Source organism: Saccopteryx leptura, chromosome 1 (assembly GCF_036850995.1).
Source record: "Saccopteryx leptura isolate mSacLep1 chromosome 1, mSacLep1_pri_phased_curated, whole genome shotgun sequence".
In the NCBI taxonomy this organism is placed as follows: domain Eukaryota; kingdom Metazoa; phylum Chordata; class Mammalia; order Chiroptera; family Emballonuridae; genus Saccopteryx; species Saccopteryx leptura.
Window position 1 is genome coordinate 149,540,803 of NC_089503.1, and position 71,684 is coordinate 149,612,486.

Consider the following 71,684-nt stretch of genomic DNA (forward strand, 5'->3'; position numbering starts at 1 on the left):
TACAGGTGATGGGAGGAGCCGGGGACTGAGAGCCCTCGACTCCTGATTCCAGACTAGCTTGGTCCCAAACCGCCCCCTGGAGGGGCTCATCCTCCCCTGTGCCCTCCTGCAACATCGCAGCTCTTCCCGGTCTCCGCTCATTTGGTTTTGCTCTGGCCAGTCCATCAGTCTCAGACCACGTCACACGCGCACACAGCTCCCCTGAGCCCTGACAGCATCTGACAGGGTCCACCCTCAGGTGGCCTTGGCATCTCCCTTGCTGGAACGTCAGAGACCTTAAGATTGTTCACGGCTCTGAGTTGTTGATCTTTGTGGCCCAGCGATGCGTGGCGTGGAACCTGCTCACGTGTCCTGTGCGAGAAACGGTGGTGGGACGTGGGCGTTTCCAGAGCAGGGATCGGTCTGTTCGGTTGCTGGAGCAGAGTGAGTCTTGCAGGGGTACACAGTTGTCACTCAATGCCCCCCCCACAGTTCCAACCCCTCCCTGGGGTCTGCTGCCCCCCCCACACAGTTCCAGCCCCTCTGTGGGGAAGCAGAACCAGTCAATGAACAGTTGTAGGTAGGAACAACGCCCTTGAAGTTCTTCTACTAGCAGATGTTCAGCATGAAGGATGATTTTCTATTCGGAAGTGATTTGAAATATTGGTATTTATTCAATAGGATACACTGTAGGCAATGCTCGTGGTTCAGAAACCGAAAAGGGGTCTTTAGACCTAAAACCAGTTCTCAATAGCATCCATTCTCATCACAGGAAGGCACAGGTGATGTTGACCAGCTGTTTCCCAATGCTCTTGGTATGGTGGCTTGGTCCAGGCAGCCAGAGTCCTGAGTTACCACCATCTGCTCTAGCAGGTCAGACACAACACCCAGAGGAACCACATTTTGCCCTGAGGTGCATTGCCTGGTGGTTCCCTTAGCCTGTGGACACTTTCTCCTGCCCCTACAAGATTTCTTGCTTTTTTGCCTATGCAACCCCCCCACCCCAGCTCCCTTCACAGACCTAAAGAGCAGTGACTTTAAATATCAACTGAATTGGGGGAAGGGAAGTATTTCCCTTAATGAGAAAAAAAAAAAAAAAAAAGAACTAACCCCGCACAGGTACAATGACCTGCCTCAACAGAGACAGGCTACCTGGACGCCCACAACAGAACCCAGTTTTGCACAAAGCCAGGGCTGCAACGTGAGGCCGCGGGGGACGCGATCTGTTTCCACCAGCCCCGGCGCTGGGATGCTCTGCCGCTCCACGGCGAAGCCACTATCTCTCTTTTATTGTGCTCACAAAGGCGAACTGCAAACCGAAACCTCGCTGGGAGATTGCCCACCTACACAATGGACACAGGGATCGGTCCTGTCAGAGCTCAGTGCTTCCCCGGCGTCTTCATAAAGGAGGTTTTGTCTGCCTCCGCAAGGCTCTGAGCGGGAGGAACTGCAAATCCAGGTTAGCTGGTGGTGCAGAGAGTTTCAGTGGAGCGGGGCAGGGGTGGAGGGTGGGCAGGGGGAGCTCTTGATGGATGATGTTGTCTAGGTGCTTTATGACAAGGGAGCTCACCCCAGGTGAAGAAAGTGACAGTTCCAAAGCATCTTAGCAGGAAGGGGCAGGGAGAGAAACAGAGACAGAGAGAGAAGGAAGAGAAGGAGAGACAGACAGACAGGTAGACAGACAGAGGAGAGCAGGGATAGAGGTTCCTACTCTATGATGTGTCAGACCTCATCCGTTTTCCTTGGAGGAGGTGTAACCATGTATGCTTCTCTCCTGTTCTCGGCTCTCGCCACCCTGGGCTCACGGTGAGAATGGTATAGTCACACAGAGAGGGTGTTGGGAGAACCTGCCTTTTATCCCACGGCCAGCACCCCCTCAGTGTGTGACCCACATTTACACCCCGGACGCGGGCAGCTCGTGCCCTGCTGCTGGGCTAGCTGCTTTGCCCCCGCCCCTCGTTGGAAACATGTGAGCGAAACTGACACTCACAGCCACTACTTAACAGATATTGCAACGTGTTCCAAATGTGTGATTTGTTGTTCAAGGGGAGCCAGGAATGAGAGAGAGAGAGAGATGGAGAGAGAGACAGAGAGACAGAGAGAATGAAAGAGAGAGAGAGAGAGAGACAGACAGAGAGAGAGAGAGAGAGAGAGAGCGAGTTGCTACAGATGCCGCTCATCCTCCTGACCAGCACGGGCTCGTTGTTCTTACTGAGAAGCTTGCTTTCCTTGCTCTGAAATGTGCTCCACCCGAAGATGGCGTCTCCCTCGAGACAGGTGTGGCTGTGGCCGGGCCTCGTCTCCCTGAAGGTGGGCAGAGTGTTGGGTGGTCCTCCGGGAAGGCTTCTTCAAAGGGAGAGAGGACACTTCTGTCCTTTGCCCCTTCAGCCCCCCTGCCGCTGGGAAGTCGGCTTGGGGCTCGTGCCCCACTTAGCCGTCCCAGACTGGGAGGCAACCGGGAGGCAGAGGCCTGTGCTGAGAGGTGAACCAGGCAGGCGGGAGGCACCTTGGTCCCTGGACACTGTGCTGAGTTGTCATGCCAGCCCTGACCTGCTGCATCCTCCAGAATTCCTCTTTCTTTTTTTTTTTTTAATGAGAAAAAATACTTTTGTGTGTTTGGGTCATTATTTGGAAGGGGTGGGGTTCTCTGTCACAAGTACACAGATGTAATTTCTGGTATCGCACCCTGAGGTTGGACATCATCTTAGGCCTGTTCAGTGGATTAACATCCTAGAGGACAGAGGATAGAGAACAGAGAACAGGGCCCGGCCCTGAGGCTGGAAGTATGTACAGAGATAGAGGTCCATGCCCCTTATGGGGAATCATTCAATTTACCGATCATTTCAGGGTCCACACTTTGATGTAGAAATTCCCATTTAACTTTGTCGTGTGTTGTCATTATAAGGTCTCCATAAAAGTGTTGACTGAGCCTGGTTGTCACCGCACGGTGCAGGGCCCTACTTGACATGCTTGACCCATCAACGTTAAATGTGTATCAGTTTGTGTCTTTATTTCTTCATTTGGGAAATACATATTCAGTCGGTGTTGTGTGTGAGGCACCGCTTTAGCCGCTGGTGAGGGACCTGGGGGTGGGGGTGGAGTTACAAACAGCAAAATGAGAGGGAGACTCTAGCTTCAAATTTACTGACCAGGAGAAGAGAGAATTAATAAACAGGAACAACAGCGTGACTTACTGAGCCCTGACCATCAGAGGCAGCATTTTACGTGTATGCTCTTTTTTCCTATGCATTCCAGCCCTTGGAAGCACACAGGTTCTATTATTTTTCCTCCTTATACAAGCAAGGGCATTGAAGTTCGAGGAGATTAAGTACTAACTTGCGGGTGAACTTGAACTTGGCAAGAGGCATTTGCGTGCTTCGAGGCTCTGCGCTAGCTTTAAAAATTCAACACCTTACTGAGCACATTTTAAGTGCAAGGCCCTGCACCTTGCGGCAGGATGGAGGTTCTCCAAGTGACTTCCTGGGGAATGACTGCGGCCGCATCCGCTGGGAAGTCCTAGACAAGCAAGCCATTGGCTGCGCCTGCCTGCTGCGTAGGAGACTCTGAGGTGGGGCCCAGCGACCCGGGTTTCAGAAGCCTCCTGGGTGACTCTTGGGCAGCCGAGGTGTGAGAACCACTGAGTCGAGTGATGCCTAGATGACTGAGACTCAGGCTTGTAAGGAGGACGAGCAGGTGCACAGTGAATGTAGTTCAAGGCAGGTGAGACACTCTGCAGACAGAAGGATGGGGTCCTGCTGAGTGTGAGTTTGCGGCTAGATATATGTATGTGTGTATACATATATACATTTATTTCATTTATTTATTTATTTTTCAAGAGAAGCTGGGAATCCAAAGTGTTGTGGGAGAATCTCCCCACTCTACATACACATGGAGCCCAAAATAAATTTTTCTGTAAATATGTTTATTTTATTGATTTTAGAGAGAAGAAAGGGAGAGAATGAGAGACAGGGACATCTGTTCCTATATATTCCCTGACTGAGGATTGAACCGGTAATCTCTGCTTCAGAGTGATGCTGCAATTAACTGAGATATCTGGCAAGGGCCCCCTTTCCCCTATTTTTTTTTTAAACCAACAGGCAATGTGAAACTTGTCTGCAGGGCAGGTGCCAGCCTGTGTGCCCTGCTGAGGACGACAGAGAGGTTTCTAGCAGTTGGCCCAGGATGCTCGGAGCTGATGTCCCTAGTGGCACCGGGCACTGGACTAGCGCAGTAAGAGACTGGCTCACTGTGCTAGTCTACTGGGGCCGCATCCCCCTCAGGGGACGTGTTCCAAGCCACCCACTGGGTGCCTGACACCGCAAATCGTTCTGAACCCTATATGTACTGTTTCTTCCTGTGCATATATATCTAGGATAAAGGTTGGTTTTTTTTTGTTTTGTTTTTTGATTTTTCATTTTTTTTAACAAAGTAAGGCACACTAAGAAAAGAACAACAAACACTAATACTAAAACAGAGCAATTATGATAATATCCTGCAATCATAGCTCTGTGACTGTGCTCTCTCTCAGCCAACTTGCACACAATTTCTCTTGCCTTCGCAATTTCAGATAGAATTGTTTCTACAGTCGACCTGAGGAGGCTTGGTCTGTGATTCCTTTTCCTTTCCTTATTCCATTGAGATTGGCCTTTGCACTTAAAGAAGGCACTTCATAGCTTCTCTTTGGCGTTAAGTGACTATTCAGCATCACTACTCATGCACTTTGGGAACGTGATTCAGGAAAATGACAGCCACCAGCACACAAGCACTCAGACAGCTCAGCAGCTGCCTACTAAGTGACTAACGGGCGGGGAGCGTGAGCAGTGTGAAGATGTTGATTCCTGTCCCCAGGGAAGGACAGATCAGGACTCCGGAGATTTCACCACACTGCTCAGAATGACATGCCATTTAAAACCTAGGAACTGTTCTGTTTCTGGAATTTTTCAATTTGTATTTCTAGGCCATGGGTAACTGAGGCCAGATCCCCGATAAGTGGGAGCTGCTACACCACAAGGTGAGTGTGGTCCCAGCCATGGAGGTGAATCGTCTCGCCGTCCTGGAAGTCAGAAGCTCCACGTCTCAGTGCCGGCAGGGCTGATTGGATCCGAGGGCTCTAGGGGAGAGAGAGAGAGTCTGCTCCTTGCTCTGGCTGCGGTTCTCGGAGCCCCGGGCAGTCCTCGACTTGTAGGCGCAGCACTCCAAGCCTGTCTTCGCGTGGCTCTCTTCCAACGAGGACACCAGTCTTATCGGATTAGGGGCCCACCCTACTCCACTATGACCTCATCTTAGCTAACTACACTTCAACAACCCAATTCCCAAATAAGGTCACAGGCTGAGGTTCTGGGGCTTAGGATCTTTCTTTTCTTTGTGTGTGTGTGTGTGTGAGAACACAATTTAACCCATAACATTCGTTGTTAGGTAGTATAATTCAATAAAATCTTTGTTTTCATTATAAGTAGAGGCTAATTCATTATTGTGTTTATTGTTTGTTTGTTTTCCTATTGGAATAGTAAGACAATGTGATTCACCTACTCAAATGTATAGACAATGTGTAGATATTCAGGGTCTTTAAAGTCAATTGAAATGTCAACAAACAGAGACATGGAGCCAGTTGGGAAATGTATGGCCCTTCCCTCTAAGTAGAACATAGAAAAAACAGCTTATTTAGAGGACACTCGAGACCCTTGTGATTTGGGAGAACTTGGGTGAAGAAAGGCCACTTTTGGTAGGAATTCAAATGCTCTGCTTGGCTTAAGGTGAGGCGAACACCCCAATGACTTTTAAGCACCCCCCCCCCCAATGCCTTTCCCTTTTTGCCCAGAGTCTGGCTAGCCCCTGAGATGTGGTGAATTTTATGTATGGGACGATAAATTTAGGCGCATACAGGCCGAGACAATATTTTACATCTTTATGTAATTTGAATCTAAAAACTCATAGGAAAGTCCGACACAGACATCAGAAGACAGATAGATGTACACGCCCTCAAGGATTAGAAAAAAAATAGTGAATTTCTAGTTTTACCGTACTTGTAAGATACAACCTTGAACTGCATCTTTCTAGGTTTTTACATATTTTTTTTTGTCACGTGTGATGGTGCGTGCAGGCATGTGTGCATTTTGTACAATTGAACCCATAGTCACGCAGCTTGAACTTAATGTCTGAATTGACAGGAAGGGTGTAACTGCTTTTGACTTCCCCAGGACTTCTATTTCCTTTTTTAAAAAATAATGTATTATTATTATTATTTTAAAGATAGAGGGATGGGAGAGAAAGAGCGAGCGAGAGAGAGAAATGTTGATTCATTGTTCCACTTATCTATGCATTCTTTGGCCGACTCTTGTATGTGCCCTGGCTGGGGATCAAACCCACAACCTTGGCGTATCAGGACATCTGTTTCTCTTTTAATTATACTAAGTCTAGAGATCAATGCTTCTTGGCACTATCCGCACTTTTGTTTTCCCATTTTTGTATAAAATAACACAGGCATAATGAAATAAGGAAGAGTAAGTTTCAAACCTTTATTTTTTAGCAAAATGATTGTTCTTCAAAGGAAGCCCAACATGTAAAAATAGGTGTCAGGGAAGTTGCCCTGGTTGAACCAAGAAGGGTGGAGGAGGTTCCTTCTCGGGGGCTCTAACCCGAGACCCCTTGGATCATCGTTTGAAAATCCATCCAATAAAACATTCAATTAATTTCAGAAATACGTGCTAAAATCCTAATAAAATGCTGCCAATTGTTGGCTGGAAGTAAGCAACTCCCCTCACTCATTCAATAAAGATTTATTGAGTGTCCCAGCTACTGTGGCGGTGTGAAATCTCAATAATGGTGTGTCAAATGTAAATTAAAGGGTCTATGTCGGGCAGGGGTTGCCAGCTGCCTTTTGGGGTATCCAGTCTCCAAGGTGGCCCCCAGCAGTCCATCTCCTGGTGTTCATCCCTTCATGTATGATGTATGTATGGCAGCAAGGTACAGCCCAAGGCATAGACTCTCACTGTCAAGATGAGGTTGTAAAAGACTCCTCTCTCTCTCTCTGTCTCTCTCAAGCAAGCCATGTTGTGAGCAGTCTTAGAGAGAGGCCCACACAGTAAAGAAATGAACTTTCTAGCCAACAGCCAGTGGTCACTGGGCCTATCAACAGCCTTGTGGGTAGTGCTTGCAGAGGATCCTTTACCTTCCGGGGAACGCAGCCTTGGCCGGCACCATGACTGTGTCCTCAGGAGATAACCCTGAGCCCCAGGACCCCCAAGTAAGCAGGACCCCCAGAGCAGCTGCTCCTAGATTCCTGTCCCTCAGAAACTGTGAGAAAATACACACCTATGACTTGACACTGGAAGTTTTGCGGGGGCAATTTGTTGCATAGCAGTAAGTAATACACCTTCTCAGAACCTCCTCTTCCTTGTATATTCTTGCTAAATTTCTTTCAAAGCAGCCATGGAGTCAGAACATAAAAGGTGAAAGATTTTGTGATCTGAAGAGAAACCAAAGTATAATGGAGTCAGAATAAAAATGAAACCAACCTACCAAGCAAACAGAAGTTATCCAATAAGTTGGACTCAAACTATAGAATCAGAGCACCTTGGACCTTGGCTGCCAAAACAGAACAAAGAAAATGAAAATAACTTTCTAGTTGTATTTTTAGAACCATACTTTAAAAAAAAAAATTTTTTTTTTTTTTAAAACCTTCCTTCTCTGGTGAGCTTAAGTGATGGGGAAATCCTCTGACAGTATTTCAACAGGGTGAAATACTCCCCATCCTGGGAACCAGACTGCTGGGCTTGGCCAAGAATAAATAGAGCTTGAGTTTCAAAACCTTGCACCCCATAATGTTTCAAATTTGTAGCCTTGAAGATAGGCAATGTAGCAAACTGGACTGAACATTGACCAACAGTTGTTTGAGAATTCTCTTCTTGCCTTTCTGGGCAAGAGACACTGTGTACAGCCATGACTGTAAGATCCCTGCTTCTCTCTTTAGAAAGTGGGACTGCCCGTGTCTGAGCACTCACCTCTGCCCGGACAGGCCTTGAAGCACTCACGTTTGACAGAACAGAAACAAGGTTTTGTTTGGTTTTCTGTTTAAGCATTGTCACACCCTGAATGGAATTTTTATTTTTTAGGTTTTGTATTAGGCTGGACAAATGAAAAACCTCTAAACATCACACCTCAAATGATCTTTTTATAACAGAGTGTCTGCAGCAGTGAGGGGAGCATTCAAAGCCCCAGGGTGCTGGTCTGATCTGTGGTGTATGTGTGTGTGTGTGTGTGTGTGGGGGGGGTATTGGCACAGGGAGGAGGAAGAGGAAAGGTCAGAGGCTAACATGTTTAGAAAAACGTCCCCATTACCCATTTCCTGATTGGATCTGTTTTCAGAGTAGGGACCAGAGCTTCCCTTCCCCCAATGACCGTGAGCTGAAAGCCCCAGCAGGACAGAGGTCTCTGTGTTGGGATGGTCATGTAAGGTCTTACTGTATGTTGATTGCTAAGGACAAGCTAGCAGGGACCTTCCAGGGAAGATGGTGGGTGTTATTAACATGGAAATATGTATGAGAATTCCTCAATGATGGCTTTATAGGATGGAGTGGGGGCTAATGAGGCCCCGGCTGGTTGGGGGTGGGCAGTGTGTGGGTACAGTGAGGGTGGGAAGAAAGGCTAAGAAAGAAAGCCTTCTTCTGGACTCTGGGGACTCCGTGGGCCCAGTCAACAGGCCAGAATAAAAGCTAGTGGGGGAGGGGGACGGAGCCACATGGGGAAATGCTAGAGAACCTAAAGTGACCAGAGCTGGAAGACCGCAGGGGCCACTCCCTAGGGCAGGGACAGGGACTAGGCCCTGAAGGGAGAAAACACTAGGATTTATTTTAGGACAAGAACAGAGAAAAAGTAATTCCTGAGGTCCTGGACCACACTGGGTTGGGGGGGACGGGAAGGACCTTGGATTGAAAGAACGCTGGCCTCTAGGAGTCCGTGGAGCGATCTTAGCTTTGAACCTGGGTCACTCCCATCAGTCCGGCTCCTGTGCCCTCCGGGCCTCTGACCTTAGCAGCGAAGGCCCCTGCAGACTCTCTCTCCTCCAGAGCCCTCGGAGCGAACCAGCCCTGCGGACACTGAGACGGGGAGCTTCTGGCCTCCAGGAGGTTGAGATGATTCACTTCCGTGGCTGGGACCACACTCAGCTTGTGGTGCAGCAGCTCCCACTTATCCAGGCATCCGGCTTCAGTTACCCGTGGCCCATAGATACGAAACGAAAAATTCCTGAGACAGAACAACAGTTCCTAGGTTTTAAATGGCGTGCCTTTCTGAGCAGCGTGGTGAAATCTCGGGAGCCCTGATCTGCCCTGCCCGAGGTGACAGGAACCAACATCTTCACACTGAGCTGTCTGAGTGCTTGTCTGCCTGTAGCTGTCATTTTATTGAATAATGGCCCCAAAGTGCATGAGTAGTGATGCTAAACATTCACTTAATGCCAAAGGGAAGTCACAGAGTGCCTTCTTTAAGTGCAAAGGCGAAAGTTCTCGATGGAATAAGGAAAGGAAAAGGAATGGCAGGCTGAGCCTGCTCAGATCGACAGTAGAAACAATTCTATCTGAAATTGCGAAGGCAAGAGAAATTGTATGCAAGTTGTTTGAGAGGGATCACAGTCACAAAGCAATTTCTTAGCCTCTAGCTAGGCTAATAAAAAAAAAAAAAAAAAAAAAAAAGAGCCTTATCAGGCAGTGGCACAGTGGATAGAGCATCAGCCTGGGATGTTGAGGACCCAGGTTTGAAATCCTGAGGTCGCCGGCTTCAGTACGGGCTCACCAGCTTGAGCGTAGGGTCACAGGCTTGAGCGTGAGATCATAGACATGATCCCATAGTCACTGGCTTGAGCAAGGGGTCACTCGCTCTGCTGTAGCCTCCTGGTCAAGGCACATATGAGAAAGCAATCAATGAACAACCAAGGTGCTGCAACGAAGAATTGATGCTTCTCATCTCTCTCCTTTCCTGTCTGTCTGTCTGTCTGTCCCTCTCTCTCTCTCTCTGTCTAAAAAAGAGAGAGAGAGAGAGGCCACAAATTGCCAATATCAAGCACGAAGGCAGGAATATCACTGAAGTATGGTGAGTGCAAGCAGCAGAGTGTGGTCTTCCTTATGTAGATCTTATGTATGTTTTGTTTTATTTTTACCTAAGTATTTAATTTTGGGGAATGCTAATGCACATAGTATTTGTTTTAAATTTCACTTGTTTATTGCTGGTATATAGAAAAAGGGATTGATTTTTTTTTTTTTTTACTCTTGTATCTTGCAAACTTGCTATCATCACTTAGTAGTTGCAGGAGTTTTCTTTGTTGATTGTTTTTTCAATGTGAATGTCCAGTTGTTCCAGCACCATTTGTTGAGTAACCTATCTTTGCTTCCTTGTCTTGCCTTTGTTCCGATCTCAAAGATCAGTTACTATATTTATGGAGCTTTGTGATGGGTTCTCTAGTCTGTTCTATTGATCTCTGTTCTTTCCCCAACCCCACACGGTTCTGATTCCTGTCCCTTTATAGTAAGTCTTGGAGTTGGGGAGCATCCTTCTTGGACATTGTTTTTCTTCAGTTTCGTTCTCATCTGGATGTTTTGCCTCTCTGTTTGAACTTTAGATTTGGCTTGTCCACATCCACAAGACAATCTGCTGAGATTGTGATTAGGATCATAGTCAATCTATGGAGCAGATTGAGGAGGTGTTGACACCTTGACAACCTTGTCTCTCTATTCCATGAACATGGATTTAATATTTATAATAAATTGATGAACTTTCTTTTGTGTTTAAACATCGGTAAAATGTGGGGGGGGAGGGCAGAGGGGGTTGGTGGAAGGGTGTCAAGAGGGACAAATATAAGGTGACAGAAAACGATTTGACTTGAAGTGATGAGTGCACAACATTATCGACTGTTCAAATGCGGTGGAGATGTTTACCTGAAATCTGTGTACTCTTGTTGATTAATGTCACCCTGTTAAATTTAATTTTCTAAACAGAAAAACAAACAAACCTGTAAAATGTGGAATAGTTTTGAAGTGTAGATTAAATATAGGACATTGTTTACGTAGGTTTCACAGGCCAGGCCGACATGTCATCATGAGGAGACACCACGGGCAGGTGCGTCCGTCCGCGGAGGCACAGACATGGACTATACATGCATCTCTGTCCAGTAGACCTCAGAGGAGGATGTGTCAGGGTGAGAAGGGTGAGGAGTGGCTCAGGTCGTAAGTTGGGATGAAGAGGGGATGGTGACAGGTCCTCTGAGACCCCAAAACTTAGACTATCCCTCCCCCCAAAGCCCTGGAGTCCTAGTCCCAGGAGCTGCACATTATGGTGACCAGAGAAATGGGCAGTTGACTTAATCTCCTTGGCCTCCACTTCGTTAGTTTTATTATGCAAGAGTTGGATTGAAGTGGTCTTTACATTTCTCTTTCTTCGGGGTGGTGCTTTTTGTTTTTTGCAGTTTCGAAATAAAAGATGAAATAGTCATACAGAAACTTTTTAAAGGATGAGAAACAAAACATCACATCGCAGACAAAAGTTTCCCCTGGTTCCCACATGAGCCCTGATTACAGCCGAAATACCCTTTGGACCTTTGTGATAAGTAAGCATCTGTTTGTTTTTACTTCTAGACTTATTGCCTATAGGCACATCTCTAAACCACACAGATTGTGATGGCCTGTTTTTAATTTTTACATAAATGGAGTAATTCTTTGTTTTCTTTTGTGTCTTGCCTTTGTACGGTAACATTGTGTTGGCAAGGTTTGCCCAGGGTGGCACAAACCCCTGGTGTGTTCATTTCTGCGGCTGTATACTTTTCTATCCTATGCATTCTCCATGATTTTTCGTCTGTTGTACGTGGGGCAGGTGTTTGGGTTGCTTCTGTTGCAGCAATTATGGACTAGTGATGCTCTGAACATTCATGCATGCACGACCCAGGACACTTGTGTACAAATGACTCCAGGATACTGACCTAGGGGCAGAATTGCACACCTCAAATCGTTTTCCAAAGTGGTTACAGTAGCTCTTTCCTCTCTGACTGGAACTGAATGTATAAGGCCAGGAAGTGACGTAGATGATGGCCAAGCTCTGGTGGGAGCAGGAGTGGCTGTCCCGGGGGCTCGACTCTCTCTGCAAGGTGCTCTGTGTGGGGGAGCCTCCCTCACACACCCTGTTCTCCAGCATTCTGTCCGCCTCTGTAGTCTCTAGGTTGTTTTGAAAGACAGTGAATTCCAGGGATTTCCCATTCCAAGGCCAAGAAGAGAACTGGACCTTCTGACCTGCCACCTCCCCTCCCCAAAACAGCATCTCTACTTAGGGTTATTTTAATTTGGAAACACAAGATTCTACTTTATTTAAAAATTTTTTTTATTAATTTTAATTTATTGTGTTAACATGAATTCAAGTGTCCCACTCAATATAATGCCCTCACCCACTTCCAAGATTCTACTTTTAACGTAGGTATTTTCCGAGACCCTCCTGAAGGAGATCCCCACTCCCCAAAGAACTAGAGGATAAAACAGACGCACAAGATCCTCCCTCTCGGGCCCACCTGCCTGTACTATGATCCTGAATTAGCAAGATGGGAGCTTTGAGAAGACGTGTGTGTGTGTGTGTGTGTGTGTGTGTGTGTGTGTGTGTGTATGTGTGTGTGGAAACGCTTTCTCTGCATGATGCTGTGATGATGGATATTTGGAAGAGAAACAAATACCATCCAATAGCTGCAGAGGAGAAGAGGTGTGAAAGCAATTGGGTTAAAACCACCAAGCAGTTTAAGCCCAGGGAGGATGAATCAAAATACCGAGTAAGAAGAACTCATGCCCAGCGCCGGATATGGCCAGATGGATGCTGACTCTCTTGTCATGAAACCATAGTGGCGGTTTAAGGTTCACGGTGGAAGTCGTGCTGTTAGGAGTGGACTGTTCTCCTCTAAAACAGCCAGACATCGAAATGGAGACTTTCCCCGATGATGTGCTTGGTCGGAAGCCGAAACCTGGGCAGGACTGGCGCTGGAACGGCCTGCTGTGGACAGGCCAGTGCACGTCCTGCGTGGCATTAAACATGGTTGGTACAAAGATGGGTTTGTTATTGTGCTGCCATTCGAGCTGGACGTATAGCTAATTAACTGTGAGCTGCTTTTCTTTTTCTCCCATGGCCATATGCAGTTTTTGAATTCTTGCAACACAAACCGCTTTTAAAGAAGACGTTAAATACAGAAGGCATTGAGCTGGGTGGAGGGAGAGTCTAAAGGTCTGCCTTTTCCCACCACAGCTATTCCGTATCAGCTGCGGAGTGGGCGTGTGTGTGTGTGTGGAAGGGTTGTGACCTCCCTTATTTTTACAACCATTGCTATGATTTCATAATACTGGCGAGCGAAGCAGCAGACTTTCTTACAGTCATTCTTGTGCCAGAGTGTGGGCATTCAAACAGAAAAACTCTTCTGCTGATAATAAAGGTCAAGGGAAAAATGACTTTTACCCAACAAATAGCCCTTCTTCAGGGTTTTAAAAAAGATATTAGCAGCCTCAGTGAGGACTAGGATGTGTCCCGTGGGGTAGGAGTTCATATGGCTTTTTTTTTTTTTCCCCTGTGTGAAGAAGGATCTGTTTCAGGCCACGGAAGGGTAGAGAGGCATGCCTTAGCAAGTTGGGTTTGTTTTTCTCTGTGGCATCAAGTCAGTTTCTACTTGCACTTGAGAAGATATAGCTATTGTTTCTTTTTTTAAAGAGATGGATTAATTATGACCATAACTAAATTAGTCTATTGTTTCTGGATCGCTTCATTGTTTAGCTCGGACGTGTTTTAGTGGTTTTCTGAGAGCTGACATGAGAATTTTATTGTGAAATGTGGTCTTTTTTTTTTTTTTGACTATTAAAAAGAAAAGGATAAGAAGGGGCCAGAAGGTATGACTTTCTGAATAGGCTTTTGGCTGCTATATTATACACATCAGGCATTGCTTGGGGGTTTATTGAGACATCTGTGAAAGAATAAATATAATCTAAATATAGAAAGCCTTGTCCTGGGTTTGATTCCTGGTCAGAGTACACAGGAGAGGTGACCATCTGTTTCTCCACACCTTCCCCTTCTTTCTCTCTCTCTCTCTCTCTCTCTCTCTTTCTCTCCTGCAGCCATGGAGCAAGTTGGCCCTGGGCACTGAGGATAGCTCCATGGCCTCCACCTCAGATGCTAAGAAGAGCTTGGTTGCTGAGCAAGAGAGCAATGCCCCAGATGGGCAAGGCATCACCCCCTAGTGGACTTGCTGTGTGAATCCCAGTAGGACTCATGTGAGAGTTTGTCTCTGTCTCCCCTCCTCTCACAAAAATGAAAATAAAAAAAAAATAAATGTAGAAAGCCTGTCAGGAAAACATTGAATTTAGTGAAAGATTAATTTCACTAAAGATTAATCCCAAGAAATGCTGAAATGGTAGTCCTTTTTGTCTTTGATTTCAATGGACTGAAAAGTGGGCAGTTTGACCTTTCTCTGGACGGAGTGCCCTGGTTGCTGGGGTAGACACAACAGACCACGTGCGAAAGGTGAGTCGCGGAAATCAGATGAAGTGCCTCCAGCCACCATCACGCAGGAGTCCAGAGACCTCACGCTGCTTGGCCCTCCGGCCAGGTGCTAAACCATACATGCCATTTTGGAGGTCACCTCGGACTTTTCTCTGAAATCCAGGGTTCACTCCTGCGTACAGTTGGTGCTTAACAGATGCTTGGGAGGAGGAAGAGGCTTCTCAGTTTGGGGCGTGCTCTTGCCTCTGCTTGGCCCCGGGGGAGGACTTGGCTCAGAGTGAGCCGACTGCCGATAGTGCTCTGGGCAGCGTCTCAGAGGGCCCTGCGCCTGGAGGCGTCCACCCCTGACTCACCACAGCCCTGGGTGCTGCCGCTCACCCTCATTGCTCAGAACGCAGAGCAGTCCTCAGGACCCAACACGCACCCTCCTCCTCTGTGACTCCTCCGAGCTGTGCGGCGGGTCTTTGCGTCACAAGGAGCCATTCATGGGCACCCAGGACCGGGGAGGCGGCTGCAGCCCTGCAGGCAGCTGGCCGTGCTCCAGCCCAGATAGTCTTGGGAATGTGGAATCATTTGAATCAAAGGGAAATAAATCTTTTGCAAATGTTCATACAAATGACTGTGGGAAGAAGGACTTGGTGCTACAAGAGAGACCGAGAATTCTTGGTGCCTGCTGAGTTATTTTATGTATTTATTTTTTTGGCAGGAAGAATACTAGGTTGCTATGGGAATGGCGAAGACAAAGTAAGAGTCATATTTTTCACGGTTGCTCCTACAGTGTCCTCTCCCATTGCCTTGATGACTCCTGTCTCCTGTTTTGTTTCTTCTTCTCTTATATCTGCTTGCAGATATCAAGTTCATGAGTTCAGCTGTCACGTTAGCAAAAAGGGGCCATAACTTTTGAAGTTTATATGTCCTTTAGATCATATGTTTTCAGTGTCATGGGTTTAACTCAGAAGGGGGTGCACCAGGGATCTGAATTCTGTGCAGTTTTCAGATGGGATGGAGAGAGAACTCAGCATGGGGCAGAGGCCAGCTGGACAAGGCTCCTCTCTGCCACACCACCCCGGGCCCCTCAGAGCAGCTGGGAGAAGTTCCCAAACCATGGTATCTGCATTTGTAAACTGGGGCTAATTACACCACCACAGAGGTGCTGTGAGCCCTACGGATGCTGTCCATGAAGTCCTGTCACAGGGACCATGAATGCTGGGCAAGTTGATGCCAATTCCTTATTCTACGTCCGTGGCAGAAATCACTGCCCAATCTATTTCCTGAAGCTAAGAGGCCACCTCGGATTCCTTCTCAACACAACTCCAGATGGCCACTCCCAACCCACCCAAGTTGGCATGTGAGGTTTGCCAAAGCACAATCCTTGGGAGTTGAGAGACATTCAGTAGGTAGCAGCTCCTAGTGACTCCTATTCTTGCTGCTATTATTATTATTATTATTATTATTATTATTATTATTACGATCAGGAGGCTGTAGACACTACATTGGGAGACACAGGTAGCTCTTTTTTTCTTCTTTCCTTTATAATTCAGCTTACATCCACAATCAGCTGATCTCTGTCTTGACCTGAGAACACTGGTGTCTGACCTCCATACACTTCTCCAGTCCCTTCCTCCACCTTCCTTGCTGGCTCCTCCTTGCCTCCCTGACCTTCAAACATAAAAGTGTCTCGGGGTCCTTCTTGTCTCTCTCTTCTCTCCCTTCACAAGATGATCTCATCTAGCCTCGTGGCTTTTGGTAGCATTTACGTGCTAGCAACAGCAGCATCTGTGTCTCCAGGCTGCACCTTTGCTCTGAACTGTATTGTATACTCAAGTACCTTCTTGAGATACGTCTCTAATAGGGTGTGTCTATGCATTGGCTATCTAACAGGCATCCCCAACCTGGCAAGGCCAGGGTTGGACTCCCGATTCATAACCTCTCCCCTAAGACCCAAACCTGCCGCCCCCGTGGTCTTCCTTGTTCTAGCGAGTGGCGAGTCCGCCCAAGAATTGCTCAAGCGGAGAACCTTGAAGTCATCAACTCTTCTCCTGTTCCTCACATCCCATGACCAACTCACTGAGTTCCACCTCCAAGAACCTTTGGGGCTTCTAACCACCTCTACCAGAACCCCTCATCGTGTGAGCCACCATCAGCTCCCGCCTGGATTGTTGTGACCAGCCAGGCTAGTTTTCAACACAAGGGTGATGGGATTCTTTCAGAGGGAGATCTGATCATGTTAGTTCTCTGTTCCACACCTGCCTTTCCACCTCACCTGAAGTCTAAACCGGAGCCCCTCCAACACCCCACACAGCTGGCCTCAACTGCCTTTCAGTACCCTCTCCTTCCACTGTCCCCTGGCTCACCGAGCTCTACTGCTGGCCTTCTTGCTGTTTCAAGGATGTGCCACTCCTGCTTCAGACCTGCGCACTTGGTGCCCTGCTCAGGAAGCACTTCCTCCAGAGAGACACAAACTTCCTCTCTCATGTCTTCCATCTTGTGTTAATGAGCAAGGCCATCTTAGAGTATATCGCAAGTACCCTTCCCTACCTCTCAGCTGGGCATCCCCTGTCCTACTTCCCCTGTGTTCTTTTTTCTCCATGGCACCCATCAACATTCAACATAGCCTGCACACAAGTTCTCTCTCTCTCCCTTCTCACCTCACCTCACCTCCCCCCTCCCTCCCTCCCTCCCTCCCTCCCTCCCTCCCTCCCTCCCTCCTTTCCTTCCTTCCTTCCTTCCTTCCTTCCTTCCTTCCTTCCTTCCTTCCTTCCTTCCTTCCTTCCTTCCTTCTTTCCTTCCTTCTTTCCTCTCTTCTCCTTTCTTCCCTTCCTCTCTCCCTCCCTTCCTCCCTTCCTCCCTCCCTTGCTTCCTTTATAAAATTCAGGAGGGCAGGAACTTTGTTCCCTGCTGTATCTCCAACACCTATAAAGTTCCAGGCACATACATCCTTAGCAATTTTTGTCAGGTGATTAAGTGAGTGAATCAAAATGTGCTAACACTTGAGTTGTTCTGAGTTACTAATGGACTCGTTCTCTATGGGACCACATAGAATTTATGCCACTTCCTCTTTGATGAACTTGTAGCTTGTTTAGAGCCACCATCACCATGGAGAACAACCTCTTGTCTGCTGTCATCTTTCGGCACCCTAATTTGTTCATTTTTGGGGAACACAACATGGGGAAATGCTGAAGGCTCCTAGCTGATCTCCTTGGGGCTGACCTACTTTGGAAGATTATAAAACATTGAGAGATTTTTAAAAATTGCCCAAATGCTACCTAGCCATGTTGGCACTGGGCTGGGGGCTTAACTCAAGGCTCCCGAGTTTTAACATGGGAATGCTCATCTGGTTGGAAAGATGTGGGTCTTGAAACCTTATTGCTGTGTGACAATAAGAACATGTGAAAAGCACCAACTGCCTGGCTCACAGACTGAGGCTGGTGAAGCCTGCTGGGTGGGATTTGGGCTGGGGAGGGGGTACTAAAGCTCTCTCTGACAGGCAGGCACACAGGGGACTTAGTCTTAGCCTGCACCTGGGTGGCCCCACCGTAGTCATCTAGTTTCTTTGAGCCTCAGTTTCCCCATCAGCGATAGGGGAATCTTAGAATACGTTATTTACACAGTTAATTCTAACCCAATCTTGAGGTGGTACCGTGAGAGGTCTTCGATGCAAACCCTCGGATATGACCTCCATTTAAATCAGAAGTCTCTCTGAGGTTGCTTCTTTTTTTTCTGTAAAATAAAGAGGTTTGGCTACAAGAGACTCTACGCTCATTCCCACATCGAACATTCTCTGCTTCCATTGTGCTTTGGGGTCCCCCAATTCCTCTGGAGAAATTATAACTCTTTTTTGTTGTGTTGTTGTTGCACTTCTTTTCCCTTGTTTGGTTTCTTTGGGGTTGTGGTCACACACACGCAAAATGGGAGGCTGTGCCACATACATCTGCCCACCTAGCATCTGCATTTTGTTGGTGGTGAAGGAGGACTTGCGCCTTAAGGCAGAGTGTGGAGCAGAGATGTATCCTTGTGGTTTGTTTTATGCTTTAACCTTGACAATGAGTGGCCAGGAAGTGCTCCATTGAGAAACTGATACACACACACACACACACACACACACACACACACACACAATGTTGAAATCTGTCTTTAACCTCAATGCTGGTCAGTTCACACTGGAAACTGCAGTATTTTTAAACTGTATGTTTGCACCTCTCCCTGGTCCTCTGGTGTGTTTCAGGGCATCTGGGCGAATGATTCGAGCCTGGGAGGGGCTGAGTCCTGCACAGCGCCCGTCACACCTGTGCCTGGCCTTTGTGCCTCCGATTCTGCAGGTCCCAGGACACGAGGAAACAGACACAGCTGCCTCCTTTTCGTACGATGTTGGAGATTCTCTGGGAAGAGTCTCCACGAAAGGATGAACGTTAATCTTTAACAAACGCATGTGTATTGGGGGTGGTGGTGGTAGTGGGGGCAGGCCTCTTAGAGATGTCTATCAAATCCCCAATCTTTTCTCACAAACGTGTACAGGGGGGCTTTCTTGGAGAAGAACTATTGAAATGGAAAAACCAGGGGCATAGCTGATTAATGATGGGTTTACATTTGAGTTTTGAGCAATGTAATATGATCCTCACCTCACAAAGCAGGTTTTTCTGAATTCAGTCCTGACTGAGGACGTGTACACGGAGCCTGCCGATCTCCTCCCCCACTCCCCCACACCCGCTGTTCCTTCGTTCTCACACCAGCCCTTGGCGGGGGCTGTGTATGTTTCCCACCAATGTCTGAGCAATGGGGGGCTCAGAAACGTTGTGAGGCTGGTCCAGAGTCACACAGGCAACGTGGGAGGTCCAGCCCCCATATTCTGCCTCCAGGCCCTTTGCTCGTTCCCAGTGTGGTCATTGTTTAGTAGAGTTGGTACATGGGGGAGCAGATGCGAACTTAAAAAACCAACAATCACATTTTTATCATCACCTTGTAAGTCAGTTATATCTCAATAAAGCTGGAAACAACATTTATTTGACTCCACATGTGTGGGTCCAATTTGACTTTTTTTTCTCATTGAGGTGACGGTGGGAATAACCTTACAAAGTTTATTAACATAAGTTTTAGCACAGTACTGCGATCCGATATCTGTAGACACTATGCCATGTTTGTGTAGTTTGCATCGTCCCACACATCTGACCCCTTCACCTCGTTTAACCCTCCCCTCACCCCCCCTTTCCCTTCTGTGGCCACCAATCTGTTGTCTGTGTTTATGCATTTGTTCTTGTCTTGTGTTGTTTTTTCATTTGTTTCTTTTGTGTTTTATAACCCGCAGAGGGGTGAAATAATATGATTTTCATCCTGGACCATCCAACTTAATTTGCTCACATGATACCCGCAAGATTGATCCAGGTTGTTACAAATGGCAAGGTCGCATCTTTGTGTGTGTGTGTGTGTGTGTGGCTGAAATGTCGTATTTCCTTGTATGTCTGTATCACATCTTCTCTATCCACTCAGCCCATCGATGGACACATAGGCTGCTTCCTTGTCTTGGCTATTCCTAGTGATGCGGTCGTGAACACAGGGGCGCCGGTATCTTTTTGAATTAGTGTTTTCATTTTCTCCAGGGCATGCAGAGTCTAAGTCATCTGTTGCCACAGCTAATATTGTGAGAAATCACAGTGGTGGAAACTTCCTGGTTGTTTAAGATGGGTTTGTATTTTTTCTTTCTATGGACTGGCTCGTAGAGATCTAAGTGCACAAAGCCTTCCCTCTCCCCCACCGTGACCCGGCTCATGGAGCAGGACCCCGAGGCCTGCTTTGCAATGCTAGAAGGGGCCCCTGTAGAAGAACAGATGTTCCCCAGTATGTTCCTGGGGTGATCTGGTTATTGAGCTATTTATCTTGAGCATTGAGAGCCTGCTAATGCTGTCACAGTGTCCAGTCTGATGAAGGCACTGTCCCTCATTTGCTCTGAGACGTTAGGGCAGACAGGTGGATTTTTCAAAGAATTTGATGACATGTCAGAGTATTCCCGAAAACAGTGGGTGGAGAATTTGGACACCAGTTGCTTCATGGAGCTCTGAGTCACAGAAGCCTGGTACACACGAAATGAGAGGCTCTGTTGGTTAAGTCTGATGAACGGTACCCCTTTAATCACCTGGCTTTACCTGCTCAAGGTGGGCTCTCTCTCCATCTTGCATTCCTCAGATTCTGCCTGTTCGTTCAGACGTAGCTGCACTCCCATCCCTGAGAGGCCCCTGTGCCTGACCCTGTCAGAGGCTACTACTGTTCTTTCTCAAACTCTCAGCTCCCACAATTCAGTCTGCAGGTCATTGCTGATGGAGCATGGACGCCTCTAACACTGATGGGGGGACTGATCACCTGGAAATGTTACCGTTCAAGTTTGCCTAAGCTTTATAATCTACCTCCTTTACTAGGTCAGGTTACTCACTGTATTACTGACCCCCACCCCAATATTTTCTTATGAAGATTTTCACACACGTAGAAAAGCTGAAGGAATCCCACAGGAAACATCCATGTGCCCGCTTAGACTCTCCAACGAACAGTTGCTACAATTACATCACCCGTCTCTCTATCTCTCGATCAGCCCATCGTGAGAATAGTGTTCTGTGAGCTTTGACAACAGTGTTTCCCTGTGTGGCCCACACCCCTACTCAGATAAAAAATATAACCATCCTCTCACAAAGTGCATCCGTGCCCTTCTGGGGTGACTCCTGCTCCCACCCAGCCCCAGACGCAACCACTTTCTAATAAAAAAATTTTTTTTTATTATAGATTAGTTTTGCTTATTTTAGAACTTTGTATAAGGCTTCTTTTTGAACTCACTGATGCTATTGTATGTATCCATTTACTTTTTAGACCAAAATAATCTCTCTTAGTTTTCAGAGACTCTCAGGTGAGCAGTTTCTTTAGAAGGCAGTGAAAAAATAAATAAAATGTTTTTATTTTTTTTAAAGGAAAGTAGAAAAGGGGACCCTAGTGTCAGTTATGTGGCCCTTCATTTTCCATCTGAATGACTGAGAAGCTGGGATGGCTCAGGGTCATGTAACCTCTGAGGCTGACACTGAACTCCAGGTCTACTGTCTGCTCCCACCGGTCCGGAAGGCAGCATGTAGTGGGGGGTGGGGGGTGGGGTGGCTGTTTTGAGCCGGAGCCATGTGAGACCGGAGAGTTTCGACAGAGCTTTGCTTTAGAGGATGTGAAACTGCACTAACTCATGTGACAAGAAGCCCTCGGAGGCCTTGGTGAGGAGCCAGGGGAGAAACTTCACCCGGCTTCTGGTTACCGACTCCCAGTCTGAACCCACTGGCCCGAGGTGACTCACAGTGAGGAAGGAGCCCTCTGATTTAAATGCACGGAGGAAGATGAGACACAGGACCAGGGCGGCTTCCACACCCGCGGGCCCTGGCTGGGGAATGCGAAAGGGACGAAGACCCAAGAAAGGCACCTCCAGCCTCATGCACGACCCTCCCATAGGAACAGGGACCTGGAGCTCAAAATGAAACACCCGGGGAGGGAGAGAGGCTGTGTCACAGACGCGCCTTTGTCTCCCCTGCAGCCCAGGATGACAATGACCTGGCGGTGCTCGCCTGCCAGCTGTTGGCTGGCCTTTGTGAAAGTCCCCGATCTCCGGGCCAATGCTTAGTGGGCAGGTATCCATATCATGAAGCCAACTGGCACTGTTGGCACCTTTGTTGGTGAAGCGAGCCCAGTGACAGGGAACTGGGCCACTCGTTACCAGCTGGCAGGTGCGTACCCCATGGGCAGGTGCCCTGGGGAGGGAAGGCTGGCATTACCATGGTAACACGTAAAAAAAGGGGGGGGCATTTCTTCTTCAAGGTCAGTTTGACCTCTTTTCTACCACAGTGGTGGGGTGAGGAGGGGCATCCTGTGAGGAAGGGGTGACTTTGTGTGCGGAACGCATGGCCGTGTTGGAGGTCTGACTTCTGATCAGCTCTTGTTGGTGTCGCCCCTGGGTGGATCTGGGGGTTGTGGGTCTCCCCGGGGACGTAGCTGGGGATGGAGATCAGGCCACCAGGGAAGGGCAGAGCAGACATGCAGTGTCAACCAGGCAAGATGAACAAAGAATTCCAGTCCTCTCTCTGAAAGGCAGCTGGTCAGGTTGGACGGGTTCTTTGGGCTATTCCGGGATAAGAGATTAGTGTTGAACGGTTGGAGGCCTGTCACCCTAGATGTCCTTTGGCCAAACTGTGCTGGGCGCGGGAGTGAGGGGACCCTTGTCAGCTCCCTGTGTGCCTCGGACATCTGACACAGTGAGTTCATTGTAGAGAAAGAAGCAAGCTCCCCACAATACCACTGTCCTCTTCCCTGTCTGCTTGTCACCTGTGCCTCAGCAAATATGTTTTCTGACATTAGTATTTCACTCTGATAAAAACTGTTCTGGCCCAGGTACCTGGGGTGGGGGCTCAGTTATTTTCCTATCTCACCTTTCTTGTGTTTGCTCCCATGATGGGCTCCCTTTCCCAGGCTCCGAGATTTCTGTCGGCAGAAAGCATAGCACTGTGGTCGTGCAGGGGCTTCCTGACCCCCCCCCCCATCCTGTTGCCTGAGATGCTGGCAGAATTGTTCTGATGGGATGACACCCTATCCTGGACAAAGCCTGAGCAACCTGCTTGTGAACACGACCGTGGACATGGGCTCCACTGCATCGACTAGAAAGACTGTGTGATCTCTGCAGGCCCCTGCCAGCTGGTTTGCAAAGACTTTGAAAATAAAAAGCTCTGAATTTATTTAGCAATTACAAACCTGACCTCACATACATAATTTTTTGCTCTGGGTCCTTGTATTCAGTAAATAGTTATATATAATTCACCTGCTAAGTCTGGGCACTGGAGGTAGGATAGAGAAACAGATGAAGCATCCTTTTCTATCCTGAAGGATTTCACAGTCTTGTGCAGGAGGGATGGCAAGAACAAATGATTCTCAAACTTGGCAGGATTCTGCCTGGGGAAAGAGCTTACATTTTGGTTTGGAAAAAGCCCCGGAGTGGGCATATTTAGGATGGAAGGATGAGCCGCTCACAGGGCCAGGGCCAGGATGGCAGAAAGAAGGGAGTGCCCAACCCCGTAGCGGTCGGGATAACTCCTGTTACAAACAGAATACCTAGGAACCAAAGTCAGGGCATGGTCCGTGACGCACACAGTGTGGAGGTGTTAGAGAGAGGGTCTGGTGACGAGAGGGGCTCTCCCTGCCAGGCCATGCTCTTGCCTTACCTTCCTCGCCCAAATTTCCTGGCCCTGGTTCCGAGGAAAAAAAAATTTTTTTTAATGTGCCACTGTAAGTAAACGAACCAACAAACAAATCAGAAGCAGTTTTACAGACACAGGGAATAGACAGACTGGTGGCTGCCAGAGGGGAGGGGGGCTGGGGACCGAGTAGAAAAGGTGGAGGGATTGAGAAGACAGGCTGGTAGTTACAGAACAGTCACAGGGACGTAAAGGACAGCACAGGGAACAGACTCCATAGTATTTGTAATAACTACGTGAGGGGCTAGGTGGGTGCTGGAAACATCAGGGGAGCACTTTGAAAGTATGTGGTTATCTAAACACTATGTTGTACACTAGTACAAAAATGATGATCGATTGTAAACTGTAATACAAAAATGAAAGTTTGAAAATCGAGCCCATTGGATGTTTTAAAGATGATCGCATGACAGTACCTAGAGGTCTGGGCACAGGACAGGTGCGTACGGCAGAGGGTCAGGCTTTGGAGAGTGGTCATGAGAGGAGAAGAGAGCCTCCTTCAGGAGGACGGGGTCCCCGGAAGACGGCAGGGAGCACGCCAAGGGGTCATTTTTGGTAGAAAAGGACGCTGTGCCGCAGCGACCTCCTGCGGCCCCTACCCTTTAGTGAGACATCGGAGGAGCAATGCTCTGATCCTTGAATTCCTGCTGATTTCTGGAGAAGGAAAAGGAAGGAAGCAGGGTGGTGTCCAGTGTGGGAGGAAGTGGGTCAGCGGGGGCTGATGGGGGAACTGGGCGGGGTGCAGCCAGGCCCAGGTCAGGAGCAGGAGAAGCCTCGTTTCCTGTAACCCTCAGGGAGGGGCCGGAAGGCTGGCGGGCGCTCTATGTGTCTGGCAACGATAAAGGAAAGGGGAGACCCTGGAACGCAGAAACTGGGCCTCACCCGAAATCAGCAACTGCACTCCTATGCTGGGTCTTTGGCTTTCTCCCCCAGGTCCACCCACTGTCCTTCTCCCTGCCCTTTTCCTGGGAGCCTGCCCGCCACGGGCCATGTCACAGGGCCCTTTGTCCCCCCGCATCCAGGTGGACTCGTCCAGTGAGGAGCACCGCAGACCCCTGGAAGGAGGGAGGAAAGGGAACCGCTGCTTCCCTGAGGGTGTGCTCTAGCTGGCTGCAGCCTTTGCTCACCTTTGCAGCTGGGGCAGCTCCTGTCCGGCATTCCTCTCATTCCTCTTCTGGGACCACCCCCTCTCACTGCCACCTTTGCTGGCCAAGGCTGCTAACGGAGCCCCTTTTTGGTGCTTCTCTTACACCCTGCTTCTTTGGAAAGCGTCTCTGTAGTGAACTCTTTTCATATTGTCTCTTGCCGAGACCCTGCCTGATGCCCACGTGGGAAGGACTAGTGAGGTTGTGCGGGGTGTCGCAGGTCGGAGGTAGAGAATGCGGCCAATGGAGCAGTGGGAAGGGAAGACAGGTGGGCACAGGGCTGACTTGTGGATGAGACATGGGATGAAGCATTGGGATGAATTCTGGCTCGAGCACTGTCCTGCATCTGTCAGGCAAGTGTCTGTGTGAACAAAACTCAGTGGCGTGCATGGTCATTAAGAGCCAGTGATGGCCCGGTGGGCTTCAGCAGTCACAGGGAAAATGACACAATAACACAGCAACCCCCTACGCTCTCGTGAGCCTTGCCGATCACCTCGGCTCCCTCCAGACGCAGTACAGAGTCGAGATCACCTCCTCCATGCAATGTTGAACCCTCGTTCTCCTGAACATCATGTCACAGACAATTTCCCCATGACTATGGGAGGCTGTGGTGAGCTGCTTGGGGGCTGCTCCTTCTTGGGGTAGCAGAATAACCTTAAGGAACTGAATGCTACTACATCATATAGATGGACTGGGATTTAAAAAAACAAACAAAAAGCAATGCTCCAGTAATATTATATCTACATGGCCTAAAGAAAACCCATTTTTTTTTTTTTTTTGCTAGCTAAGTCTTAAAAATCACAACTAAAGAACCCAGATACAGACACAGCTATGTTTCAGAATGGCTGAATTATCATCAGATTTTGGTTGGTGGTTTTCTTTTCCTTTTCTTCTTTTTAATGGGAAGAAAGACTGAATGCCCCTTACTGGATGGGGCCGGGAAGACGGGGTGTGGGGCTCCGTTCTGGGGGATGTCCCAGTAACCCGGCCAAGAGGGGACGGACTCTCCAGGGACAGACAGCAACAGTGGTGCCTGAGTTACATTTCACTCTGTGCTTTCTCTCCCGAATTTCCAAACCTCCTGTGTGAGTGTGATGTAATACAGCCTTGTGCCGTCAGTGACCCGTGGAAGGGCCGAGCGGGACCAGCACATGTGTGAGGGACAAAGGGCTGGGAGGAGAAGACACGAGGAGAGGGCTGACCGGAAGAGCCAGGGGGCTGCAGGAACAGGTGACCTGCAGTGTCCCAGGAGAAGCAGCCTGTGGCTGATCCTATGGAGCATTGAAATGGGCAGTAGACTTCCTGCCGTTCCAATGACGGTATTTGTGCATCAAAGGCAGCCTGACAGACTGAGGTTGGGTGTCATTCCAAGGGGAAGAGTGAATGGAGAGATGTGGTGGGGGAAGAGTTGGTGACTTGGGTGGGTGGGAAGGTCCTGGCCCCTAGACCTGAACGAAAGAAAACATATTTGATCAGAACAGTTTCCACAACATGATAGAGAAGCGTGCGTGATCATCTATCTGGACAGGATTTTTGGAAAAAGGAGAACCCCGTTCTAAAGAGGTCAAATTTTTTTTAATTTCATTTTTAAAATTTTATTGTGCCATGGTTGACATACAAGGTTCAGGTGTACAACATCAGGATTCCGGGAAGCTCCCTTTTATATGGCTGCCCGGTGGCAAGGTAAGTTATGGTCTGTCTTGTCACCTGTCGTTGGACCTCATAGGAAAGGGGTCCACATTCTGATGGTTTGAGCTCCAGAAGCAGTTGGATTCCTTGGGTTTCCCTTCTGGTTGTTCATTCCATGATTAGATGCGTTCAGACCATGCGCTGAGCTGTGGCTTTTTTTTCTTCTTCTTTTTCTCAGTAGAAACCCCTAAAATAAGTGACTTATTTATTCTCATGTTATTATCAAATCCATTTTTCAGCTCACACTCAACCTCTGTTGGCCACCGCGCTGGGGAATGGCTCGGGGGAAAACGTTGGATTGAGCTGTGCTTGCATTTTTCACACGACTTTGCCAAGACGAGTTTCTGGCTCCAAACTGGGAAACGTCCACCCTGAGAGTGGCCTTCACTTAATATTCTAATCTGCTTTGCGAGAGCTTGGTTATGGGATGCAAGCTTGTTTCTGCAAATAATCTATAGCATCCTTCTGTTTGTCTCTGGGAAATAAAAACAACAACAAAACAAAACAACAACAACAAACAACAAGCATCTCTCTGGGCAGGGTCGGAAGAACCCCAGGACAACACAGAAGGTAACGTTTCAGTGCGGCTCCTATGGTCACATTGACTGCATAGGGTTTTCATTTGGGAAGGTGTCTTAGGAAGGAGCACTGAGGGTTTTGGCAGGAAGGCTGTTTTGATAAGAAATCATCTCCTTTGTGGCTCAGATACCCATTACCTAATGCATAATCTAGATTCGAAGGTCGCTGCTTATGCGGCACCCATAGAATCTTATGTTTGCAGAGTAAAGAAAACAATAACCGGGTGTCCCGATCCAAAACCAACTTGAGAAAAGGACTTCCTTATGCCCAAGAATGCGGTATTCTTTCTGTGAGGTGTCTCTGAGTTGGCAAGCAGGGCGGGGCTGCGGTGTCTGTTTCTGTCATGCGCACAGGGCTGTGACCAAGCTTTGCAAGGTCTGTTGGCAGGGGGGGTGTTGGGAGATCTTTATCTGGGTCTCTGTCCATTTTTCCTTCACTCTTATGAATAATGTGAATGAAGGTATAGAAGTGATAGTTGGGTATTTATAGATTACATAAATTTAGGAGGTTCTACTAACTGAGTCAATATTCTTACAAGATTTCCACCTGTTGGATGGGTCGAAACTAAGCAGATCAAGATGAAGAAGAAATGAATATTAGATCTTAGGTTAAAAAACAAACAAAGAAAGAAAACACTGTATACTGGAGGTGATTGGCTTAACTAAGTTCATGCGAGAAGTCTCATGAGTGTATCACCAGGAAGTTCAGTAGATGTCCAGTGTCACATGACAGACCCCAGCTCAAAGAGCAAGCTCACGGGACTCCTGCGGCTGAGAATGGGAATGGGCCACACCTCAGGGGAGTTCCTGCCTCTAACAGGGTCCAAGACAACTCCAGGTGTGTCTGCAGAGAGTTCACCAGGGAGTAAAAGTCGGGCAACCCTATCAGACAGGAAACCGGCGCAGGGATTGCAGAAGACACCAATCAGCCCGATGAAGAGGTCAGGAGGAGACACAAGTGATTGCCGGCTGGACACATGCACCCAAAGGGTCAGGATTTCCTGCAGTTAGAGTGTCCAGCACTTGGGCAAGACCAGCAGCAATGTCTGGACATTGCAGGGCAATCTTCTGGGGGTTGACGTGAGGAGGAATTCTGCCGCAAACAGGATCTGTTCAAAGATGAAATGACTGGCGTGGGAGGCGAGGAGTCCCTGACCCTGACTGAGGCCGGATACAGCCTTCTGCTGCAGGGGGTGTAGGGGATTGATGAGAAGGCTGTACCAGACCCCCCCTCAGAGTCCATCCGTTGTCGACTCAGCTGTGTCTTCCACCCCAGCTGTTAACTCTGGGAAAGACCAGCTGACATGCATCCCAGTACAATATTAATTACTTGTAAGGTGGATGCCTGGAGTCCAGAGACATGTATACTTCAGCACATGTCCCACAAATAGGCCTGCTTCTCCAACCTACAGCCCAAGGTAGCACTGCAGGACTAAAAGCTTTTCATGTGCGATCAGGTCAGCTTGTATCTCTTGGATTAAAATGTATAAGCAGGCCCTGACAGGCTGGCTCAGTAGTAGAGCATTGGCCCAGTGTGTGGAAGTCCCAGGTTCAATTCCCGGTCAGAGCACACCAGAGATGTGACCAGTTGCTTCTCTACCCCTCCCCTTCCCACTCCTCTTCTCTCTCTCTCTCTCCCTCTTCTCATCCCGCAGCCATGGCTCAAATGGTTGGAGCAAGTTGGCCCCGGATACTGATTATGGCTCCATGGAGCCTCTGCCTCAGGCACTAAAAGTAGCTTAGCTGTGAGCATGGCCCCAGATGGACAGAGCATGGACCTCACACAAGGGTTGTTGGGTGGATCCTGGTTGAGGCGCCTGCAGATGTCTGTCTGTCTATCTCCCTTCCTCTCACTTGGAAAAGAAAAGAAAAAACAAAAAACATAGAAGCAAGCTTCTCTATCCTGTGGGAGTGGACAGTTGGGGACAATGCTTCCTCGCCTGTCTCTTCTAGACAGAACATTAGCCTATTTCACCAGGGCAACGACAATCATTATCTAATGGGCATGGGAGAACCGGAATACCACCGTCTACCTTTGGAATGGAACCATCCAGAAGAACAGCAACTGGGTGGGGGTTGCTGAGCCTTCACTCCCCTTGCAGGGCCACGGATCTCAGCAGAGGACAGAGGCAGCAGATGGACACTTTGAATACGGCAGTCATTGTCACTCTCAGCCGGAGAGGAAGATGGCTATTCCTCCTCTGCCTCCTCTCTCCAGCCAGCAAGAAAGGTGGGACAGGGAGGTTTCTATGCTGTAGGAAAGCAGAAGACCCAAGGCGATTTAGTGGTGGGCGCACCAGGCACGCCCCCTCGGCCCCAACTTCTGAAGGGCCCTACAAAACCTCAACTTTACCCTTTATTCTAATGACACCAAGTTTGATTCCATTTGTGCACTTTTAACATTAACAGTACCTAATATTTTTTATTTATTTATGTGGTAAGCATGTATTTTTATTTTCCCTGTCTCTCTCTCTTTTTTTTAAGGGGCCCAATATTTTCTTTTGTGCCCGAGGCCTCGACTGACCTTAATCCATCTTTGACAAGGACCAAGTACTTTGGGGGTAAGGAGCCACCACTCCAGGAACCAGGAGGGAGTCCTGGGAGGGAGATGAGAACTGAGGAGCCTTTTTCTCTCCCACCCCGGAGGCTCCTGGTGACCCCTTGCCGAATCCGGTTGTCCCTCCTGTTGGCCTCTGCAGAGAGACGTGCAGGGCCCGGCGGAGTTCCCCAGGAAGCCCACAGCTGCGGGGGCTCACAGGAGGTGGCCGTGGGTCCCCGGGTCCTTGTTTGTCCCACAAACAGCCCATTCAGGGGAGCAGGGGAAGGGAGAGGCACGCAGGGCCGGCCCTGGGGTCTCTCAATGGGGCACTGTTCAGGCTTGGGCGGACGCCAGCCCTGATCCCGTGCGGGCTGTTAGAGCCTCATTCTTCCCCAGTCAGCGGCTGCACAGGCCGCAGTGCAGCTGAGGGTCCAGTGAGGGGGCCTCCCTTGTTCCTCACAAGGCCTGGCTGACGAGAGAGGAGGCCACTTCCTCTTCAGTTCCCCTCTGGCTCTGCACATCTGCATTCCAAGTGTTTTCCTCTTCCTTCTCACTCTTGTGTTCCTGCTCAAGACCTGAAACGGATGGCCTGGTCCTTTCTCTGCCTGGTCTCCACTGAAGCTCGGCAGTGGGGTCTGATTTCTCTGGGTCACACCCGTCCCCATGGGCAGCCCATCAGAGAGGCACCTTGAGGATGCTGCCCCTCACAGCGGTGGCTGGAGCCCGGGGAATAATTCAAAGTGTCTTTCCAAAGGAAGAGTGGGGCTTTGGAGGCAGATAGTTGTGAGCGCCCACAGCATTCACGCCACAGTGTGATCTTTCTTGCTCAATGTCCTTCCTCCTCTTTCTGGTGATGACACCTTGGTCTTTCTTTGAGGGCCACCCCCTTCTGCGCTTGGCCTGTGGGTGCTGGTGGGATTGACCTGACCTTGGAAGCCCCTTGGTTGCATGGTAGGCACAGCTCCTGGTCAGCCCTCGAACCCCCTGATTTTCATTGGGGGAGTAGTGGGTACCCAGACTGGACCACATTAGAGTAAATCCTGAACAATTTGGGGCAAGTATTGCGAAGGAGACTGTTTTCACTGAGCTTGTGATGGTCACAGTGCCTTGGATAGGAATTCTAGTTTAGTGACTTACAGGAATTCTGAAAGAACTGGTATGAACAAGAAAGATGAGAGGCTCTGGCTGAGCATAGAGTGCAGCTATTCGAGACTGGCATGGCTGAGCATCTTTGCTACCACTGAGAAGAGTCAGAGTGAGACTGTAGGCCACGAAGGAAAACGAGCCAGTCTAACCCTTGATGGCGTAGGGTGTAGACTGGACCCAACCATGCCTGAAGCCAGCACCCCAGCCTTTCGGTTGCACTGTCCACTACACTCCCTTTGGTTTCTATGTCTCATATCGAAATTGAGTTCCTGTTAGCTCAACTCTTAGTTGCAAGTAAGAACATCTTAACGGTTCCTAAACTTGCTTATGGTTGTTACGTTCAGGCTACCCGCCCTGTTCAACCGCCTCCTACAGTCTCTTGCAATGGCCCCAAAGGGTACCAGGGCTAAGATGTAGTAACATTAACCCAGAATTTTAGCCTTGATGGAGACAGGAGGACATACCCAGTGACTCTTTGATTGGATGGGGTGACAGCATCCGATCAAATCTGGGGTTTGTGGGAAGAACCCTGAACTGGCACATTCATCCTTTGACCATTAGTTCTGTGTCCACCACGGGCCACAGCCTTGCCTGAGACAGCTCACAGGGGAGCAGAGAGACTGTTGTAACTGCGAAGCAGCATGGCAGGTGCTGTGATGAGGAGGGACTTCTTCTTCCAGGGGCCCAAGGCGGGAGTGGTCAGTTCTTAGCAGGATGAACAAAGGGCCTTGCAGGAGGGTAGGTATTTGACATGTATCTTTCAGAGACAAATGGGGCACTTTCTGCTGAAAAATGTGTGGGGAAAGCAAAGCCATCTGGGCCAGGAGAAAGATGTCAGCCGTCGACTCTTCTCTGGCTTAAAGCATCTCTCTCCCATGGGACAGAGACGGCAGTTTGGTTTTGTGTGTTTTGCACACGCCTGATGGGTGCACCGTGCTGTCTGAGGCACTGAGATCAGGGCCACACTTGTCTCCTTCTTCCTCCCCTGTCCAAAATTCAGAAACGACGCATACAGTTCCGTTGTGGGAAGCATGGCCATCCACATGTTTCAGTCAGAGGGCCAGGTAGACGGCATTCCATGTCTGTCCCAGCTATGGGGGGGGGGTGTATGCCCATTGTGGGGACCTGGCAGTGCCCCTGGCCTGGCATCCACCTTGGTTCTAGATGGACGTCAGAATCGTGTGCCCTCAGATTGTTCGGTGGCGACTCCTTGACTTCCTCCTCAGCCCTTTTGATGGTTTGGTAACTGCATTAGAAGTTATGGTGTGAGAGTGTGTGCAAATAGTGAGAACAACTCAAGAGATGCCATACGGCTGCATGTGGTCGGGAGCCACCTCCCTCAGTACCAGTGACCATCACACTGTCCTGGGCTAGCAGTTGCTGTGGGCTGGAGTGTTCGCGGAACACCTGGTAGACAAGTCTTGGTGGACAAGAATTATATTTGGCCAGATATGGAGAAACTGGATGGGGCGGGGGGAAGAACAGAGTGGGTTATTTTAGGCATCAGACCATAGCGCTAATCTCACTGCACACTGTTGACTAATGTGTACTCACTCCTAAAACGAGGACTGAGTTCCCTTTGAAACTCACATGGGCTTTTCAAAGAAAAGGGAAAAGGTCTTGGCATTGATGCTCTTGGGTTCTGCCAAACCCTAATGTTGTGTTTGGAGCCTTCCTCGGCCCCCTAGGCCACAGGAATTCCTGCGTCTCCATCCCAGACCCACATCAAGCGTCTTTCCAAATCTTCCGGGAAGCCACACACGGAGCGGTCAGATGTCTGATCCTGCTTCGGAACAAGCAAGGCAGGATCTAAGTTCAACCAGCAGAAATGTCCATGGGGAGCCTTTGCCCACGGGGTGTTGGCAGGCAGCTTCTGGTCCCCCACCCTCCCCGAGCTCTAGGAGTAGGTGAAAGGCTTGGTGGATAGAGCTCTCTCTTTGATGCTGTGATGACAAGGGGACATCTCCACCTGCCAGTCCAGCTGGTCAGATGGCCACTAGGCTGAAGGGCTCTTTCTTCTTCCTGGGGCCATCAACCCAACTCATGCTGCTTTCTCATGTCACAGTTTAGCCATAAAAATTCAGTCCTTGCTGCCTTTTAAGAATTGAATTGAAGAAACTCTTGGAATTGTGTCACATAGATTAGTGGTCCCCAACCCCCAGGCCGCGGACCGGTACCGGTCCGTGGGCCATTTGGTACCGGTCCACAGAGAAAGAATAAATAACTTACATTATTTCCGTTTTATTTATATTTAAGTCCGAATGATGTTTTATTTTTAAAAAATGACCAGATTCCCTCTGTTACATCCATCTAAGACTTACTCTTGACGCTTGTCTCGGACACCTGATACATTTATCCGTCTCACCCTAAAGGCCGGTCCGTGAAAATATTTTCTGACATTAAACTAGTCCGTGGCCCAAAAAAGGTTGGGGACCACTGACATAGATGAATAAATGCCACAATTTGCCGCCCTGATGTCAGACGGAGTGGTGATTGTCAAGTTTGTGAGCGGTAATCTTATTGTTCTACTGACGTAACAGACAGAGGAGCTCTGGGAGCCCACAGATCTGTTCTCACAGTGCATTCGGGTCAATCACCGTGGGTTGGTGGGTGCAACAAAAGCGGGACGACTCCTAGGTCTGACCTGTGGTGGCGCAGTGGGATAAAGCGTCGACCTGGAACACTGAGGTTGCCGGTTCGAAACCCTGGGCTTGCCTGGTCAAGGCACATATGGGAGTTGATGCTTCCTGCTCCTCCCCCCCCTCTAAAAATCAATAAATAAAATATTAAAAAAAAAAGAGCGGGACAACTCTTAAACATCTTGTAAGAGGTCTCTGAACACCTGAGAGGATGGACATCTGAGAGGTGAGCTGTGACTCTGGACCCTCAGCGTCAGTGGATGGACACGAGGCTGCTCTCTCCTCTCTTTATGTGAGGTCAAGTTTGGGTCCTGGGAGTTTAAACTTAGGAGACTCCTAGACAGAGGGGAGAAATATGGGCATCTCCAGCTGCCATATTTGTCACGTTCTGAGACTTTATTTCTTTGTTGTCTCACCTAACCTTCCATTCTATTGAGCTGTTGATTAAACATCCTAATCATGGTAAACGTCACTATCCTCATCTGTGTAATCCTCAGGGACTCTGTTGGGAGGGCTGAATGAAACATGCATGCATGTTCGCTTGCCCAGAGCCTGACACAGGAGACCCTCTGCATTTGGATGGGCACACTTGCTGTTGTTATCAACATGTACAGGGCTGTCACTTCCAAGAATTGTAGACAAATGAATCGCTGAGCCATGCTAGATGAGAGAGCATAAATCCCAAGACGGCTCCTTGTGTCTGACCTTGGCTTGTTGTATAGGTTTAGTCACGTGTGTGAAGTCTGGGATGGGGGAGAGATGGGATCTGGTACCATAGCAGGTCAGACAATGAGGACCTGGAGGTGATGTGGTGACCGGAAGTTCTGCAGAACCCAGGTAAGAAGCTCACCTGAGTGGAAAAAAGCCACTCAGACTGAGGCTGCACAGGTTTATAGAATGCATGATGCAGGAGGGGGCTCTTGGACCCACACTTGAGCACCAGGCTTTGAGAAGAATAGAGACAACCCGGGGGGGGGTGTTATGGGGTGACAAATGCTCTCTGAGCCACACCTCCCGGTGATGGGGCTGGAGAGAGAGATTTGAGAAGTGGGGGGACAGGGAAACTGACTCAAGTTTTTAGTAATCTGAGGGCTGTCCTAGGGTAAAAGCTAAGACCACTGGCAGAAGTTCTGGGGAGGAATTTTCAACTTGACTGACAGCTGGGCAGAGGATGGCAGAAGCTTCCAGAAGTGACCAGTGGAGTGGGCTGCTGTGTAATGTAAAGTCTCTAAACCTATGGAAGCTGTGTGGTCTGTTTCCCAGGAGAGCTGAGGAGGGTTCCTGTCCAGGAGCCGAAGGAGAGAATGTTGCAGAAATGTAAGGTTATAGTAATTAAATATATAGAAATATAGAAAAATATGGAAGATATATAGAAATAATTAGGACATAATATTAAGAGCAGTTAAGGAAATTAAAGTTATGCCGTCTGGATAGGAATTACTAATATAGTGTGTACAGATATGCTAAACAGACTCTGCCTTTTGCGCAGGGCCCAGTTAGTGTGTGTGTGAAGTTATATATAGATAAAAAGTGGTTTGATGTCATAACTCTGTAGGTTAATATAAATAAAAAGCTTCCCTAGGAACACCTTAAAAGTGGCTTGATGTGACATTTCAGTAGATTAACATAAAAAGAGCTCCCTGTGAGGAACTCCCAAAAAAGGTGATTTGAGATAATAATCTTGTATCTATAGATTGACACCTGTTAGAAGGCTTTGGCCAGAAAAGGTACTAAAACTAAGGCCCTACCCCCACCCCGCTGTGGTAGTCGCCCAGATTCCGAAGTGAACGTGGACTGTCTCCACACCTCTCTAGGCTCTGACCAAAGACAGCAGAGAGGAGCACGCCAATGGGATCCCCTTAAGCTGTACCCAGGCATGCCAGAAGGATTTGTGAGTAATAAACTGCCTGTGTGATTCTTGCAACTAACTTGTGTGTGGTCATATCTTTACTCTGGTGACAATTGGTCTCTGCACTGGTAAGTAGAACCCTCATAGCTGCCTCAAGAGTAGTCTCGAAGAGGCTGTCAGCCCTGCTGTTAAGCAGGAGTGTCCCACTGTGTGGGGAAGTCAAATCGGGGATGCCTGATTGACGTAGAGCTTGGGCTCTACTGGGACAGGGAACTTTTCAGGCTGCCTGGTGGGTGAAGATGCTGGCCAGGGAAGACGTCTCTGAATAAAAAGTCCCCGGAAGAAGTAAATATTGGGCAGACAAGGGGGAGGGTGCAGGTGGGAAGTAAGGGAAGGAGAAGGCATGAAGATCTGCCATGGTTCAGTGATGGGGAGTGAGTCATGCAGAGAACAGGGAGGCTTAAGGGCTTTTGTGTGATTGGGAGGAGACCAGGCTTTATCCTGAGGATTCTGAGGAGCCCCCAAGAGGGTGTAAGCGAGGGAGTGACCTGGGCAGATGGCGGTGTGGCAAGATGACTATCCCTGTGTGGAGATTTCTCAGTACAGGAAGAAGACTCAGCATTTTCTGGGAACCCACTGGGACGTGGGTGCTTCCCATAAGTGCTAGAACCCCACACTTACAACACCATCTGGACGGGCTGTCATCTTCATTTCACAGAGCAGGGAATTGAGGACCAGGGAGGTGAAGTGCCTTTCTCAATGTTGCCCAGTTGGTCACTAAGTGACTGAACAAAATTTCCAAAACCAAATCGGTCTGATTTCAATGTCTGAGCTGTTTCATTTCAGTGAAAACAAATAAACAACAACAAAAACCCCAAATAGTCATTTTGAAAATATACACAAATCTCAGATCCCGAGAGGAATATTACTTCTCCGTTCTGTAAGGTTGAAGGAGCACCTGAGGGCGCCCAGCCCAGAGCCACCCACCCCTGGCCTGTAGCCTCTGCTCTAGCTGGAGATAGGAAGACAAGGGCCAATCTGACACTTCTTCCAGGGATTTGGGATGCAGGTGCTGAGGCAGCCAGTTTGTCCTTCTGTCTGGCTGGACACTTGTATACTAAACGGGCAGCGCGTCCCAGTGTGGATGGAGAAGCAGAGAAGACAGACTGTGGACAGAGGAGAGTGCAGCTGGTGGGTACGCAGAGAGGCCAGATCCAGAGCCAGTCCTGTCGGGGGGGGGGGGGTCCATTTCCTACAGTGTGTCTGGTCTGAACCTCCTGAAACCCTGTGTCCTTAGAGTGGATTTCACTTTTGGTTTTAGTGAGCTAGAGGTCTTTTCTGTTCAAATGGAAAGAAATGCTGGGGTTCGGGGGGGGGGGTTGCTGAGAAAGGCCTGCTGTGGGAGAAGGGGACTCTGCTCTCAAGAGGCAGACTGTGGTGGGAGCCGGGGTTTGGAAAGGCAGCCCCTCCCTGTGAGTGCCTTCTCAGAGCTCCCAGAGCGACACTGAGCTCCCCACACGCCGGGTGAGCCTGGGTTTCCGCAGGGACAGAGGAGAGTGTGAGGTCTGGGGACAGCGCGGTGCAGGGTCCCAGGGAGGACGCGTGGGGAGGACTCAGGGAGGAGGCAGGGCAGAGCTAAGGGGAAGACAAGAACGAAAGCAGCAAGGTTGCGGGGAGTTCAGCCTCAGAAAGGGAGTTCAGGCCAAGTTTAACAAATCCGAGAGGGTCGGACCCATGAGCAGACGTCTGGTTTGTTGTTGAAACCAGAGGCTTTGCTAATACAGTGTGTCCGTAAAGTCATGGTGCACTTTTGACCCGTCACAGGAAAGCAACAAAAGACGATAGAAATGTGAAATCTGCACCAAATAAAAGAAAAACCCTCCCAGTTTCTGTAGGATGATGTGGCAGCATGTGCACATGCACAGATGATGACGTAACACCGTGTATACAGAGGAGCAGGCCACGGCCATGCCAGTCGAGATGTGGACGGTACAGAGGAAAATTCAATGTGTTCTGTGGCTCACTAAATTCGAATCCATGACCAAAGTGCAACGTGAATATCGGCGCGTTTATAACAAAGCGCCACCACATAGGAATAACATTACTCAGTGGGATAAGCAGTTGAAGGAAACCGGCAGTTTGGTGGAGAAACCCTGTTCTGGTAGGCCATCAGTCAGTGACGAGTCTGTAGAGGCTATACGGGATAGCTACCTAAGGGGCCCTAACAAATCTGTGTATAAGCTCACATTGAACTGCACTGAATAGGTATGAAACTGAGAGAGTTTTCCTTTTATTTGGTGCAGATTTCACATTTCTATCGTCTTTTGTTGCTTTCCTGTGACCGGTCAAAAGTGCACCATGACTTTATGGACACACTGTATAACATGGCAGAGTATTTTTATTTAGTAGAGGGATGCATGAAGGTACTCTTACAAAATTCCAGGTGATACATAGATGCATAGTAAGAAATGAAAGCCCTCCTTCATCCCCAAACTTATAAAAGCGAAATCCCAGGTGGTACCTGCCCAAGAGTTCTCCCAGGGTGTAAAGTGTCCTGCACTGTGGGGAGCCGGGGAGAAGCCAGAGCCCGGTGGGTGTGGTCGCAGTACTTGGGGCGGGATTTGTTTTTCCTGAGCATCTGACATTCACTCATTTGTGAAGCATTCAGTGAGCTGAGTTTGATCTGGTGTCTCTGGAGACATTTTTTCTGTTTGCTTGTTTGTATGGAGAGGAAGGTGGAAGATTTCTTACGCCCCCTGCCCCACACTTGCCCAGCCCTCCTCAGGATCAGCATCCGCCCCCTCCTTCCTCCCCCCAGCCCCGCCCAGGTACATTTGTTACAACTGATGATCTACACTGATCCATCCTCATCCCCTAAAGTGCAGCGTCGACATTGGGGCTCACTCTTAATGCTGTTCATTCTGAGGGTTTGGACAAGCATATGATGACATGTGTGTCCACCCTGACAGTGTTACACACGGTGTTTCCACTGCCCTGAAAGTCCTTTGTGCTCAGTCAGGCCGTCCCTGCACTCCCCCCCAACCCCTAGCAGCCTCTGGTCTGTTTACAGACTTCATAGTTTGTGCTTTCTCCAGAATGGTCGGGACACTACCCTGGGACAGGATTTCAGGCCACCTCTACGCCTTGCTTCTGGCAACAGGCATCTTCTGAGAGCAGGCCAGTTGGTTTCAAGGAGGTGGGTGTCCCTACGCTTAGCAACCTTCTGTAGGGTTGCTCCCAGCCCCGCACCCCCCCCCCCCCACACACACACATGAGAAGCAGGAGAACCCTGAAACAGTGCTCCAGGTCTCTGAGACCCAGCTCTTCTACACTCCTTGTGAACAAGTCCCTGGGAAAGGGACGTGGAGGTGATTGATGCTAACAGTTCATCACGGGCTCCCTCCATCTGAAGGGTGGTGTCATTGTGGCAACGGGTATGGGGACACCATCCGACTTGGGAAAGACAGTGTTCCCAGGCACCAGAACAGAGCAGCCTCCAGCGTGGGCGGCCAGAGTTTGATGTGTTTATCTCTATTGATTTTAAAATAAATTAAAAAAAAATACGCTTGGTTAAAAAATAAAAACACAGAAAAGGTATAGATAAAATAATAAAAGCTTCTCTGTTTTTTTTTTCTTTTTCGCCTTTAATCCCATTAGGCTCTGACATTTGCGACTCCCCCCAAATACACATGTTTAAATCCTACCCCCCAAAAGAAGATGTCAGAATTATGAGGAGGACTGTGGGGAGGTGCTCAGGTGCTTAGGTGATGAAGGCAGTTCCCGGGAGAATGGGGCTGGGCTTTTGTGAGAGTCGCAGCCCAGACAGCCCAGACTGCTGGCCCCTCCCACCCAGCGAGAACACAGGGAGAGGTGACAGGTGGATCCAGGAGGCCTGCCCTCACCAGAGGCAATGGCCACAGTGCCTTGATCTTGGACTTCAGCCTCTAGAACTGTGAACAGCACACACCTGTTGTTTATGAGCCCTGAGTATGGTGTCTTGTTAGAGCTGCTTGCACAGGCTAAGACATCTTTCCCAAGTCCTTCAGTATCTGGAATTTTAAAAAAATCCATATAACAGCTGACATGTGCATATTCTTTTTGTTTGTTTGTTTCAAGTTGCAAATAAAGTTGCATTGACCGTTTCGTACATGTATCTTTGTGTGTCTTTACAGAGGGAGAGAATAGAATTTCTCTTTCTATTTTAACTTTCTAGACACTGCCAAATTTCCTTCCACAAACTGTACTGCTGAGACTCCTGCCCACAACATGCGGCTGCCTGCTCTTCCCCACCCTCACCAGCACTGGGCATTACCAAAGCTTTAGTATTTTCCAGTCTTACAAGAAAAAGCAGTGACTTGTTTTGATTTTCATTTTGAAATGTAGAGTGGTGGTGTGCACCTGTCATTACTCTGTTGGTTCAATTTTTTTATTGAAATATAATAGGCACACAACATTAAATAAGTTTCAACTGTATAACATGATTTGATATTTGTGTAATCTCTCTCCCCCTTTCTCTCTCTCTCTCTTTGAGAGAAAAGAAGAGAAAAACAGAAAGGGAGAGAGAGAAGCATCAACTTGTTGTTCTACTTAGTTGGAATTGCTTCTCACATGTGCCCTGATGGGCTCTAACTAGTGACCGTGGGCTCCAGCTGGTGCCCTTGGGAAAAAGTTGACAACTCCAGGATCAAACCACCAACCTCCGTGCTCTGGGATGATGCTCTATCCACTAAGCCACTGGCCAGGGCTGGTATATTCTCTGTTTTTCAAAAAAAAAGAAGATACTTTCCTTTGCCCTTTGTCTTATTGGTTCCTAAGGACTCTTTGTTGATTAAGAAACCAGACCTTCATTACTCAGACATGTCAGTCATACAAACTTTTCTCCAGTTTTTAATTTGTCTTTTGACTCTGTTTATGATGCGTACCATAGTTGCCATATCGAAGTGTATTTTTAAATTTATTTCTTATAGACAACCAACCATGCATCAGTCTTTTCCTTCATCATGGTCAGCGTATAATGCCCAGGCTCAAAAGAAGGACACAGAGAAGACCTTTAAGGAAAGAGGAAAAGCCTGCTTAGTTGTGGTTTATTATAACAGCAACACTGGTCACCTGAGATTCTCTGTAGTTATAATAAGAGCAGGAGCAAAGACACTTTTTCTACATCGGGGGTGGGGGATAGGGATGGTGAAGAGTTGAGAGGGAGGAACAGCCCTGATGAATGAATAGGAGAGCCGGGGCTGAGCTGGCAGGCGCCTGCTGCCCTGCTCCCGGGCTTGAATTGGGCAGAGGGTAGGCGGGCGCCATAGGAGGTGACTGCAGTGTGTGGGGGTGGCCATCTCCTTAGGTTCCACTCTCTCCAGTAAGTCGACCCTTCCTGACTTCTCCCTCCATCTCTATCCCTTTTATCTGCAGCCCAGTCCAGCCCGAACAACGAAGACATCCCACCCCATGGAAGACACTGCCCTTGACCAGGGGTGAGTCTTTGGGGATGGAAGCAGATACTGGTGCCTGGTCTACATGTGTCTTACCAGATGAGATGCCCTTCTCACTGAATTTCTCCTGCCCAGAAAAGCAAGGAGAAGTTTCCGAGAACCAGATTCCATGAAGGATGAGCCATTGGAAGCCCTGGCAAAATCCTGCATGTGAGCCATGTCCTTTCCTATTCAGAAGTCGATGTCCCAGTTTGGGCTTTGCTTCTTGTTTTTTCCTAGGTGCCTGTCCCTTGGACGGCAGTGTGTGTGGGGGTGCGTTTTGCAGCTCAGGCTCACTTCTGCTAAAGGGTAAAAACAACAAGCTACAAGAAACAGCAAGCCAGCCGGCCCCTTGCTAACCACTCGGGATGTGGTGTGGCAACGAGCCGAAACAAATGTCTCTATTTGGAGTCTGGGCTTGTGTGTGAATCTGAGGTCATGTTCACAACTGAGAATGAGCGTGTGAATCAAGGGTGTGTGGGCTGATGGGAGGTTGACGGGGGAGCCCGGGAGAGGACTGCCTTCCCCGCTAGGCTGCTCAAATCACGCCTACCTTCGGGGCAGGTGAGGGTCCCTGACAGAAGATCACCTGTGCTCCTAATGGTTGATGGTGCAACTTGCGGCAGCTCCCCGTCCATGCGGGGGTAGGGGTTAAACAGCAAGGGAGACACGAATGAGGGAGCACCCGGCCCTGCCGGGGTTGTGCGAACACAGACCTTCTCCAGGCCAATTAAGTGGAATTAATTCCGCGGTCTGGGATCTTCCAACCTCCTGTTGTTGCTTCTCGTCTCCCCAAACCCTTGTTCTACTTCGTCAGAGAGCCCCTCCCTGGAACCCTGAGGAATGTATTAATGAGGTCCAATGACAGGAAATGGAAGGGTTTTAATCAACTTTGGACACACAGCTGAAGGGTTCAGCTGAACCCGTCACCGAGTTTCAGATGAAACGCCCCACGGTCTCCCCACACCCGGCCTTCTCCCTGTCCGATCCTCTAGCATCTGCCTCCTGTGTCTGGTTTCCTCTTGCCCTCCTGCCCCCTTCCCCCCATCCACTTTCACCCAGAGCTGTGGATGCGAGCTGCCTGCTTGTCTTAGAATCTGCAGGACAAGCGGAGCACAGCTGCCGGTGGCCCTGCCTGGTTCCTGTCCAGCCACCCCAGCCCGGGTCTGCGGTTCCATCCAGGTGTGCTGGGAGGACTTCCCCCGCCATGCCCACCCTTGTCAACGGCTGGCAGCCCATCTGTTCCCTCTTCCAGGATGTTCTGAAGACAGATCAGACGCTTGAAAAAGAACACTGGGGATAACTCTTGGAACAGGTTTTCCAAACTCTGGTGGAAGGAAACAAAGTTTCTCATCTTGTGTTGCCCGAGGAGCCCCCAGCCTAGGTTTCCCAGTCCCGGGGGGAACTGGGCAAGCTTGTGGGGCTTGGTCCGTGTGGGGGTTGCTCCTCACCCTTGGGAGGCCAGCCCTCCACCAGCAGCTGTGGGAATGGCACCCCGCCGCCACTTCCTCTCCCGGGAAAAGCCCGGGTCCACCCTGTGCCATGTTTTACAAAGAGATACTGGGGCTCCTGAATGGAATGGCAGGAGGGGTGTGAGCTGTGAGTATCCTCCCGAACTCCTGGGGTGGGGGGAGCTGCAGGCTCAGCTTGCACCTGATTCAACGGTCTTCATCTGGGGAGGGGCCTTAAAGGGAACATTGCAGGATGTGGCTCCGTTTTCTGTGGCCAGGAGTTCCATTCAACAAGGGGGGAAGCCCAGGTTTAAAAAACAGAAGAAGAGGAAGAGGTGGAAGAAGAGGAGGAAGGAAGAAGAGGAAAGAAGAGGAGGAAGAAGCAGAAGAAGGAAGAGGAGGAGGAGAAGAAGATAAGGAGGAAGGGAGAAGAACAGAAGGAGGAGGAAGGAGAAAAGGAAGAAGGAGGAAGAAGAGGAGGAGGGAGGGGAAGAGGAAGCAGCTAGGTAGAGTGGAACATGGGCCCTCACAGCTGGGAGCTTCAGTCCTCTTCTTGGATAAAGCTGTCCCTGTCCACTCTAGCTGCCTGGGAGTTCTTTAATAAGCCAAGGTTCTTTGGGTTGCAGGTGACCAGAAATCAACTTGATTTATACAGGTTGAACGATTGAAGGCCTTTGTCAGCCCCTGAAATCGGGGTAGGAATGTAGCTCTTCCGGTGTTCTGGACCTGGCTTCTAACTGGTTCTTGAGAGCTGAGTGTTCAGTTTTCAGGAATTTTGTGAGCCAGGTGTTGAACACAGCCATTATTAAAAAGTAAGTCATATAAACTCACAAGTAAAAATGATATTAAACACAAAGGTGACGTATTCTAAAAACTCATCATTGCCTTTGTCCACACCCACCTGGTCCCCACTCCCCGAAAAATGGGGACAAGAAAGAGATGTTGGCACAATGCAGCAGGCAGGTGATGGTTTGTTGAGTGGTGCACTTGAAGCCTGTATGATTTTGTCAATCAGTGTCATCCCAATAAATTCAATTAAAATAAGAAAACTCATCATCTCCTAATTGTTTTTGCTGCACTGTTCTATATGCTCTTGAGAGCCTGTCTATTGTATCTGTATGTTGCAAACAACCAGACTATGTGCTGTTGTCCATTTCTTTGCAACTGTGTTCATCATGTTATGTTGGAAGCAATGACAGCCCAGAAATTTGCAATCGCTACAAATTGGGGCTTGATCTGTTGCTTTTTATTGGTGGTCTCGAGTCTAGATTGAAGGAAGTGGAGAAAAGGTTGGTAATGCCAATTAAACTCATAAAAGTTTGTCATGTTTGTAGTGGCTACATTGTGAATGGCATCAACAAGTGATGAAATAGTCTTTCTGTTTTTGAAAACGATTCCCCTCAATCTTTTTGATCTTAGACAGATTTGCAAAAGGCTACTCATCTAGAACATTTATCATTAGTTTTGTCTGGCTGGTAGGAGATTTAATGTTTTTATTGCCTGATTTTTACTGAGGGGGGGGGGAGAAGACAGCTATTATTCTCTGTTATCACACTGCATTGCTTTCTTGTTTGTGTGTGGTTAAGGGGTGGGGAGAGTTGGGACATGCATTATCTTGGTGCCTCTCAAATCCTACCATTATATATATAATATCATACTCATTTATATCATATATATGTATATATAAAATCTCAATTAATCCTTACAAGTAAGTGCTCTTAGAACCTCATTGATTTTCTTGTTCGTGGGAGAGAGATGTTGGGGGTTATCTTCTTGCCCCTCCAAATCGAGCTGGCGTCTGTCTGTCTGTCTCCAGGGGGTCAGGCAGCCAGCCTGCATGTATGCATATTTGTTCTCCTTCGGAATCCCTGGCTCATGGCCGTTGTCATCACTGTTTTCCATGGATGCCGCGTCGGTGGACTTGGCCCTCTTTCCCAACCTGGGTCGTAAGCAGAGCAGTCCATGAAGTTCTTGTTCAGAATCCTGCCAACAGGTGATAGGAAGGTGTCAGTGCCCCCTGTGTGTGGGCAGGGCTGGCGTGGTGGGCAGGGGAGGGTAACCCCTACTCAGGTCATCAACCTAGAACTCTCGAATGGGCCATTGAACCCATTCCTCTGCCTCCACACTATTTCACCAAAACTATTTAAAAAGCAGAATATAAAGTGAGCCCTGTCTGACCTGTGGTGGCGCAGTGGATAAAGCAATGACCTGGAGTGCTGAGGTTGCCGGTTCAAAACCATGGGCTAGCTCGATCAAGGCACATATGGGAGTTGATGCTTCCTGCTCCTCCCCCCTTCTCTCTCTCCCTCTCTCCCCTCTCTAAAATGAATAAATAAGATCTTTTAAAAAAGTGAGCCCTAAAAAATGTATTCACATTTAAAAATACACTCAAATGGCTTATCTAAATCTGTCCTTCTGCACCATCAGTTGACTTGGCCTTCTGCAGCTTTCTAGTCTTCTGCAGAGAAATGCCTGTGTTTTAGATAAATGAAGCTCTTAAAACCCCTTGATCATCTTCTCTTCTGAGAAAATATTTTTTTAACCTTTCAGATGTGTCTCACAATGATTTCAAGACTTTGTACTTTCAACTTTTTTTTTTTATCTTTAAAACACAGGCCTTGCTCTAATTTTTCTATTTTTTTTTTTAACAATTTGTCCTCTATGAATGTTCTGTACTTTCTCCCACCTGATTTCTCCCTTCTCTGAATTCTCTCCACGCTATGGTCAGCGCCACATCACTTACCTGTTTCTAGGGGGTTCATTTCTGCCTGCAGCCAAAGGACAAACTATGGAGAGCAAGGAGAATAATGTGTACTTTTCTGCCCCTGAACATCTGCAGAAGTACTGGGAAAGCAGTTTGTGTTTAAAGCGAACTGTGTTGGTGTGTGTTGGCTTCTTGGTTGACAGCTGCAAGAACTCTCCCTCTGTCTCAGGTTTATAGGTGTCTGACTTGCTGCCTTCTCTCTGCTGACTGTGTATGGAGTCGGAGGGGGGAAGCTCATTAGAATTGTGGACAGAGGAAGGGTGACTCAGCTCTAAGAATATTCCAAGGGATCTTATGCATGAAATTCACGGCCGTCAGACATCAGTGTTTCAAATATCTATTGTGCCTGCTTAGAAGCCCCCCTAACCTCCATCTTGTCTGGTCATTGCCATGTTCTGAATTGGTCAGTATTCTAAAGGATATTACTACATGTAAGTATATAAACTGTGTGTGTGTGTTTAATTTAAATCCAGGCAATAGGGGCTCCTTTTGACTTTAAGCTCTTGTTTGATGAATGGCTTGGCTGGATTTTTGGTAGAGTTATGAAATATCTAATGAATATGTGATACTTATAATCAAAGGTATGCTATTTTGTCATCAAAATAGTTGAACAGACTAAGGCTTCGCCTCCTAAAAATAATCTAAACCAATCCATAAAGCATAGTAATCGTTTAGGTGTTTACAAGACAATTTTTGTCTAACATTTTTTTTTTCACCAAATATCTGTCACTAATAACTCAGTATTTGGTGTTTAACAGAGTGATAAAATTTGTTTTAGCTTATAAATATATGACATGATGGGATTTGTAAAATCAACCCAGGTATATTGAAGAAGGAGGGTTACAACTGCGTTTAAATACTACATTTTCTCTACCCAGGTGTCCCAGTAGAGCCTGAGTTCTATGTGAATCAGGTGTCCCCGATTCGACTTCCCTGTGCAGTGGGACATTCCTGCTCATCAGCAGGGCTGGCAGCCTCTTCAAGACTACTCTTGAGGTGGCTATGAGGATTCTACTTATCAGTGCCGACACCAACTGCCACTGGAGGAAAGACACGACCGACACACAAGTGAGTTGCAAGAACCACACAGGCAGTTTATTACTCACAGATCCTTGTGCCATGTCTGGGTACAGTTTAAGGGGCCCCGTAGGCATGCTCCTCTCGGCTGTCCTTGATCAGAGTGGCATGGAGACAGTCCATGTCAATGTTGGCCTCTGGGTGACTACTGCAGCAGGGGGCCCCTCAATTTCAGTAACTTTTTTGGCTAAAGCCTTCTAACAGGTGTCAATCTACAGGATTATCACCTCAACCCACCTTCTAACAGGTGTTAATCTATAGGATTACCACCTGAAATCAGCTTTTTGGGAGTTCCTTGCAGGGAGCCCTTTTTATGTTAATCTACTGAAATGTCACATCAAGCCACTTTTCAGGTGTTCCTAAGGAAGCTTCTTGTTTATGTTAATTGATAGAGTTATGACATCAAACCACTTCTTATCTATATATGACTTCACACACACACTAACTGGGCCCTGTGCAAAAGGCAGAGTCTGTTAATCATATTTGTACATGCTATATTAATTCCTGTTCAGACAGCATAACTTTATTTAATTTCCTTAATTGCTTTTAATATCATATCCTAATTATTTTATATATTTTCCACATTTCTATATATTTAATTACTATAACCTTATATTACTGCAACACCAGGGATCAGCATTTATGTGTCATAATATTGGACTTGTTCTCCTGGGAAAGCCGAGTTGGCCTGGGTAGCCTGGGCACCGAGTGTAGACTTTCTCCTCAGCAACAGAACTCGACTGACATTACTGAGTGCCTCCTATGGGCAGTATTCCCGTGCAGACTCTCAACCGGGTGCTACCCAGGGAAGTCATCAGTTAGCTTCGAAGAGCCAGTGAAATTGGGGATATGCAGAATGACATGGATTTACACCCCCCAAACAAGTATTTACTGAATGCCTCCCATGTGCGCTACAGCATTAGCTTACATTCTTGATTCTTACGAGCACGCTGAAGCCCAGAGAAGGAAAGGTAACTTGTTTGCAGCCAGGGTTGGCGGTCACGTCCAAATCCAAAGGCCGAGTGTCCTTTCCGTCTCATGAGGCTGGAAACGGCATGTCCTGCCCTGATAGGGTTCATCTCTCCTTCCCTGGGCTGGAGGGGAGGCTGTGATCTGGGTAAAACATGTCACCCCTACCTACCCCACGGGATGAAGACAGAAGGGCTCAGACCTCAGCGACGGTCAAAAGGCCTTGGATGGGAATTGCAGTTTCGTGACTTACAGGAATTTGGAAAGAACTGGTACGAACAAGAAGTGCTTTGAGCTTGTCAGATGAAAGGCTCCGGCCCGGTACAGAGCGCAGCTATTAGAGACTGGCGTGGGGTTTTATAGGAAGGAGAGTGCTTACTAATTATAAGATAGCTACTCATTTGTAGATCTGTTTTCTGGCTTCATCTCTCATTGGTGCTCTAACGAGGGCCTCCAAAGTGCCCAAAGGTTTTATGACCAAGACTCAAAAGCTAAGTTTGCATGCCCTGGATAAACCTATGTGCTTAAAATAATAAAAATAATAATAGCATTTATCATAAATCCTGTTTACACCTGTCTTTGCTTGACTAGCTTCAGTGTCTCTGCAAACTTGAGCTTTTAGTGACTGTGTTTGTTCACTGGCCTATGACTTATCTGAACATCTAAGAACATTATAGCCATGATGGGGACCAACAGGACCGCAGAATTAATTAGGCACCATCTCCATTTGGAGCTTACCTGTTGGGGAGAAGGAAGGGGGAAGCCGAATATTTAATATGGCCACACACCTTCCAACTCCTTTTATCTCCTTTGCCAATCCCGGATCAGCCCTGGGGCCTGTTCCTATAAAGTCCCCACCCCACCCCCAGGTTAATGTTTCCCTTTGTCTATTGTTTATTTTTAAATGACCCAGGCAGTGGCTCAGAAAGGAATGCGATTCTCATAAAGACATTTTCCCATATTAAACAACTGAAAACTATTTGGGGGGGGGGGAGAGAGAGAGAAAGAAGGAGAAGGATCTTAAGTATGGCAACATTTTCATAGAAATTTGGGTGTTTTGTTTTTTTTTTCTTTTGTGACTCTACATGGGAAGCCAAGGACAGGTGAACTATCATGACCAACGTCATAGAGTCATCATGGGCAATGGCGCATGCTTTGCTAAAAGCCACATTCTTATGTTTTTTATTCTGGGACCCGGCCTCAAAGATTACCCATGGATAACATCTGCCACCCTTTGCTTTCTCCTAGCTGTGCCCCCGCCCCCAAGTCCCACTTTCATTATGAAAAGAATGCAGCCGGTGGGCTCCTGGGTCCCCTCCCTCTGCTGTATTTACTGGGGCAATGGTAGTAGCTGCTGCAGTAAATCCACCCCAAGTATGTGTGGGCTGGCACCAGAGAACTTGTTCTTTTTGCTGATATAAAGTCAAAAAGGGATATTCTGATGGGTAGAATTCTACCCTCCGTGCTGTGAAGCAGGAACCTGAGCTCATTTTTCCATGGCTTCCAAAGTCACCTCAGGCCTGAGCACAGTCCCCTCTGGACGGACAGGCAGAATGGTCTGGAGGCACACAGGTGGAGGTTTGCACCTCTGGTCTGGGAGTGGCCCCTGTCCTGCGGCTTGCATCAGTTGGGCTGGTGCTCAGTCTCGTGGCCACACCTCACGGCAAGGGCGTCTGGAGAATGAAGTGGGTTGAGTGAGGCCCAGAAGGAAGGAAGGGGGGAGGTGTTGCTCTCCCGCCAGAGTGCCTGGCTCAGGCACCTTCTGCAGCGGTGCTTTCTGTGGCTAGCTTTCCTGCCATCGGCTCCTCAGGGAGGCCTTTGGGCTCTGCTCCTCTATGTCTGCTCACCTGGTGGTAAGCAACAGAGTGATCTTATGCAGCCACCAACCTTGTCAGTTACACGCCCCCCAGCCACGTGTCAACGAGAACGCTGTCCCATTCCCTTGCCCTTCACTCTCTGCCTCCTCTGTCCTCTGAAAACAAAAGGGACCGCATCCCCCCACTTTCTCAACATCATCGCCACCTCGTCCACTGTTCCACTCATGGAGACAGCCGTACGGATGGCGAAACTCCCTCAGCGGGAGTATTGGTTGTTCTCTTTCATTTCTTGTGATTTCTGATACAGAAGGCCTGGCAGGGGGGGGCAGGAAGCTGATTTTTCTGTTTCCTGGAGGTCTGTGGTTCCTCTCCCACTTTGAGACCCCCCCCCCCCCAGTGGAAGGACCATGCTAATATAAAATGTTGTCCTGGTTAGGTGATTTAATGATTGGTAACACCAGATTAGCAGACAGTTTGATGTCTCTTTCTAGTAGGCCTGTCTCTATGAACCCATTTCCCATTCCTCTGCTTTCAGGGCGAGGATGCCAACCAAGGACATCCTTGTCCATTCGAAAGCCAATCGCAGTTTCTTCTGTGGTCCAAGCTGATTGTTGTTTTTTTCTTTTTTTTAAGTGAGGAACTGTTCCGGAAGCAATTGAATACAGCATTGTTCGGGCTAACCGTGAAGCGGGCAGACTTTCTCCTCCACGGCCCCTAGCCTCTCTTTTCCCTGTGCTCATGCTCTCTTCAGTGCCCTTGACCTCTCCTTCCCCCTCTCCTTTTCCAGCCGGCTCCAGGAAGTGACCCGACCCTGTGCCAGTCATGGATCCCTTCTTGCTGTGTTTACCCTGGAAGCCTTATCTTGAACTGTGGAATGAAAGGCATTTCAGGTATGGCTCACAACTCAAAGTTCAGGTTTGCAAAGTTCTGTTCACACAGAGGTTAAAAAAAAAACACATTGTTATGCGAAGGAGGCCGTTTTCAGCTGGTAGGCTTTCTTCCCAGACGCTGGAGGCCACCGTCTCTGCCCTCCAGGGGGACAAGCTTGGAGGACAAGGGGATTGGGCTGGGTGGGCAGGACAAAGAGCCCAGAGAGGTTTGAGGAATGTTGCTTGATGAGGTGTTTGAGACTTATTCCAGGGAACCCTGGTAAGTGTCGAGAAGAAGAGGACACTTGGATCAGGAATGTGGAAAAGATTTGTGGGAAACAGGGCATTAACCTGCCTCTTCCCCAGGACGTAGGACATTCCCCAGGGGGCATCTTCACTGTCAAGGGCAGTCCCGCTACCTCATGTTAGGGGGGCACCTGTGGTGAGGTCTTGTTGGCTGACCACAGTGTTTCCAGAGAGTTGTGAATATTTTCCTGCTGCTGGACACCAACCCGAGAGCTCACTTTCTCAGACTTGGTTTGCACACATACCGTATTTCCCCATGTACAAGACATACCCCTTTTTGAAAAATTTGGGGTCTAAAAACTGGGTGCATCTTATACAGTGGCTGTGGCATTTCAAATGCCATAGATGGAACTGAGGACGAGGCAATATATGAAGACAGAGATTTGTCGTCAGACATAGATGAGGACAAGCTACTGGATGGGAGTTTGACAGTGATGAGGAGTTGTATAGACTTTATGATGACTAAAAATTGAGTTCAATAACTTTATGTAATACATTTTTCTTTCAAATTTTGAGCCCCCAAATTAAGGTGCATCTTATACATGGGAGCGTCTTATACATGGGGCAATACGGTGGATTGAGTCATACAGGCTGTGTCGACGAGAAGGAGTCCAGACTCGATGTTCCCTCTGGTTCTGTCTCCAGGCACAGCGGAGACCTTTGTCCTGGTGCTCCAGTTCAGTAAAACGGGATTCACTCGCCAGTCGTTAAGGTTCTTGCCGGCTCTAGACACCTGCTGTCTCAGATCGGTGGTATATTATAAAATGAATTGGTGCAACTTGGCATAAGACTGTTTAAGCACGGTGCTTTGGGTCAGAGCACTGGTGAAGGTTAGAAGTCAAGCATGCAAAGGCTGGGCAGATGGCTGTTTTTCCACGGAATGTTGTTGTGTCCCTCATTGGAGTGACTCCAGGGTGGTGGGAAGAAGCAGAAGCCAACGGTGACAAATCTGTGCTCACTGGCTCACCAGTAAGATGGTTGGGTGGGGGGAGCACATCTGTAAAGGATGGGAAGGAACCGGCTGAGTCTGGAACAGTTAAGGGCAAAGGTCCGTGTCTCCTAACCACAGCATTCTGAGCTGACACCATAGCACAACCTCCTCTTGGGTGAAATGGTTTAAATTGAGTCATGGGTCTGACCAAGCAGTGGATAGAGCGTCGGACTGAGATGTGGAGGACCCAGGTTCAAGACCCCGAGGTTGCCAGCTTGAGCGCGGAATCATCTGGTTTGAGCAAAAAAGCTCACCAGCTTGGACCCAAGGTCGCTGGCTCGAGCAAGGGGTTACTTGGTCTGCTGAAGGCCGGTGGTCAAGGCACATATGAGAAAGCAATCAATGAACAACTAAGGTGTCACAACAAAAAACTGATGATTGATGCTTCTCATCTCTCTCTGTTCCTGTCTGTCTGTCCCTATCTATCCCTCTCTCTGACTCTCTCCCTGTCATTGTAAAAAAAAAAAAAAAAAAATTGAGTCGTGGGACAATTCCCTAGAAAACCAAGTTCCCTGAAAAAAACAAGCTGGCGACTATCAGACGATCAAGGAGTGTGTATTTCACAACTGACCGACTGTCTCAAAAGTGCTCTCGGTAGCCCAGACCTGCAGGTCAAAGGCGTCCAGGAAGCACTAGACCTCGTAAACACACGGGAGGACCACAGAGAGCAATTCAGAGAAAGTGGAGGATTTCAGATTTTGGCTGTGTTTTGGTCTTCAGTGCCATTGTGGGCACTTTCTTCAGCAGCACCCCTCCTTACAGGGGGATGTTTGAGATGTCCAGGTCCCACGTTGAGCCCTGTGGACCAGTCATCTCTAAGGCAGCAACCATTGACCAAGTTTTTTTGTGTGTGTCCTTAGGACTTTGGCAGGGAAGGCAGAACAAAGGACAAGACAGAGGTGGACACCAGCCTGGCACATTTGCACACATTTCCAGTGGGTGCCGGACTTGGAAGCCTCTCAGCCTGGTCCCTGAAAGACTGTGCCCGTGGCCTTGATGGGCCTTCTCAGGAATGGGAGTCACGGGAGAAATGGAAGGCATTAGTGGGACCAGGATAGACTCCTGATCATACCTGAGCTTGTGTATGTGGGGGAGAAGGGGCTGGTGGCACCCCTTGATCTAGGAGACTTGGGTTGATGGTAATTTCTTGTTTCATTAATAAGTATTAGGATTTAGTGATGTGACAACTCTAGAAACTGGGTTCCAGTCGCTCCAACCTCTGAAATGAACCAAATAAAGATGAGAAAGATATGCTGACATACGGTGATAGCAATCTGTTGACGGGCCAGTATTGCTGGGAGAGCGAGTCTAGGGAAGGCCTCATGACAGTTGGTCCACGGGATTCACGGGCCATGTGCTCTGAGTCTCAGAAAGGCTCTGCTCAGGGGCTGGAGCCGAGAGGTGTGTGGATTCTTCAAACACAAGCTGGTGTCAGCAGCTGGAAGGCTGATGGGCACCTGTGCCTGCGGACAGGCCTGTTCCTTCCGCACAGCTGGCACAGCGCGAACTCCCTGGACCCGAGACGCGTCACGTTGCTCCTGTGGTTCGCGGCTTTGGAAGGTTGAAACGGACCTCAGCTTTCTCCTGTTGCTCCCTGCGCGGTGCCAGGGAGTTTCTTCCCTTTAATCTTTGGCAGAGAACCCTTTTAAAAAAAAAGAAAGAAAAAAAAAAAAGAAAGTCTTGCTTTTCACAGTCAGTTTGAAAAGCAATAAATCAGTAGATTAGCAATTCTTTCAAGAAAAAAAGAAATGATGACCAAGTTGTACTGATTCCAAGAATTCTGAGTTATTATGCATGAGTGACCACATTAACCAAATACAGGAGAAACACCATGGGATCATTTGAGTAAAGCTAGGGAAAATTTTAGTGAAAGTAGCATCCGGTCTTGATATAAACTCTTCGGGACCCTAGGGACGAGAGGGAAGTACTTAACTGGACAAACAGCATGTACAAACACCTGTGGCGAACATCACACTTTGTGGGAAAACTGGGTGTCTTGGGTGAGGATCCTCAGAAACAGAGACCGAGAAAGGGGGTCTTGAGAGAAAGCCGTCAGGCAAAACCTGTCAGAAGGGGAAGGGGCAGTACAGGGCAGGGCATAGATCAGGCCGAGGTGTTCATGGACTCAGCCGACCCTAGCCTCAGCTCAGCCAATAGAGGACTCCGAACACGTGTGGATTCTCTGCTGATTTATCCACGCTGAGGTTGGGAGGCAGGCTTTTTGGTAGCCCATGTATGTTAGTCAGTGGCTGCAGGACCCCTCACCGCCAAGCATAACCCGCCATGCATTCCCTGTCTAGGTGGCTGCCGCTGACCAAGGGCAATTCTCAGGGGTTCCTTTCCAACCGCCACCCCACTTCCCCATCCAAGAGGGACAAGGTGCCTCAGCTCAGTGAAAAGGGTCTGGTAGGGCGCCAACAGAGTCTCCCCGGTTCAATTCTTTTATACTAAAAATAATTTCATTCACTTAAAGCTAAGAACACCTTCATTTTTAACCATTTCTGAGAATCTGCCCAGTTTCATATTCTAAAGTATTGATCTCATACCATCTTCCCTTCCACCTGTGGAGCTTCCCTTAACATCATTTTGCAGTGTGGGTCTGCTGGTAACAAATTCTCTCTGTTTTTGTATACTGTGTTTGGAAAAAGTCTTTGTTTATTTACTTATTTATTCAGTGAGAGGAGGGGAGGCTGCGTGCATGTGCAGGCAGGGAAGAGGTGGACAGAGCCCCCGGGGAGTCCCGAACTGCTGTCTGCTCACTGAGCTTCTCAGGGGATGGCGGGGCATCACCTGTTCTCAGGAAAGGAGCACGTCTCTTCTACTGGACCCTGGTGTTAAATCACGAGGGGTTCAGTGGCCATGTAATGTGTTCTTCTGACCCTGTGGTTTTTTTTTTTGTTTTTTTTTTATCATCTTTTTAAAAACTACGCTACTCCTGGCCATCTACAATGATTTACCATTTGCACATGAGGGGCTTTGATATTCATCCTTATGCTCCTCCGGACAGCGGGGATGGTGTCTGAGAAATGGCAGCCAGAGCCTGTGCCCACCCATACCGTCCTTTAGAGTTGTACCTTCAGTTCTTGAGTTACCGGACATTTCACCACACTCACTTGCAGGGTGTGTGTGTGTGTGTGTGTGTGTGAGAGAGTGTGTCTGTGTGGGGTGTTAGGGCACGGGAAATCTCTCAGGATTTGACAGACAGTTTTGCATTTGTTCGAAAGCTCTTGATTGTGGGCCTGACCCATCCTGAGTGTCCTTGTGTCCAAGCCTTGCCTTTGCTCAGCTTCTGTTATTATCTTGCTCCGGAAGCTCATGCCACCACTTGAGAATGTGCAGAGTTATGAAACGGCCAGGGCACCAGAACATTCTTCAGCTATGGGTCTCTATAGCTGCCCACACACTGCATGCTTGTCTGTGGGTGTGAAGGTGTCCGTGGCCAGGCCTGGTCCTGGGTGCACCTCTCCCGAGAGTACCGGCGGTTAGTGCACGGGAACCATGTCAATCAGAGCGATTAAATCTGAGCACTTCCGAGTCAGACCTTTCCTTTCCTTTCCTTGACTGTGAGCCATAAAATGTTTCTATGGGGCCTTTCCTACTTCATGCAGAAACAGGCTAACACGTCCACAAGTCTATCCCTAACCCAACATTGGGCTCTGTGAAAATGAGCATTTACTAAAGGGAGGTCTAAGGTTCTCCTGGCCCACCAGCCCCTCAACCATCCATCTACCTTTAGGAGGGAAGACGTTGTGCTGAGAAAAATCCATATTTTTGTTTGGTTTGACCTCTTAGATTCCTGCTTTGGTCCAACGCTATCCTTGAAAACCCACAGAGGGTGGCATTTTATGCACCAGCACGGCTTTGCCCGCCTAGAGGCAGAAGCTGTGCTAATTCTACACAAGCTCTCCCCAAAGCCAGATACCCAAAACGAAACAGAAAGGACCCCAGGAGGAGGAAGAGCTGCCCTGGGCAGCAGTGTTTTTACAACACAGGGAGCAGTCCCCAAGCCAGACACCCCTCCCGCTGGGACAGGAAGCAGCTTGCGGTCTCGCAGAGGGTGGGGCCCTCTCCTGTCTCCAAACGCTTTCAGAAAAAAAAAAAAAATCAGGCTCCAAGGCCAAAAGACAACTTTAACCCTCAAGTCTCAGAACCCAAGGTCAATCAGAGGTCACACCCGCAATGTGTAAGCCGGAGGGTTGGCAGGCTCTCGCTCTGAAGTGTTATCTGTCTCTTCCAAAAAACTTGTACTGAAGCTGCAGTGTGCAGGCTTGCTCTCTGCCGCAGTCACGGGCACCTGTGACCCATGAGGTGTGAGGAGGGGCCAGATTCAGGTCAGGAAGGCCTGCTTCCACGGCCGGCCTCCTCCTTGAAGCCTCATGTAGACCATGTCCAAGTTTTTATAAAGGCATTCCTAATACCATTGTGTATAAATCCTGTCTGATCCAACCTTCAAATATTTATGTACACTGAAATATGTCTGGGAAGAAATCAAACCCAAACAAACAGGCCACACCAGCTCGCTCCCACTGCTGGTCCCGCCTCCCTCATTTACATGCAAAGGGTTAACCTCTTGCCAACTGGCTCCCAACTGTTGGGCCGGTTAATTAGTGATAATTGCAGAGCCTGACTGTTTCTTTGAATGGCCCAGTGGCCTATGTCTTGCCACCAGTTTAGCAGAGAGTTTTCAGCACGTGTGAAATGCGTTGGTTGGTAGATTGGTTGGTAGAAGGTTTTTGTTACTGTTGTTTTTAAATCATTTCAGATAAGTGCAGTTGGTTTAGTCTCCCCAGACCTGCTGGGGCAGTAGTGAAGGCTTTGGAAACATCTCTAGTTGGTTGGTTGTTTGGTTGGATGTGCTCCTCAAGCTGTGAGGTCAGCCCTTCCTGTTGTCTGAGCGGGCTGCTTCTCCGGGGACGGACAGTCCTGGACTCAGTGCTCTCCCTCTGTTTCAAAGGCAGCTTGCTGGTGGTCGCCTGCAGCAGCAGGAGCCTGTGCTCTGTCCTTTGGTGCCTGACACCTTGTCATTAGAGAAAGTGGAAGAGGGGAGAGAGTTTTAGGGGGATGGTGTGCTCGTGTTTCGGCTCTGGAACCCGAGGCCAGGGAAGAGGAGCCATTCTGTGTGTTACTAACGGAATGCTCTTGTGTGTTATGGACGGCGCTTTGTAACCCTTTTGACATTGGAATTAAAAATGGATGTCAACGCTCTTTCCCATCACAGAGTTCTGTTTATGTTGTGGTTTGGGGGTTTTTATTCATTCTTCCAATGCTTTTTGGGCACTCACACTGTGCTGTGCTTTGTGTGGGGGGGTGGTGACGAGGGACGAAGAGGGCGCCGGTTCCGCTTTGAAGTTCACTTTTGCACACAGAGGTTGACCGTAGCTCCATGCGGCAGGCAGGACAGGTGTTCTTCATCCCCTTTCTCAGTGAGGGAATGGGAGCTTGGAGAGGGGAAGCGGCCTGCCTTGGGCCACACCGCTACTGAGAGCCCAGGTTAGGAGCCCAGGCTCGGACCCCCAGCCTTGTTTATCTTCCCTGCACTTACGGTCTTGATGGTGAGGGGATCAGGCGAAGGCCAACAGCTTTGCCAAACCCCAGAGAGCAGCCGCTGTCCCACTGTGCAAACCGGTCAGAGTGACATGCACCCATGGGGAGTGAGGGGCGTCCTCTGGGAGGCGAGAAGTGCAAACACACAGGGCGTCCCTAGAGACAGGTCCGGCACTCTGCTCAGGATGTCCCAAGTGTGGGGAAAACAGCGGTGTTAGACTGGCTTGCGGGTTTCCCGGCTGAAAGTACTTTAGTAGCTCATGCACAATTAGAGCATGAGCGCGTGGCAGAAAGCCATGTGTGTGACTCTGAGAAGCTATGGGTGCTTTCCTTCTAGGGCGAGAGTCTCCCAGATCACTCTCCTGCCACCGTGAGGTCTGGTTTCCTGATTCCCTCCGTGAGGTCTGGTTTCCTGATCCCCTCCGCCACCGCGAGGGGCGGTGTTCCGGTCCCTTGCCCTCCACTGCGGAAAGCGGTTTCCTTTGTTAATCCGCTCACCTGTCTCTGCGAGCCTCCAATAAACGGGAATGGCTTGTGTTGGGAAAGCATCTGTGCTATGCTTGCTCGCTTGCACTTTGAGTAAAGTGCATGAGCACATGGCAGCACCACGTGTGTATAGTCTATGTAAGGCTACCGGTGCTTGCCCTCAGGGCAGATTGTCGATTGCCTGCGCATCACAGTGAGGGGCTGATTTGCTTTTCTTTTCCCTGAGAAGTGGTTTCCCTGCCTGTGTGCTCATCCACCATTGCGAGACTTCATTAAACGGGTATGGCCCAACGCTTTCTGGCTCGCAGTTCCTCTACCGTCTGCCCGAATCCAATGGGGACCTGCCTGGCCTCAGCCACTGGCATTACACCTTGATCCCAGGTAAGAGAAGGGCACCATGACCCCTCCCCCATGGGGTTGGAGGGCGTGGGATTCACAGCCCACCCACAGTTCTCTCCAAAAAGTCTCCTCTCTGAAATGCCCTTCACCTCTTAATTTAGTAGGGTATGCTCTTAATGTGGTGAACAGCTAATAATTTTGAACAACTAGTTCATGGGAACAATAGTTTACAAAGCCTATTCTACCATGTTACATTTCTTTTGGGTTGTGGTGTCTCTTGTCTGGTCCCTCAGTCCAATAAAACTAAAAGATTTATGTCTTAACGTGCTGATACATTGTACACGAGATGAAGAAATGTTGCTTGCATTGATTTTTTTCTTCATTTATTCAGAGAACATTTAATACTTCCAATATGCTGATACATTTAGAATATATGTACAGTATATGCAAGTACAGGTGTACACAGTATGTAACTATGGAATTCTTGTATATGTAAGAGGTGTAAGTTATTGTTAAAGGTACAGTTCTTATGGTGAGTGGTTGTTTTGTGGGTATTTCATAGAAAACAAATACACTAATAAATAAAGAGGACCATGCATGGATTCATAGTGAGGATGTGTCATATACCAAAGATGGTAATTCTCTGCACCCAAGTTAAATAAAAACCCTCTTGCGGAGCTCCGAGCCCAGGTACTGAAAACAATAACCACCTACATCTGTCAGATATAACCATGTGCCAGACATTATATGAAGAGTTTTGCAAATAATAGCTTATGTAGTCCTTTTGATGACCTCAGGAGGTAAATAGTAACGTCTTTCCCATTTTACAGAGAAAACTGAGTCCCAGAGAGGCTAAATAACTTGTCCACATTCCCCTGGCAGAGCATGGGGCCAGAATCACAGCTGCCTGACAACCCACTCACGCCCCACCTCTCAGACATACTGTCCCAATGGCTGAGAGTGTATGTCCCATGCCGGGGAGAGACAGCAGGTGCAGTCCAAAGGGCACTGGGCTGGCACTCAGTGAGGGCTGGTTTCAAGCTGGTTCCCCCAGGTAGGAGCTGTCTGACTGGGGGTAGTCCCTTCCCCTTGGCCTCTTGAGCCAAATTACACAGTGCAGATGGTAACGCTTACCTCTCAGGGCTTCCCTGGGACAAGGTAACACAGCTCGACGAGCCAGCATCCTGGAGGTTCAGAACTCACACGTGTCAGTGGTTCTCCATCCTATTCCTTGTGTGTCCTGAGGGCACAGGGGAGGAGACAGGCCAGGCTTAGGTCTCAGACCCCAGGAAGCCAGACCTTTCCTTTTTGGGGGACCAGGGTCTCATGATCTAGAACCTGTCTCTGTGAGGGAGTATCTGTCTTGGGGGGAGCAGCAGTGGGCAGCCGTGTCACAGAGTGACCTTGGGGGACGTGCTCAAGACCCCAAATCTCTCTCCGATGTGAACTTTCCAACATGGCATTCCTCTACCCTCTAGAAAACATACAGTCTTTCCAGGACCTCGCCACCGCTGGCCGGTACATGATGGTATTTGGAAAAAGAAAAAGAAGAATCTGCCTTTTGGTGGTAGCCTGGCTGGGTTGTGATGGCCAGGTGGAGCTGTTCTGTAGGGGGTCAGAGGAGAGAAGCCCATGCAGCGTCTCCCTCCACGCTCTCAGTGGACGGCTGAGGAGGAGCAGCAGGAGGAGGTAGAGTATCGGTCCTTTCCCCACTGACCTACCTGACCCTGTCCCCTTCATTGCCTGTCCATCAACATCTTCTTGCTGAGATGGTGGCAGAATCACGACCACAAAAGAACTTGAATTGTGACCTGGGGGAGGGGGCAGTTGCTGCTTCTAGCTCAGTTTCCAAACTTCCGGCTGCTCATCCAAGTCTTGGGTTTGGAGCAGGAAGGCCAGAAGACTAGGGAGCGGTAGCTGGGAGCCGGGCAGTTACCCCTCTTCTGCACCAGCAGCCCTCCTGGATTGGAACTGGGGTGTGGGATCCTCAGCGCCTGGTCACCGGCAGCTTCCCAGAGCCTAGGATGCTCACCCTTCCTCCTGCTCCTTCTCCACACCTCTCCCCACCTGCTTTCCCCCATTTAGAAGCTGCTCATAGCCCCTCTTCCAGATAGAAGGAAGTAATTGCAAAATGCCTTTGTTGATTACAGTTTATACATTTCGTCAGAAGCTGGAAATTAAGCTCTCAAACACCACAAAATGAAAGCTTGCGGATCTCCCAACCAATCCATAAATGTGGGCTGACTCATCCGTTTCCTACCCGCCCCCACCCCAGCCCCACCCCACCCCTCCATCTTTGTTCCCCTCCCCAGCCCTTGTCTTCTTTCTTCTCCTGGATCTGGAAAAGAGCTGAGGTCTTGTTCAGCCTCATTCCACGCTGAACAATGCAGAGGCATGGAACGTCCCTGCTTTGCAGGAAAACAAGAGGAGGTCCGTTGCACTTGAGTTTGGGAACCTCCCAAAGACTGTTCGTCATTCATCCCTCCAAAGGAAAACAGACCTGAAGTGCTCGGTTCCACACAGAGCAGAAGGAACGCCTCACTCGGCGATTTGGTTTTAAGCACTGTGTCTGTATGCCCGGGTGTTGCTGAATTCTGAGACTGATTTCCTTCCAGGTGTGAGTCGAGATAAAATGGTCCTAATTTTTCTGCTGTTTTCTGGCGTGAGGGCCCTGAGAAAGAATGTTTTTTTCTCTTGCTCTAGGTGGGAACTGGATGCTTGTTGATGTGGTCTATGTTTAAAATATTTTGGCTTTGGAAAACTGTGCTGATAGACTTTTCCTCTCGTCAGGATGAATCTCGTCTTCCCTTCAGCCTCGGAGCCCATGGCTCTAACACGGTGTCCTTGTACGCTGGTGTGTTCCACAGGGACTCTGCTGTTTGTCTCCTGCTCTCCTGCATCAGATCCAAAGTTCCATGCGGGGAAGACCCATGTCCCACGCAGGTTGCTATTTAGCTGAGGATAGCCGAGTACATTTGGTATGGTAGGCATTCAATGTGTGTTCAAGTGCATTGAATTCGGAAGGGTCACACAGAGAGGGGAGAGTGAGCATCACAATGGCCATCCCTACAGCAGAGGCCCCAGGTTTAGACAGATGCTGCACAGACCACACCCTGTCTCTGCCCGTGGGCATTCCTAGCCAGAGATGTGATCTTGGGAGCAGGCACTTAGGCTCTAAGTACCCAGAGTTATTGCCGGAGGAGCAAGCTCTGGCCCAGCAGGGACAGAACTGGCTGCATCGATCACCAGCCCCCTTGCCCTCATTCTGAGGAATGTCCCACGCGGCTCTTAGAGGGCTTCCAACAGCAGGGAGCCCGGGGACCCAACGCTTGTTTCTCGACACACTCTTTATTGGCGGCCCTCCCTTTCTGTTCCGCATCCCCTTGTGATGCTTTCCTGGGGTCCACTGCCACGTAAACCACCTTACCCACATTCATGCCTGAGAGGACCACCCCTGGGGACCCCAAACAGAAGCCCTGAAAAATGTAAGAAGTGTGAGAGGTGACCTGCCAACCATGAGACTGAGGATCTATAAACGGAAACTTTCATCTCTGCTTTTCCAACAATGAGCTAGAGAGGGACAGACGAAAGGACACGGGGTTCTGTGGCTGAGCCTCGAGCGTTCAAATGTGGGGCAAGGGAGGTCCTGCTCACGGCCAGGGCACGGAGCCAGTGCCTGATGGAAGGCTCCAAGTGGAGAAGTCCAAGCGGAGGTTTAGATCACTGAGGCGGGGGAAGGAGCTCACCGAGGACGTGACCAGCCAGCATTTCAGATACACCAGGTGATCCAAGGAGGAGGATGAAGTTGTGGAAGAACAGTGGCCAGAGACCTCTGGAGAGAGGGGCGAGGAAGAGTCAGTGGTCACTGGGCACAGGAGGGTCGAGAGCCTGTGTTGGTTCGGGGGCAGTTGGGACATATCCGGCTGGGTCCAAGGGAGCAGGAGCAGAGGGCGCAGGAGAGGACTAAGCTCCACGTCCGTGCACCCTGTCAGGAACCCTGTGTGCGGCTCGGGTTCCGGGCCCAGACACTTAGAACTTGTCTGGTCTGAGCTGCTTCCTATCCATTTCTTAGTAAAAGTGTGTGTCGGTGTTACCTGTCTCCACTGAAATACGGCAAACCTAAGGGTGCAACCCAGTGTTTTCTCCATATCCATCGGCACAAGTGAAGCCGCAGCACATGCTCAGTCTTGTGACCAGACATGGCAGCCCCTGGCGTAAAGACGGGGGCAGCCTGGCAGGTGATGGTACAGGGCTGTGTGCACCGCGACCCTTTCTAAACAGCTGTCATTTGGTTAGGGTCGCAGTCCTGGGAGCCAGGTAAGTGTGTTCTGTTATGGGCGCTGTGACATAGGCACCAAGTTGAAAACACAGATGTGAAAAAGGCAGATAACTCCCTCCCCGGGCACGGCCCTTGGGCAGCTGGAGAGGAGGTTTGATTTCTTTTTCTGAAAGTGAAGCCAGGTCCCTCCCAAGACAGAAAGTGAAGAGAAACCACTATCCACTGGTTTTTTGTCTGCAGGAGCAGGCAGAAGGGGTTGGAAGACTTGACCCTGATCCAGCAGCTCTGGACCTTGCAGGAGTCACTTCCCCATGTACCCGTTTCATCACCTGGGAAACCACAGGGATGTGAAGCCATCCCCAGTAGTCTCTGGAGTTCTGGGGCCCAAGATGAGGTGGTTTGGTCTGGAGAGGCTGGGCTCAGGGGCTGGCCAGGAAGGACCTGCATAGGAGGTCATGTTCTGTGGGGCACAGAGCGTGGCCTGAACACATCTGATTGATGTGGCCTCCGCAGAGAGGAGGATGTGAGAACTTTCTGGAAATGCTGTTAATTGAGACTCTTTGGGGTCTGACTTCAGTTCCATTGATTGGCCTCCTTTCCCTTTTCTGATGCTGTTTATATTTCTGTAACCTCCCTGCCCCTGAATTACTACCATGTGTTCAAGTCTGAATAGGTATCATTGGTGTCAAACCTTCTTCCAACACCAGTGCCCCTCGGGTTGCTGAGCATCCTGGTCCCTCCACAGTCGCAATCTGCCAGGGAGTCCTGTTCCTGCTGAAACTCAACACTGTGGACGCTGGCTTCCACCTACCCAGCAATACATGATTCCAGAGTTCCCTCAGATGCCTTCTGCCGGCCGTGTCCCGTGACTGTGGAATCCCGGTGAAACTTTAGCAGCGAGCCCGGCTCCTGGCAAAGAGCTTGTGGTGATGGTCAGAGAGGAGATGGTTGGTCTCTGGTATCAATGTCTGTCAGGTTCACTATTCCTACAGACGTATGTGCGTGATTCCATGGAACGGAAGTAGATCCATTGTGCCCATGAAGGGGCAAGGTTCCGAGCCCAGCTTTCCCACCGGCACGGCACGCTTTCGGTGCCCCTGGTCTAACCTGATGGTGGGGCCAAGCAGCAGTTCTTTTTTCAACATTTTTTGGGACATCTCTTGTGTTCTCGGTGCTAGGGTCACACGAATGTTTGTGACACTGCCTGTCCTCGAAGGAAAGTGGGCCTGCTTCTCTTGTGTGTGCTGACATTCAGGGGAATTAGAAAATGTGCGTGAGGTTCTTGTTCGCATAGCAGGTGCCCCTGTTTTTTAGAAATCTAACAGCTCTCTCGCTGGGGCCCGTACATGTAACAGTACTCAGAGGCGTGTGACACTTGGCCCTTTATAAAGGGATTTTGCACGTTTGATTGCATCTGGTCTTCATGAAATCCTGAGCTGGGTTGCTAGCGTATCATTATCCTCAGGTTCCACTGGGAGAAACTGAGGCACAGAGAGGTCAGTGGCCTGCCCAAGGTCAATAGCTAGGAAGAGGTGAAGCCAAATCTCCCACCCTGACCATGGATCGCTTCTATTTCACAAGTCTCATGAACCTTCAGCCTCCTGTAGAGAAAGGCATGAGGGGTTGACGACTGTGATCCCATCCAGGGCAGACTTGGTCTTGGACATCTCAGGCCCCACCCTGTCCCACCCGCTTCAGCCCCCGGCCCCCTGGCCCCATCCCCAAACCCTAGCCCCGTGTCAGCTGTGCATCAGGATAATGCAGGTTTGTGGGTTCAAATTAAAGCCTTTTCATGAGAGAGAGAGCGAAGAGGTGAGTACCTTCCCACCTTCACATCCTCAGACTTGAAGGAATCTGATGATTACTGGGCTAGCTTTTCTGGCCCACCCACTGGCCCGGAATCACCTGTGAATGTTTGTGTGTAGGGAACATTTCATTTCCCAGCAGTTGGGGGGCATTCCTGGGGACACCACAGCCTGACACAGGTGCCACTGAGCAGGCAAAGTCTTCATTCTCCTCACAGCCCATCTTAACCTCTGACCTAGGACAACTTGAAGGGCTCCTTTAGAGAATCTGGACTTCGGGGCTGCTCCCAGTGACCAGCCAAGTGGACAGTTTTAGCAACTTCCCTGTCAGCGTCACAGAGGCAGGGAAGGGGATGGGCACTGTTGTCTTTCATAACCTGCGTTATAGAGATAAGCCAGGTACCTGTCTCAAAGCCCAGGGCCCCAGAAAATGCCCCTTGTGTCCCTGTCTTCTGGACTCAGTGTTCAGCAGGGAAGTATTGATTGTAGGCTCAGTTAAGCACTTGTCCCAGTCTGAGACCATGAGACCACAGGTGCTCGACTTTACGAAGTCTGGGTAACCTCATGCAGGGACACGGGGTGGTTTCCTGTTTTGTACAAGATGGGCTTTAGTTTTTCTCTGAGGTCTACCGGCGTGGCACCACGGTCCTTTGGTGGGTGCCCACGGACCTGAGCCAACTGACTTATACCCAGCAAGTGCAGAATTTATTTCGGGTGAGCCTCTGTTTCCTGTGCTGCCCGTTGGCGGGGACAATTACTTGGTAACAATGACTCTGATGGCAGTCCTCTCTGGCAGCTGCTGGGGAAGAGATGTAATTATCTCCTCCCACCCCTCACCCTTGCAGAACGGGGCTCAGAGAGCTTAAAGAGAGGGACTGGAGACATGGGAACAACTCGAGAGAACTTTCTTCTGTCCACTTCCATCTCGCGGGTTTGAACTCAACATGCGCCGTACCTCTGCAGAAGCCCGAGATGATGCAAGCCGAAGGCCTCTGGGAGGAGACGCGCCAGGCAGACAGTGCACACCGCCACACAGTGCACACTGCCACACAGGGGTCAATTCCTCTGGTCCCAGCCAGGAGCCTGCCAGGGCCACTTCTCTCTTCCTGAGGGGATGGGGTGGAATTGCAGGGTGAATTTTCTCCTGGACAGTTTGGGAGAGGAGTTTGAGGTGGAGGATATGCGAGTACGTACGGAAGATTAAATCTGGACGAGTCCCACAGATGGGCGGTCTTAGGCCTTTCAGTCCTTTTCCCCCCCTGTAAGTGGACTCTTTGAAAGGTAAGGCACCATCTTCGGTCTTCCCAAAAGGGACTTGTGAGTCTTCTGCCAGGTTTGTGTGGAGCACAGCCCTCTCTTGCCGTGTGGGGTTTGGATGTAGACAGGCCGAGTCAGTGGGCTCCCCTGGTGTTTCCTGCTGTCCTCGGGGAGGCGGGGCAGAGCGGCACACGTGCAGGGGCCATTGGTGACACACTGAGCCAGTTCACCTGCACAGGACAAATACATAGGCCTATTTTTAGATGTCACACACAAGCTTTAGGTGTGTTTTTAAAAAATCTGCTGGACATGTTCTGGTCTGGACCTTCTCCTGCTCATTGTAAATGATTCCATCAAACACGCTGATGAGAAATGGTTAGAGAGTCAGAGGATCTTAAGAACACATTTGAGGCCCTGGCTGGTTGGCTCAGTGGTAGAGCGTCGGCCCGGTGTTTGGAAGTCCAGGGTTCAATTCCCAGCCAGGGCACACAGGAGAAGCACCCATCTGCTTCTCCACCCCTCCCCCTCTCCTTCCTCTCTGTCTCTCTCTTCTCCTTCCACAGCCAAGGCTCCATTGGAGCAAAGTTGGACCAAGTGCTGAGGATGGCTCCATGGCCTCTGCTTCAGGTGCTAGAATGGCTCTGGTTGCAGTGGAGCAATGGCCCAGATGGGCTGAGCATCGCCCCTTGGTGGGTATGCCGGGTGAATCCCAGTTGGACGCATGCAGGAATCTGTCTCTCTGCCCCCCCCCCCCATTTCTCACTTCTGAAAAATACAAAAAAAAAAAAGAACACATTGGAATTCATCCCATAAAAGCCTGAGACCAGCTTTTGTTGTTAAACCCTGTCTACTGTTCCTCATCCCTACCTCAGTCCTGAAACTGACACAGTGGACTGGCCATGATTTCTGGGGAGGGAGGGTATTACATCCTCCTCCCCACCCTCCTCTTCTTTGGTCCTGGTCCCAGGCTTCCATTGTCACTAAAGTTGCACAGTCGGTTCTCACCATGTTCTCCAGCCCATCTCCCCCCAGGAGTCGTGGCTGGTCCGATGTGTGGCTGCAGGCGGGGGCCACAGAGAGAGACCCTACCTCACAGGCCCTGAAGGTCCTAGGATGGAGCGGCCGGCGTCTCCCGGGGGTCACGTGGCTCCATGAGGGGCACTGGCATGTGGAGTGATGGTTCCTGCGTAGAGTTGGGAATGTTAGCCGATGCAGGTAGGGCTGTGTTCGGGAGAGGGGGGGAGGGTGACTCTGCACAAAGGTGCTGTCCTCCTGCTTGGGTGACCAGTGCCATTAAAGCACTGTCCCTTTCCACTTGCTTCACGGCTGTGACAGAAGGCACCAGCCTTTCCCCGAGCCCCCCAGAGCGGAACCTACACAATAACCCATTAAGTTTCTGACGTTCTCAAACTGTGAGGAGAGCCCCTCACACCCTCGCTGTCCCGTTAGAATGCAGGTTCTGGTTCTGCAGCTCTGAGGCTGGGCCAGAGGCTCTGCATTCCTAACGAGCTCCCAGAACATCTATCTGTCTCATCCGTGGGCCACACTTTGAGTCGCTCCATGAGAGGCAGCCTTGGGCACGCCCCCTGTCAGGGACCTACATTAGATCCTTTGCACTTTAAGAAACAGAACTGTTACTAATTTTAAGAATCATGTGGCCCTGGTTGGTTGATTCAGTGAACAGAGCATTGGCCTGGCGTGTGGACATCCTGGGTTCTATCCCCAGTCAGGACACACAGGAGAAGTGACCATCTGCTTCTCTCCCTCCTCTTCTCCCCGCCTTCTCTTTCTCTTCCCCTCTCTCAGCCAGTCCCTTGGTTGGTCTGAGAGTCAGCCTCAGGTGCTAAGAATAGCTTGGGTGATTCAAGCATCTGCCCCAAACAGGGGTTGCTGGGTGAATCTTGGTTGAAATGCATGTGGGAGTCTGTCTCTTCCCTCCTCTTGCTTAAAAAAAAAAAGAAGAATCATGTTGTTGACTATTTAAAATAGTTATTTATAGAGCATATTTTATAAAAAATGCTATTGTACAGTTTTTCCTAATCAAAGCATTTAAGTGTATGACTCGCTGCATAGTGACTCCTGGTTAGAATTGTGCATGTGGGTCCTCTCAGTCCCAGAACAAGTGATCTTATCTGGGAACACTCATATTTGGGGTGATCAGCAGTCATGTTGCCTTAGTACTGACAATGAGGCCACTGTGGGTCTGGAACAAGCATCAGCCCGTGGCCTGTGGCCTTTTTCTGCTTGAGTTTGCACGTCCCTTGGAGTCTGCTTATCCAATGGTCCTGTGCCTGCCTCTTCCCTTAAGGGGTGGGTGACTTACAAATAATTTTCTGTGTTCTCCACTAAAATGATTCTAGTTTCCAATGCGTGAGGGTGCGGTGGGAGTAGGGTGGGGAGCTGGGTTCCCACACCCCCCATTAACCCTCGGACACCAGCTGGGTATCCTACAATTCCACTCAGTTCTGACACTGTCCACCTGGAGGTAGCAGCAGATCCCACTGGTCAAGGGCTCAGTCCCACAGGACTGTCCACACCTTCTTGACCACCCCTCTTTTCAGCAGGAGATATTACCTGCACTCCTGATCGAAGGTTCCAACGACCCTGCCCTACATTCCATTAATTTGCTCTAGTGGCTCACAGAGTTTGGGGAAGCAGTCAGATGGGCAGAGATGCCCGGGCCAGGGGTGTGGGAAGAAGGGGGCTGGGCTTCCATGCTGGCCCCACTGGCCACTTTCCCGACCTCTACCTGTCTTCACCAACCTGACATCTGTCAGGCTTTTGGCTTTTTGTGGAAGCTCAGTTACATAGTCCTACTTGATTTAAGTCACTGAACTCAGCTCCAATCTCTCTCCCTGGCTTGTGACCCTGTGCTCAAGCTGGTGAGCCCATACTCAAGCTGCAGGAGCCCACACTCAAGCCGGCGGCCTCGGGGTTTCAAACCTGGGACCTCAGTGTCCCAGGCTCTATTGACTGCCACCGCCAGTCAGGCTAAATTAAATGGAACTTCAGAAATAAAATGAGTCAAACCGTGGGGCGGGTTGACGGTGGGTTCTGGGCATGTAGCATGCCAGACAAGGGGCTACGTGGGGAGAAATGACAGGAATGGGTGAGGAAGGGGTTCCGGGGATGGAGATGTTTCAGATCCACAGGGATGCGGGGCAGAAGGGGCCACCCAGAAATACTGGCCCGGGGGGAGCAGTTAGTTGGGGGGGCTCAGTGCATGAGGCTAGCGAGGGAGGGGCTGGAGAGACCCAGGAACAGGAGCTGGGCAGTCTCCCGTACTTGTCACTCCCTGTGGATGCCCAGTGACTGAACCCCTCTCTTTCCAGGGGGGTTCCCAGCCGGAGGAGGCAGAACCTTCTCTCCAGAGAAGATGAATACGGCAGGCCCATGTTCTCTCAGCCCACTTGGGAGCGAGGCCTTGGGCACGCTGACTTGGACTCCCCCAATCAGAACTGTCTTCCCTGCACTCTGACTCAGAGCAGACCCAGGTTCCTGGTGGACCCTTCTGGTGACACCTCGTGTAGTTGCTAGAGGCAATGGGGAGCGTGGCCCCAGATCCAGACCCACACCTTGTGCATGGTGCTGGTGGAGAGTCTGTGCCCAGCGGTAGTGTAGCGCCTCACAGGACCAGCCCCAGGGTCTGGGGTGGATCTCATTCTGCTGGAGAGCCCCTGAGCCTGGCTCCACTCTGTCCCGGGAATGTGGACCCTCCCGTGTGCTCCCCTAACTCCCTTGTCTGCTTAGATGACCACGGCTTGGGGTCCACGGGCTGCAGCTTCAGACCCTGATGGACACAGTGGAGGCTCTGGACTCTGCCGGCTTCAGGTAGCCCTAGACAGCAACTCACATACTTCACCTCTCTCTGAACTTTGGTTTTCTTATTTGTACCATTTGGGAAGTGCTGCTTCTGACTTGTGGGATTTTGGAGAGAATTCAAGAGAGGGCATAGAGGTGCCCACCTTCTTCACACTCAAGGATAATTCCCACGGTGGACCCAACAAAATGGAGGGAAGGAAGCCAGTGCCTGGTCCCGTCCCGTGGCAGCTTACGGAGGAGGCGCAAGCAGCCGGGTACCCCTCCTTTGAGGTCTCGAGGCTGCGTGCAGCTGCGTGCTTTGCTTGCAAGCGTGTGTCTGACTCACGGTGTCTGTTTGTGAACGCCGGGCAGGAGAAGCTGTCTGTGTCCTGGTCACTTTCACTGCACCGTGTTCAGTCGGTCTGCATCCTAGTTATCACGCACCAATTGTCCTTTCTACGTGGGACCTTCCTCTCAGGGGATGAGGACCTTGATTTCCTCAAATGGGACTGAACTACAACTCCAGTGCTTCTTTCAGCAGCTGGGATTTTGGTCCTAAGGGCAGCTCCCAGACCCTCGTCCGTTGGGATACAAGCTCAGGTCTGCATCTTAGGAGATTGCCCCACTCTACTTGGTTTTGCAGTAAAGTAGCATGAACAGTGATTCCCAAGGAGAAGCCGCCAGGGCGCTGTCCCCCCAGGTGGGCATGCGGGCTCCCTGCCTGGACCTAGTTGTCTCCCCTCTGTGGGGAGCCGGGCATCAGAGGGACCTGGGTCCAGCGGGAAGGGTCCAGCTGACGGAGCTCTGAAAACAGGGCAGCTCAGCCCAAGGAGAGCCGAGTGAGTTCTTGACTTCCAAGCAGACACTTCTCAGGGGTGGGAGAAAAAGGAAAGAGACCAAGATGCAGAGTCTGGCTGCCACTGGCCAGGGTCACCCGGGCAGTGATGTTCAGGGGGTTTCTGCAGCCACTGTTGTTTCCACTGCTATGGCAACCAGAGGATAAATATGCTACGCCCAGTGCAGGTGCACTCGGGTCGCGTGGGTCTATTTTTCCCAAACAGCCCCAGCTGGCCTGGAGACACTGAGCCCGGGGCCCCTCCCGAGATGGCTGGCTGGAAGTGTTGGGATGTGGAGATTGAAATGTGGCCACTCCGAATTCAGGAGGCATGGCCCATGGGGACCCTCCCTGTTGCTGTGAGAAAGCTGGGCAGGGGCTTGGCTGGGTCACTGGGGTCTCCTGCCTGAGCCCACCTGGCTCTCTGCCACCCGCAGCTGCAGCCCCAGTGGTTGCATCCTGGATCCCGTGGAGGACACTCAGAGCTGGGTCACTCTGGGACTCACTGCTCCACCCTGGGGCTCTGATGACAAGCTGCAGTGGGCAGCTGAGAGGGTGTCAGGGCTCTCTCACTTGAGCTGGGGGAGTTGTGCTCATACAGCCACCGTGCTATGCACTTCCCCAGGGGCTGTTCCTCCATAAGGGGTCCAGGGCCCTGGGGGTGTGGCAGTCACTGGTTCAGCTTTCTACCCCTGTCCTTACCCCTGACGGGGAAAGAGTCACACCTCCTCCAAAGACTGGTAAGGGGGATGTTTCTGTGGAAGCACCTCGGCGGCACAGGGCACACAGCAGGCGTAACCCCTTGCCTCGGGGCTGGTCCAGAGGCCTCCGTTTCTGGTGTACTTAAACATCTCTGAACTTACCGCTGGGCCCATCCTCTACCAGAAGTTTCAGAACTGACGCCGTCAGCGCTGCGTCCCGGGCCCATCCGCATCCCGGGCCCATCGCCTCCTGCCCAGATTTCTGTAGTTGCCTCAGAACTGGCTCCCCAATGGCCTGGACGGCTCGGGCTGTCCCTTCCCACCGAGCAGCCAGAGTCACTTTGCAACACTATTCTTCAGGTGGCGTCTGTCTATGGTCAGGACGTGCCAAGCGTGCAGTCGCATTCTGAGCCTGCCTATCAGGGGACCCTCCCCGATGGCCGCTCTGCCTTCTCTGCCCTCCCTGTTCCTTCGACAGCACCTGCTCCGGCCTTCTGCTGCCTCTCGGGTCCACCAAGCATGCTCCTGCCCCAGGACACTGGTGTGCACGTTTCCTCTGCTTGGCTGCTCTTCCCTCTGGTATCTTTACGGCTGGTGCCTCGCTGACCCTGGCTGCCTGCACCCGTCACCTTGTCCATGAGTGCTTCCCTGACCACCTGTCTTGAAACATCCCTCCCAATCTCCATCACGTCCCGTCCTCCTGCTTGCTTCCTTTGAATCCCTTATCATACCCTGAAACACATATGCATATATGCACTTACATGTTTCTGCCTCATCTTACCAGAATGTCAGCTCCCTGGGCAGGGAACTTGGTTCCTTCCCCACGCAATCAGCACTGCCCAGACCACCACCTGGCTATAGTGAGTGTGGACCGGTGGACGTGAGTTACACCGATCAGTGAATGGGGTGGAGAAAGGGAGAGATGCACACTTACTTAAATAATATGCATTCAGTTAAAATCTCCATACTTAGCCATCTTTTGAAGAAACATTTCCGTAGGGATCTATTTTGGAGCGGCATTTTTGTTAGTGTGGTGTTTTGCTGTGACCAACGTGGTAGCAGCTTCTGTGCAGCTCCCCCCCCCCCCACCGGATGATGAGCAGTCTGGTGGCTGCAGTCTGGGCACCGGGGTGGAAGGTCCATGTGGAAGTGCAGGACCCCAGCTGAGAGTGCCATGGGGTGTGTTGATGGCAGTGACCGAGGCAGGGCTGTGGAAGGGAGGGATGGAGGCGTGTAGAGCTCTGGAACAGGCAGAAGGATGACAGGAGTGCAATTGAAACCATTTCCTCCAAGGAGCCCCCATGGGTGTGACAATTAGCGTCCACCCACAGAGAGGTAGATTCGGGTCTCCCCCAACAGGGGAAGGGACTCGTCTCCCATCGGGACGCTCTCGTGTGACGTGTGACATATGAACTTTTTCTAGATGCCAGTTGCTCCTGGTGACCCTCAGGGTTCTTTCTCCACTTCCTTCTATTTCTCATTCAGTCTCCCTGCCGAGATAAGGCTAAGATTCACTTGCAGGAATGTGAGGACATGAAGGGGGGAAAAAAAAAGCTGTGACCTTGAATTTCCCCAAACTGAACACACCCCGAGTTGCAT